The sequence below is a fragment of the Symphalangus syndactylus genome, chromosome 14 (assembly GCF_028878055.3).
Source record: "Symphalangus syndactylus isolate Jambi chromosome 14, NHGRI_mSymSyn1-v2.1_pri, whole genome shotgun sequence".
Classification (NCBI taxonomy): domain Eukaryota; kingdom Metazoa; phylum Chordata; class Mammalia; order Primates; family Hylobatidae; genus Symphalangus; species Symphalangus syndactylus.
The window spans coordinates 5997351-6069439 of record NC_072436.2 but is presented as its reverse complement, the minus strand read 5'-3'; positions in this window follow the sequence as shown (position 1 = coordinate 6069439).

Below are 72089 nucleotides of genomic sequence, written 5' to 3'. Positions count from 1 at the left end.
GTAATAGTGGAAAAAGGAATGTCTCCAAATATAAACTACACAGAATCATTCTGTGAAACTTCTTTCTGATCTGTGCATTCAGCTAACAGAGTTAAACCATACTTTTGATTGAGCAGATCTGAACACTCTTTCTGTAGAAAATGCAACTGGACATTTGGAGCGCTAAGAGAGTAGTAGTGGAAAAAGGAATATATTCAAATATAAACTACACAGAAGCATTCTGTGAAACTTCTTTCTGATCTGAGCATTCAGCTAACAGAGTTAAACCATACTTTTGATTGAGCAGTTTTGAAACACTCTGTCTGTAGAAAATGCAACTGGACATTCGTAGCGCTAAGTAGGTAATAGTGGAAAAAAGAATATGTTCAAATATAAACTACACAGAAGCATTGTATGAAACTTCTTTCTGTTCTGTGCATTCAACTAACAGAGTTGAACCTTACTTTTGATTGAGCCGTTCTGAAACACTCTTTCTGTAGAAACTGCAATTGGACATTCTGAGCGCTAAGAGGCCTATATTGGGAAAAAGAATGTCTACAAATAAAAACTACACAGAAGAATTGTGTGAAACTTCTTTCTGTTCTGTTTGTTCAACTAAAGAGTTGAACCTTAGTTTTGATTGAGCCGTTCTGAAACACTCTTTCTGTAGAAAATGGAAGTGGAGATTCGGAGCGCTAAGAGGGTAATAGTGGAAAAAGGAATGTCTCCAAATATAAACTACACAGAATCATTCTGTGAAACTTCTTTCTGATCTGTGCATTCAGCTAACAGAGTTAAACCATACTTTTGATTGAGCAGATCTGAACACTCTTTCTGTAGAAAATGCAACTGGACATTTGGAGCGCTAATAGAGTAGTAGTGGAAAAAGGAATATATTCAAATATAAACTACACAGAAAACATTCTGTGAAACTTCTTTCTGATCTGAGCATTCAGCTAACAGAGTTAAACCATACTTTTGATTGAGCAGTTTTGAAACACTCTGTCTGTAGAAAATGCAACTGGACATTCGTAGCGCTAAGTGGGTAATAGTGGAAAAAATAATATGTTCAAATATAAACTACACAGAAGCATTGTATGAAACTTCTTTCTGTTCTGTGCATTCAACTAACAGTGTTGAAACTTACATTTGATTGAGCCTTTCTGAAACACTCTTTCTGTAGAAACTGAAATTGGACATTCTGAGCGCTAAGAGGCCTCTATTGGGAAAAATAATATCTTCAAATAAAAACTACACAGAAGCATTGTGTGAAACTTATTTCTGATATGTTCATTAAGCTAACAGAGTTAAACCATACTTTTGATTGCGCAGTTCTGAACACACTTTCTGTAGAGAATGCAAGTGGACATTCGGAGCGCTAAGAGGGTAATAGTGGAAAAAGGAATATATTCAAATATAAACTACACAGTAGCATTCTGTGAAAATTCTTTCTGTTCTGTGCATTCAACTAACAGAGTTGAACCTTACTTTTGATTGAGCCGTTCTGAAACACTCTTTCTGTAGAAACTGCAATTGGACATGCTAAGCGCTAAGAGGCCTACATTGGGAAAAAGAATATCTTCAAATAAAAACTACACAGATGCATTCTGTGAAACTTATTTCTGATCTGTAAATTCAGTTAACAGAGATAAAACATATTTTTGATTGAGCAGTTATGAAACACTCTTTCTGTAGAAAATGCAACTGGACATTCGTAGCGCTAAGTGGGTAATAGTGGAAAAAAGAATATGTTCAAATATAAACTACACAGAAGCATTGTATGAAACTTCTTTCTGTTCTGTGCATTCAACTAACAGAGTTGAACCTTACTTTTGATTGAGCCGTTCTGAAACACTCTTTCTGTAGAAACTGCAATTGGACATTCTGAGTGCTAAGAGGCCTATATTGGGAAAAAGAATGTCTACAAATAAAAACTACACAGAAGAATTGTGTGAAACTTCTTTCTGTTTTGTTTGTTCAACTAAAAGAGTTGAAACTTAGTTTTGATTGAGCCGTTCTGAAACACTCTTTCTGTAGAAAATGCAAGTGGAGATTCGGAGCGCTAAGAGGGTAATAGTGGAAAAAGGAATGTCTCCAAATATAAACTACACAGAATCATTCTGTGAAACTTCTTTCTGATCTGTGCATTCAGCTAACAGAGTTAAACCATACTTTTGATTGAGCAGATCTGAACACTCTTTCTGTAGAAAATGCAACTGGACATTTGGAGCGCTAAGAGAGTAGTAGTGGAAAAAGGAATATATTCAAATATAAACTACACAGAAGCATTCTGTGAAACTTCTTTCTGATCTGAGCATTCAGCTAACAGATTTAAACCATACTTTTGATTGAGCAGTTTTGAAACACTCTGTCTGTAGAAAATGCAACTGGACATTCGTAGCGCTAAGTGGGTAATAGTGGAAAAAAGAATATGTTCAAATATAAACTACACAGAAGCATTGTATGAAACTTCTTTCTGTTCTGTGCATTCAACTAACAGAGTTAGGAGCTTACTTTTGATTGAGCCTTTCTGAAACACTCTTTCTGTAGAAACTGCAATTGGACATTCTGGGCGCTAAGAGGCCTATATTGGGAAAAATAATATCTTCAAATAAAAACTTCACAGAAGCATTGTGTGAAACTTATTTCTGATATGTTCATTAAGCTAACAGAGATAAACCATACTTTTGATTGCGCAGTTCTGAACACTCTTTCTGTAGATAATGCAAGTGGACATTCGGAGCGCTAAGAGGGTAATAGTGGAAAAAGGAATATATTCAAATATAAACTACACAGTAGCATTCTGAGAAAATTCTTTCTGTTCTGTGCGTTCAACTAACAGAGTTGAACCTTACTTTTGATTGAGCCGTTCTGAAACACTCTTTCTGTAGAAACTGCAATTGGACATGCTAAGCGCTAAGAGGCCTACATTGGGAAAAAGAATATCTTCAAATAAAAACTACACTGATGCATTCTGTGAAACTTATTTCTGATCTGTAAATTCAGTTAACAGAGATAAAACATATTTTTGATTGAGCGGTTATGAAACACTCTTTTTGTAGAAAATGCAAGTGGAGATTCGGAGCGCTAAGAGGGTAATAGTGGAAAAAGGAATGTCTTCAAATATAAACTACACAGAATCATTCGGTGAAACTTCTTTCTGATCTGTGCATTCAGCTAACAGAGTTAAACCATACTTTTGATTGAGCAGATCTGAACACTCTTTCTTTAGAAAATGCAACTGGACATTTGGAGCGCTAAGAGCGTAGTAGTGGAAAAAGGAATATATTCAAATATAAACTACACAGAAGCATTCTGTGAAACTTCTTTCTGATCTGAGCATTCAGCTAACAGAGTTAAACCATACTTTTGATTGAGCAGTTTTGAAACACTCTGTCTGTAGAAAATGCAACTGGACATTCGTAGCGCTAAGTGGGCAATAGTGGAAAAAAGAATATGTTCAAATATAAACTACACAGAAGCATTGTATGAAACTTCTTTCTATTCTGTGCATTCAACTAACAGAGTTGAACCCTACTTTTGATTGAGCCGTTCTGAAACACTCTTTCTGTAGAAACTGCAATTGGACATTCTGAGCGCTAAGAGGCCTATATTGGGAAAAAGAATGTCTACAAATAAAAACTACACAGAAGAATTGTGTGAAACTTCTTTCTGTTCTGTTTGTTCAACTAAAAGCATTGAACCTTAGTTTTGATTGAGCCGTTCTGAAACACTCTTTCTGTAGAAACTGCAATTGGACATTCTGAGCGCTAAGAGGCCTATATTGGGAAAAAGAATGTCTACAAATAAAAACTACACAGAAGAATTGTGTGAAACTTCTTTCTGTTCTGTTTGTTCAACTAAAAGAGTTGAACCTTAGTTTTGATTGAGCCGTTCTGAAACACTCTTTCTGTAGAAAATGGAAGTGGAGATTCGGAGCGCTAAGAGGGTAATAGTGGAAAAAGGAATGTATCCAAATATAAACTACACAGAATCATTCTGTGAAATTTCTTTCTGATCTGTGCATTCAGCTAACAGAGTTAAACCATACTTTTATTGAGCAGATCTGAACACTCTTTCTGTAGAAAATGCAACTGGACATTTGGAGCGCTAAGAGAGTAGCAGTGGAAAAAGGAATGTATTCAAATATAAACTACACAGAAGCATTCTGTGAAACTTCTTTCTGATCTGAGCATTCAGCTAACAGAGTTAAACCATACTTTTGATTGAGCAGTTTTGAAACACTCTGTCTGTAGAAAATGCAACTGGACATTCGTAGCGCTAAGTGGGTAATAGTGGAAAAAAGAATATGTTCAAATATAAACTACACAGAAGCATTGTATGAAACTTCTTTCTGTTCTGTGCATTCAACTAACAGAGTTGAACCTTAGATTTGATTGAGCCTTTCTGAAACACTCTTTCTGTAGAAACTGCAAGTGGACATTCTGAGCGCTAAGAGGCCTATTTTGGGAAAAATAATATCTTCAAATAAAAACTTCACAGAAGCATTGTGTGAAACTTATTTCTGATATGTTCATTAAGCTAACAGAGTTAAACCATACTTTTGATTGCGCAGTTCTGAACACTCTTTCTGTAGAAAATTCAAGTGGGCATTCGGAGCGCTAAGAGGGTAATAGTGGAAAAAGGAATATATTCAAGTATAAACTACACAGTAGCATTCTGTGAAAATCCTTTCTGTTCTGTGCATTCAACTAACAGAGTTGAACCTTATTTTGATTGAGCCGTTCTGAAACACTCTTTCTGTAGAAACTGCAGTTGGACATGCTAAGCGCTAAGAGGCCTACATTGGGAAAAAGAATAACTTCAAATAAAAACTACACAGATGCATTCTGTGAAACTTATTTCTGATCTGTAAATTCAGTTAACAGAGATAAAACATATTTTTGATTGAGCAGTTATGAAACACTCTTTTTGTAGAAAATGCAAGTGGAGATTCCGAGCGCTAAGAGGGTAATAGTAAAAAAAGGAATGTCTTCAAATATAAACTACACAGAATCATTCGGTGAAACTTATTTCTGATTTGTGCATTTAGCTGACAGAGTTAAACCATACTTTTGATTGAGCAGATCCGAACACTCTTTCTGTAGAAAATGCAACTGGACATTTGGAGCGCTAAGAGCGTAGTAGTGGAAAAAGGAATATATTCAAATATAAACTACACAGAAGCATTCTGTGAAACTTCTTTCTGATCTGAGCATTCAGCTAACAGAGTTAAACCATACTTTTGATTGAGCAGTTTTGAAACACTCTGTCTGTAGAAAATGCAACTGGACATTCGTAGCGCTAAGTGTGTAATAGTGGAAAAAAGAATATGTTCAAATATAAACTACACAGAAGCATTGTATGAAATTTCTTTCTGTTCTGTGCATTCAACTAACAGAGTTGAACCTTACTTTTGATTGAGCCTTTCTGAAACACTCTTTCTATAGAAACTGCAATTGGACATTCTGAGCGCTAAGAGGCCTATATTGGGAAAAAGAATGTCTACAAATAAAAACTACACAGAAGAATTGTGTGAAACTTCTTTCTGTTCTGTTTGTTCAACTAAAAGAGTTGAACCTTAGTTTTGATTGAGCCGTTCTGAAAGACTCTTTCTGTAGAAAATGCAAGTGGAGATTCGGAACGCTAAGAGGGTAATAGTGGAAAAAGGAATGTCTCCAAATATAAACTACACAGAATCATTCTGTGAAAATTCTTTCTGATCTGTGCATTCAGCTAAAAGAGTTAAACCATACTTTTGATTGAGCAGATCTGAACACTCTTTCTGTAGAAAATGCAACTGGACATTTGGAGCGCTAAGAGAGTAATAGTGGAAAAAGGAATATATTCAAATATAAACTACACAGAAGCATTCTGTGAAACTTCTTTCTGATCTGAGAATTCAGCTAACAGAGTTAAACCATACTTTTGATTGAGCAGTTTTGAAACACTCTGTCTGTAGAAAATGCAACTGGACATTCGTAGCGCTAAGTGGGTAATAGTGGAAAAAAGAATATGTTCAAATACAAACTACACAGAAGCATTGTATGAAACTTCTTTCTGTTCTGTGCATTCAACTAACAGAGTTAGGAGCTTACTTTTGATTGAGCCGCTCTGAAACACTCTTTCTGTAGAAACTGCAATTGGACATTCTCAGCGCTAAGAGGCCTATATTGGGAAAAATAATATCTTCAAATAAAAACTTCACAGAAGCATTGTGTGAAACTTATTTCTGATATGTTCATTAAGCTAACAGAGTTAAACCATACATTTGATAGCGCAGTTCTGAACACTCTTTCTGTAGAAAATGCAAGTGGACATTCGGAGTGCTAAGAGGGTAATAGTGGAAAAAGGAATATATTCAAATATAAACTACACAGTAGTATTCTGTGAAAATTCTTTCTGTTCTGTGCGTTCAACTAACAGAGTTGAACCTTACTTTTGATTGAGCCGTTCTGAAACACTCTTTCTGTAGAAACTGCAATTGGACATGCTAAGCGCTAAGAGGCCTACATTGGGAAAAAGAATATCTTCAAATAAAAACTACACAGATGCATTCTGTGAAACTTATTTCTGATCTGTAAATTCAGTTAACAGAGATAAAACATATTTTTGATTGAACAGTTATGAAACACTCTTTTTGTAGAAAATGCAAGTGGAGATTCGGAGCGCTAAGAGGGTAATAGTGGAAAAAGGAATGTCTTCAAATATAAACTACACAGAATCATTCGGTGAAACTTCTTTCTGATCTGTGCATTCAGCTAACAGAGTTAAGCCATACTTTTGATTGAGCAGATCTGAACACTCTTTCTGTAGAAAATGCAACTGGACATTTGGAGCGCTAAGAGCGTAGTAGTGGAAAAAGGAATATATTCAAATATAAACTACACAGAAGCATTCTGTGAAACTTCTTTCTGATCTGAGCATTCAGCTAACAGATTTAAACCATACTTTTGATTGAGCAGTATTGAAACACTCTGTCTGTAGAAAATGCAACTGGACATTCGTAGCGCTAAGTGGGTAATAGTGGAAAACAGAATATGTTCAAATAAAAACTACACAGAAGGATTGTATGAAACTACTTTCTGTTCTGTGCATTCAACTAACAGAGTTGAACCTTACTTTTGATTGAGCCTTTCTGAAACACTCTTTCTGTAGAAACTGCAATTGGACATTCTGAGCGCTAAGAGGCCTATATTGGGAAAAATAATATCTTCAAATAAAAACTACACAGAAGCATTGTGTGAAACTTATTTCTGATATGTTCATTAAGCTAACAGAGTTAAACCATACTTTTGATTGCGCAGTTCTGAACACACTTTCTGTAGAAAATGCAAGTGGACATTCGGAGCGCTAAGAGGGTAATAGTGGAAAAAGGAATATATTCAAATATAAACTACACAGTAGCATTCTGTGAAAATTCTTTCTGTTCTGTGCATTCAACTAACAGAGTTGAACCTTACTTTTGATTGATCCGTTCTGAAACACTCTTTCTGTAGAAACTGCAATTGGACATGCTAAGCGCTAAGAGGCCTACATTGGGAAAAAGAATATCTTCAAATAAAAACTACACAGATGCATTCTGTGAAACTTATTTCTGATCTGTAAATTCAGTTAACAGAGATAAAACATATTTTTGATTGAGCAGTTATGAAACACTCTTTTTGTAGAAAATGCAAGTGGAGATTCGGAGCGCTAAGAGGGTAATAGTGGAAAAAGGAATGTCTTCAAATATAAACTACACAGAAGCATTCTGTGAAACTTCTTTCTGATCTGAGCATTCAGCTAACAGAGTTAAACCATACTTTTGATTGAGCAGTTTTGAAACACACTGTCTGTAGAAAATGCAACTGGACATTCGTAGCGCTAAGTGGGTAATAGTGGAAAAAAGAATATGTTCAAATATAAACTACACAGAAGCATTGTATGAAACTTCTTTCTGTTCTGTGCATTCAACTAACAGAGTTGAACCTTACTTTTGATTGAGCCGTTCTGAAACACTCTTTCTGTAGGAACTGCAATTGGACATTATGAGCGCTAAGAGGCCTATATTGGGAAAAAGAATGTCTACAAATAAAAACTACACAGAAGAATTGTGTGAAACTTCTTTCTGTTCTGTTTGTTCAACTAAAAGCGTTGAACCTTAGTTTTGATTGAGCCGTTCTGAAACACTATTTCTGTAGGAAATGCAAGTGGAGATTCGGAGCGCTAAGAGGGTAATAGTGGAAAAAGGAATGTCTCCAAATATAAACTACACAGAATCATTCGGAGAAACTTCTTTCTGATCTGTGCACTAAGCTAACAGAGTTAAACCATACTTTTGATTGAGCAGATCTGAACACTCTTTCTGTAGAAAATGCAACTGGACATTTGGAGCGCTAAGAGCGTAGTAGTGGAAAAAGGAATATATCCAAATATAAACTACACAGAAGCATTCTGTGAAACTTCTTTCTGATCTGAGCATTCAGCTAACAGAGTTAAACCATACTTTTGATTGAGCAGTTTTGAAACACTCTGTCTGTAGAAAATGCAACTGGACATTCGTAGCGCTAAGTGGGTAATAGTGGAAAAAAGAATATGTTCAAATATAAAATACACAGAAGCATTGTATGAAACTTCTTTCTGTTCTGTGCATTCAACAACAGAGTTGAACCTTACTTTTGATTGAGCCGTTCTGAAACACTCTTTCTGTAGAAACTGCAATTGGACATTCTGAGCGCTAAGAGGCCTATATTGGGAAAAAGAATGTCTACAAATAAAAACTACACAGAAGAATTGTGTGAAACTTCTTTCTGTTCTGTTTGTTCAACTAAAAGAGTTTAACCTTAGTTTTGATTGAGCCGTTCTGAAACACTCTTTCTGTAGAAAATGCAAATGGAGATTCGGAGCGCTAAGAGGGTAATAGTGGAAAAAGGAATGTCTCCAAATATAAACTACACAGAATCATTCTGTGAAACTTCTTTCTGATCTGTGCATTCAGCTAACAGAGTTAAACCATACTTTTGATTGAGCAGATCTGAACACTCTTTCTGTAGAAAATGCAACTGGACATTTGGAGCGCTAAGAGAGTAGTAGTGGAAAAAGGAATATATTCAAATATAAACTACACAGAAGCATTCTGTGAAACTTCTTTCTGATCTGAGCATTCAGCTAACAGAGTTAAACCATACTTTTGATTGAGCAGTTTTGAAACACTCTGTAGAAAATGCAACTGGACTTTCGTAGCGCTAAGTGGGTAATAGTGGAAAAAAGAATATGTTCAAATATAAACTACACAGAAGCATTGTATGAAACTTCTTTCTGTTCTGTGCATTCAACTAACAGTGTTGAACCTTACTTTGGATTGAGCCTTTCTGAAACACTCTTTCTGTAGAAACTGCAATTGGACATTCTGAGCGCTAAGAGGCCTATATTGGGAAAAATAATATCTTCAAATAAAAACTACACAGAAGAATTGTGTGAAACTTATTTCTGATATGTTCATTAAGCTAACAGAGTTAAACCATACTTTTGATTGCGCAGGTCTGAAAACTCTTTCTGTAGAAAATGCAAGTGGACATTCGGAGCGCTAAGAGGGTAATAGTGGAAAAAGGAATATATTCAAATATAAACTACACAGTAGCATTCTGTGAAAATTCTTTCTGTTCTGTGCATTCAACTAACAGAGTTGAACCTTACTTTTGATTGAGCCGTTCTGAAACACTCTTTCTGTAGAAACTGCAATTGGACATGCTAAGCGCTAAGAGGCCTACATTGGGAAAAAGAATATCTTCAAATAAAAACTACACAGATGCATTCTGTGAAACTTATTTCTGATCTGTAAATTCAGTTAACAGAGATAAAACATATTTTTGATTGAGCAGTTATGAAACACTCTTTTTGTAGAAAATGCAAGTGGAGATTCGGAGCGCTAAGAGGGTAATAGTGGAAAAAGGAATGTCTTCAAATATAAACTACACAGAATCATTCGGTGAAACTTTTTTCTGATCTGTGCATTCAGCTAACAGAGTTAAACCATACTTTTGATTGAGCAGATCTGAACACTCTTTCTGTAGAACATGCAACTGGACATTTGGAGCGCTAAGAGCGTAGTAGTGGAAAAAGGAATATATTCAAATATAAACTACACAGAAGCATTCTGTGAAACTTCTTTCTGATCTGAGCATTCAGCTAACAGAGTTAAACCATACTTTTGATTGAGCAGTTTTGAAACACTCTGTCTGTAGAAAATGCAACTGGACATTCGTAGCGCTAAGTGGGTAATAGTGGAAAAAAGAATATGTTCAAATAGAAACTACACAGAAGCATTGAATGAATCTTCTTTCTGTTCTGTGCATTCAACTAACAGAGTTGAACCTTACTTTTGATTGAGCCGTTCTGAAACACTCTTTCTGTAGAAACTGCAATTGGACATTCTGAGCGCTAAGAGGCCTATATTGGGAAAAAAATGTCTACAAATAAAAACTACACAGAAGAATTGTGTGAAACTTCTTTCTGTTCTGTTTGTTCAACTAAAACTGTTGAACCTTAGTTTCGATTGAGCCGTTCTGAAACACTCTTTCTGTAGAAAATGCAAGTGGAGATTCGGAGCGCTAAGAGGGTAATAGTGGAAAAAGGAATGTCTCCAAATATAAACTACACAGAATCATTCTGTGAAACTTCTTTCTGATCTGTGCATTCAGCTAACAGAGTTAAACCATACTTTTGATTGAGCAGATCTGAACACTCTTTCTGTAGAAAATGCAACTGGACATTTGGAGCGCTAAGAGAGTAGTAGTGGAAAAAGGAATATATTCAAATATAAACTACACAGAAGCATTCTGTGAAACTTCTTTCTGATCTGAGCATTCAGCTAACAGAGTTAAACCATACTTTTGATTGAGCAGTTTTGAAACACTCTGTCTGTAGAAAATGCAACTGGACATTCGTAGCGCTAAGTGGGTAATAGTGGAAAAAAATATGTTCAAATATAAACTACACAGAAGCATTGTATGAAACTTCTTTCTGTTCTGTGCATTCAACTAACAGAGTTGAACCTTACTTTGATTGAGCCTTTCTGAAACACTCTTTCTGTAGAAACTGCAATTGGACATTCTGAGCGCTAAGAGGCCTATATTGGGAAAAATAATATCTTCAAATAAAAACTACACAGAATCATTGTGTGAAAGATATTTCTGATATGTTCATTAAGCTAACAGAGTTAAACCATACTTTTGATTGCGCAGTTCTGAACACTCTTTCTGTAGAAAATGCAAGTGGACATTCGGAGCGCTAAGAGGGTAATAGTGGAAAAAGGAATATATTCAAATATAAACTACACAGTAGCATTCTGTGAAAATTCTTTCTGTTCTGTGCGTTCAACTAACAGAGTTGAACCTTACTTTTGATTGAGCCGTTCTGAAACACTCTTTCTGTAGAAACTGCAATTGGACATGCTAAGCGCTAAGAGGCCTACATTGGGAAAAAGAATATCTTCAAATAAAAACTACACAGATGCATTCTGTGAAACATATTTCTGATCTGTAAATTCAGTTAACAGAGATAAAACATATTTTTGATTGAGCAGTTATGAAACACTCTTTTTGTAGAAAATGCAAGTGGAGATTCGGAGCGCTAAGAGGGTAATAGTGGAAAAAGGAATGTCTTCAAATATAAACTACACAGAATCATTGTGTGAAACTTTTTTCTGATCTGTGCATTCAGCTAACAGAGTTAAACCATACTTTTGATTGAGCAGATCTGAACACTCTTTCTGTGGAAAATGCAACTGGACATTTGGAGCGCTAAGAGCGTAGTAGTGGAAAAAGGAATATATTCAAATATAAACTACACAGAAGCATTCTGTGAAACTTCTTTCTGATCTGAGCATTCAGCTAACAGAGTTAAACCATACTTTTGATTGAGCAGTTTTGAAACACTCTGTCTGTAGAAAATGCAACTGGACATTCGTAGCGCTAAGTGGGTAATAGTGGAAAAAAGGATATGTTCAAATATAAACTACACAGAAGCATTGTATGAAACTACTTTCTGTTCTGTGCATTCAACTAACAGAGTTCAACCTTACTTTTGATTGAGCCTTCCTGAAACACTCTTTCTGTAGAAACTGCAATTGGACATTCTGAGCGCTAAGAGGCCTATATTGGGAAAAATAATATCTTCAAATAAAAACTACACAGAAGCATTGTGTGAAACTTATTTCTGATATGTTCATTAAGCTAACAGAGTTAAACCATACTTTTGATTGCGCAGTTCTGAACACTCTTTCTGTAGAAAATGCAAGTGGACATTCGGAGCGCTAAGAGGGTAATAGTGGAAAAAGGAATATATACAAATATAAAATACACAGTAGCATTCTGTGAAAATTCTTTCTGTTCTGTGCATTCAACTAACAGAGTTGAACCGTACTTTTGATTGAGCCATTCTGAAACACTCTTTCTGTAGAGACTGCAATTGGACATGCTAAGCGCTAAGAGGCCTACATTGGGAAAAAAAATATCTTCAAATAAAAACTACACAGATGCATTCTGTGAAACTTATTTCTGATCTGTAAATTCAGTTAACAGAGATAAAACATATTTTTGATTGAGCAGTTATGAAACACTCTTTTTGTAGAAAATGCAAGTGGAGATTCGGAGCGCTAAGAGGGTAATAGTGGAAAAAGGAATGTCTTCAAATATAAACTACACAGAATCATTCGGTGAAACTTCTTTCTGATCTGCGCATTCAGCTAACAGTGTTAAACCATACTTTTGATTCAGCAGATCTGAACACTCTTTCTGTAGAAAATACAACTGGACATTTGGAGCGCTAAGAGCGTAGTAGTTGAAAAAGGAATATATTCAAATATAAACTACACAGAAGCATTCTGTGAAACTTCTTTCTGATCTGAGCATTCAGCTAACAGAGTTAAACCATACTTTTGATTGAGCAGTTTTGAAACACTCTGTCTGTAGAAAATGCAACTGGACATTCGTAGCGCTAAGTGGGTAATAGTGGAAAAAAAATATTTTCAAATATAAACTACACAGAAGCATTGTATGAAACATCTTTCTGTTCTGTGCATTCAACTAACAGAGTTGAACCTTACTTTTGATTGAGCCGTTCTGAAACACTCTTTCTGTAGAAACTGCAATTGGACATTCTGAGCGCTAAGAGGCCTATATTGGGAAAAAGAATGTCTACATATAAAAACTACACAGAAGAATTGTGTGAAACTTCTTTCTGTTCTGTTTGTTCAACTGAAAGAGTTGAACCTTATTTTTGATTGAGCCGTTCTGAAACACTCTTTCTGTAGAAAATGCAAGTGGAGATTCGGAGCGCTAAGAGGGTAATAGTGGAAAAAGGAATGTCTCCAAATATAAACTACACAGAATCATTCTGTGAAACTTATTTCTGATCTGTGCATTCAGCTAACAGAGTTAAGCCATACTTTTGATTGAGCAGATCTGAACACTCTTTCTGTAGAGAATGCAAGTGGACATTCGGAGCGCTAAGAGGGTAATACTGGAAAAAGGAATATATTCAAATATAAACTACACAGTAGCATTCTGTGAAAATTCTTTCTGTTCTGTGCATTCAACTAACAGAGTTGAACCTTACTTTTGATTGAGCCGTTCTGAAACACTCTTTCTGTAGAAACTGCAATTGGACATGCTAAGCGCTAAGAGGCCGACATAGGGAAAAAGAATATCTTCAAATAAAAACGACACAGATGCATTCTGTGAAACTTATTTCTGATCTGTAAATTCAGTTAACAGAGATAAAACATATTTTTGATTGAGCAGTTATGAAACACTCTTTTTGTAGAAAATGCAAGTGGAGATTCGGAGAGCTAAGAGGGTAATAGTGGAAATAGGAATGTCTTCCAATATAAACTACACAGAATCATTCGGTGAAACTTCTTTCTGATCTGTGCATTCAGCTAACAGAGTTAAACCATACTTTTGATTGAGCAGATCTGAACACTCTTTCTGTAGAAAATGCAACTGGACATTTGGAGCGCTAAGAGCGTAGTAGTGGAAAAAGGAATATATTCAAATATAAACTACACAGAAGCATTCTGTGAAACTTCTTTCTGATCTGAGCATTCAGCTAACAGAGTTAAACCATACTTTTGATTGAGCAGTTTTCAAACACTCTGTCTGTAGAAAATGCAACTGGACATTCGTAGCGCTAAGTGGGTAATAGTGGAAAAAAAATATGTTCAAATATAAACTACACAGAAGCATTGTATGAAACTTCTTTCTGTTCTGTGCATTCAACTAACAGAGTTGAACCTTACTTTTGATTGAGCCGTTCTGAAACACTCTTTCTGTAGAAACTGCAATTGGACATTCTGAGCGCTAAGAGGCCTATATTGGGAAAAGGAATGTCTACAAATAAAAACTACACAGAAGAATTGTGTGAAACTTCTTTCTGTTCTGTTTGTTCAACTAAAAGTGTTGAACCTTAGTTTCGATTGAGCCGTTCTGAAACACTCTTTCTGTAGAAAATGCAAGTGGAGATTCGGAGCGCTAAGAGGGTAATAGTGGAAAAAGGAATGTCTCCAAATATAAACTACACAGAATCATTCTGTGAAACTTCTTTCTGATCTGTGCATTCAGCTAACAGAGTTAAACCATACTTTTGATTGAGCAGATCTGAACACTCTTTCTGTAGAAAATGCAACTGGACATTTGGAGCGCTAAGAGAGTAGTAGTGGTAAAAGGAATATATTCAAATATAAACTACACAGAAGCATTCTGTGAAACTTATTTCTGATCTGAGCATTCAGCTAACAGAGTTAAACCATACTTTTGATTGAGCAGTTTTGAAACACTCTGTCTGTAGAAAATGCAACTGGACATTCGTAGCGCTAAGTGGGTAATAGTGGAAAAAAGAATATGTTCAAATATACACTACACAGAAGCATTGTATGAAACTTCTTTCTGTTCTGTGCATTCAACTAACAGAGTTGAACCTTACTTTTGATTGAGCCTTTCTGAAACACTCTTTCTGTAGAAACTGCAATTGGACATTCTGAGCGCTAAGAGGACTATATTGGGAAAAATAATATCTTCAAATAAAAACTACACAGAAGCATTGTGTGAAACTTATTTCTGATATGTTCATTAAGCTAACAGAGTTAAACCATACTTTTGATTGCGCAGTTCTGAACACTCTTTCTGTAGAAAATGCAAGTGGACATTCGGAGCGCTAAGAGGGTAATAGTGGAAAAAGGAATATATTCAAATATAAACTACACAGTAGCATTCTGTGAAAATGCTTTCTGTTCTGTGCATTCAACTAACAGAGTTGAACCTTACTTTTGATTGAGCCGTTCTGAAACACTCTTTCTGTAGAAACTGCAATTGGACATGCTAAGCGCTAAGAGGCCTACATTGGGAAAAAGAATATCTTCAAATAAAAACTACACAGATGCATTCTGTGAAACTTATTTCTAATCTGTAAATTCAGTAAACAGAGATAAAACATATTTTTGATTGAGCAGTTATGAAACACTCTTTTTGTAGAAAATGCAAGTGGAGATTCGGAGCGCTAAGAGGGTAATAGTGGAAAAAGGAATGTCTTCAAATATAAACTACACAGAATCATTCGGTGAAACTTCTTTCTGATCTGGGCATTCAGCTAACGGAGTTAAACCATACTTTTGATTGAGCAGATCTGAACACTCTTTCTGTAGAAAATGCAACTGGACATTTGGAGCGCTAAGAGCGTAGTAGTGGAAAAAGGAATATATTCAAATATAAGCTACACAGAAGCATTCTGTGAAACTTCTTTCTGATCTGAGCATTCAGCTAACAGAGTTAAACCATACTTTTGATTGAGCAGTTTTGAAACACTCTGTCTGTAGAAAATGCAACTGTACATTCGTAGCGCTAAGTGGGTAATAGTGGAAAAAAGAATATGTTCAAATATAAACTACACAGAAGCATTGTATGAAACTTCTTTCTGTTCTGTGCATTTAACTAACAGAGTTGAACCTTACTTTTGATTGAGCCGTTCTGAAACACTCTTTCTGTAGAAACTGCAACTGGACATTCTGAGCGCTAGGAGGCCTATATTGGGAAAAAGAATGTCTACAAATAAAAACTACACAGAAGAATTGTGTGAAACTACTTTCTGTTGTGTTTGTTCAACTAAAAGAGTTGAACCTTAGTTTTGATTGAGCCGTTCTGAAACACTCTTTCTGTAGAAAATGCAAGTGGAGATTCGGAGCGCTAAGAGGGTAATACTGGAAAAAGGAATATATTCAAATATAAACTACACAGTAGCATTCTGTGAAAATTCTTTCTGTTCTGTGCATTCAACTAACAGAGTTGAACCTTACTTTTGATTGAGCCGTTCTGAAACACTCTTTCTGTAGAAACTGCAATTGGACATGCTAAGCGCTAAGAGGCCTACATTGGGAAAAAGAATATCTTCAAATAAAAACTACACAGATGCATTCTGTGAAACTTATTTCTGATCTGTAAATTCAGTTAACAGAGATAAAACATATTTTTGATTGAGCAGTTATGAAACACTCTTTTTGTAGAAAATGCAAGTGGGGATTCGGAGCGCTAAGAGGGTAATAGTGGAAAAAGGAATGTCTTCCAATATAAACTACACAGAATCATTCGGTGAAACTTCTTTCTGATCTGTGCATTCAGCTAACAGAGTTAAACCATACTTTTGATTGAGCAGATCTGAACACTCTTTCTGTAGAAAATGCAACTGGACATTTGGAGCGCTAAGAGCGTAGTAGTGGAAAAAGGAATATATTCAAATATAAACTACACAGAAGCATTCTGTGAAACTTCTTTCTGATCTGAGCATTCAGCTAACAGAGTTAAACCATACTTTTGATTGAGCAGTTTTGAAACACTCTGTCTGTAGAAAATGCAACTGGACATTCGTAGCGCTAAGTGGGTAATAGTGGAAAAAAAATATGTTCAAATATAAACTACACAGAAGCATTGTATGAAACTTCTTTCTGTTCTGTGCATTCAACTAACAGAGTTGAACCTTACTTTTGATTGAGCCGTTCTGAAACACTCTTTCTGTAGAAACTGCAATTGGACATTCTGAGCGCTAAGAGGCCTATATTGGGAAAAGGAATGTATACAAATAAAAACTACACAGAAGAATTGTGTGAAACTTCTTTCTGTTCTGTTTGTTCAACTGAAAGAGTTGAACCTTAGTTTTGATTGAGCCGTTCTGAAACACTCTTTCTGTAGGAAATGCAAGTGGAGATTCGGAGCGCTAAGAGGGTAATAGTGGAAAAAGGAATGTCTCCAAATATAAACTACACAGAATCATTCGGAGAAACTTCTTTCTGATCTGTGCATTCAGCTAACAGAGTTAAACCATACTTTTGATTGAGCAGATCTGAACACTCTTTCTGTAGAAAATGCAACTGGACATTTGGAGCGCTAAGAGCGTAGTAGTGGAAAAAGGAATATATCCAAATATAAACTACACAGAAGCATTCTGTGAAACTTCTTTCTGATCTGAGCATTCAGCTAACAGAGTTAAACCATACTTTTGATTGAGCAGTTTTGAAACACTCTGTCTGTAGAAAATGCAACTGGACATTCGTAGCGCTAAGTGGGTAATAGTGGAAAAAAGAATATGTTCAAATATAAAATACACAGAAGCATTGTATGAAACTTCTTTCTGTTCTGTGCATTCAACAACAGAGTTGAACCTTACTTTTGATTGAGCCGTTCTGAAACACTCTTTCTGTAGAAACTGCAATTGGACATTCTGAGCGCTAAGAGGCCTATATTGGGAAAAAGAATGTCTACAAATAAAAACTACACAGAAGAATTGTGTGAAACTTCTTTCTGTTCTGTTTGTTCAACTAAAAGAGTTTAACCTTAGTTTTGATTGAGCCGTTCTGAAACACTCTTTCTGTAGAAAATGCAAATGGAGATTCGGAGCGCTAAGAGGGTAATAGTGGAAAAAGGAATGTCTCCAAATATAAACTACACAGGATCATTCTGTGAAACTTCTTTCTGATCTGTGCATTCAGCTAACAGAGTTAAAACATACTTTTGATTGAGCAGATCTGAACACTCTTTCTGTAGAAAATGCAACTGGACATTTGGAGCGCTAAGAGAGTAGTAGTGGAAAAAGGAATATATTCAAATATAAACTACACAGAAGCATTCTGTGAAACTTCTTTCTGATCTGAGCATTCAGCTAACAGAGTTAAACCATACTTTTGATTGAGCAGTTTTGAAACACTCTGTAGAAAATGCAACTGGACTTTCGTAGCGCTAAGTGGGTAATAGTGGAAAAAAGAATATGTTCAAATATAAACTACACAGAAGCATTGTATGAAACTTCTTTCTGTTCTGTGCATTCAACTAACAGTGTTGAACCTTACTTTGGATTGAGCCTTTCTGAAACACTCTTTCTGTAGAAACTGCAATTGGACATTCTGAGCGCTAAGAGGCCTATATTGGGAAAAATAATATCTTCAAATAAAAACTACACAGAAGAATTGTGTGAAACTTATTTCTGATATGTTCATTAAGCTAACAGAGTTAAACCATACTTTTGATTGCGCAGGTCTGAAAACTCTTTCTGTAGAAAATGCAAGTGGACATTCGGAGCGCTAAGAGGGTAATAGTGGAAAAAGGAATATATTCAACTATAAACTACACAGTAGCATTCTGTGAAAATTCTTTCTGTTCTGTGCATTCAACTAACAGAGTTGAACCTTACTTTTGATTGAGCCGTTCTGAAACACTCTTTCTGTAGAAACTGCAATTGGACATGCTAAGCGCTAAGAGGCCTACATTGGGAAAAAGAATATCTTCAAATAAAAACTACACAGATGCATTCTGTGAAACTTATTTCTGATCTGTAAATTCAGTTAACAGAGATAAAACATATTTTTGATTGAGCAGTTATGAAACACTCTTTTTGTAGAAAATGCAAGTGGAGATTCGGAGCGCTAAGAGGGTAATAGTGGAAAAAGGAATGTCTTCAAATATAAACTACACAGAATCATTCGGTGAAACTTTTTTCTGATCTGTGCATTCAGCTAACAGAGTTAAACCATACTTTTGATTGAGCAGATCTGAACACTCTTTCTGTAGAAAATGCAACTGGACATTTGGAGCGCTAAGAGCGTAGTAGTGGAAAAAGGAATATATTCAAATATAAACTACACAGAAGCATTCTGTGAAACTTCTTTCTGATCTGAGCATTCAGCTAACAGAGTTAAACCATACTTTTGATTGAGCAGTTTTGAAACACTCTGTCTGTAGAAAATGCAACTGGACATTCGTAGCGCTAAGTGGGTAATAGTGGAAAAAAGAATATGTTCAAATAGAAACTACACAGAAGCATTGAATGAATCTTCTTTCTGTTCTGTGCATTCAACTAACAGAGTTGAACCTTACTTTTGATTGAGCCGTTCTGAAACACTCTTTCTGTAGAAACTGCAATTGGACATTCTGAGCGCTAAGAGGCCTATATTGGGAAAAAAATGTCTACAAATAAAAACTACACAGAAGAATTGTGTGAAACTTCTTTCTGTTCTGTTTGTTCAACTAAAACTGTTGAACCTTAGTTTCGATTGAGCCGTTCTGAAACACTCTTTCTGTAGAAAATGCAAGTGGAGATTCGGAGCGCTAAGAGGGTAATAGTGGAAAAAGGAATGTCTCCAAATATAAACTACACAGAATCATTCTGTGAAACTTCTTTCTGATCTGTGCATTCAGCTAACAGAGTTAAACCATACTTTTGATTGAGCAGATCTGAACACTCTTTCTGTAGAAAATGCAACTGGACATTTGGAGCGCTAAGAGAGTAGTAGTGGAAAAAGGAATATATTCAAATATAAACTACACAGAAGCATTCTGTGAAACTTCTTTCTGATCTGAGCATTCAGCTAACAGAGTTAAACCATACTTTTGATTGAGCAGTTTTCAAACACTCTGTCTGTAGAAAATGCAACTGGACATTCGTAGCGCTAAGTGGGTAATAGTGGAAAAAAATATGTTCAAATATAAACTACACAGAAGCATTGTATGAAACTTCTTTCTGTTCTGTGCATTCAACTAACAGAGTTGAACCTTACTTTTGATTGAGCCTTTCTGAAACACTCTTTCTGTAGAAACTGCAATTGGACATTCTGAGCGCTAAGAGGCCTATATTGGGAAAAATAATATCTTCAAATAAAAACTACACAGAATCATTGTGTGAAAGATATTTCTGATATGTTCATTAAGCTAACAGAGTTAAACCATACTTTTGATTGCGCAGTTCTGAACACTCTTTCTGTAGAAAATGCAAGTGGACATTCGGAGCGCTAAGAGGGTAATAGTGGAAAAAGGAATATATTCAAATATAAACTACACAGTAGCATTCTGTGAAAATTCTTTCTGTTCTGTGCGTTCAACTAACAGAGTTGAACCTTACTTTTGATTGAGCCGTTCTGAAACACTCTTTCTGTAGAAACTGCAATTGGACATGCTAAGCGCTAAGAGGCCTACATTGGGAAAAAGAATATCTTCAAATAAAAACTACACAGATGCATTCTGTGAAACATATTTCTGATCTGTAAATTCAGTTAACAGAGATAAAACATATTTTTGATTGAGCAGTTATGAAACACTCTTTTTGTAGAAAATGCAAGTGGAGATTCGGAGCGCTAAGAGGGTAATAGTGGAAAAAGGAATGTCTTCAAATATAAACTACACAGAATCATTGTGTGAAACTTTTTTCTGATCTGTGCATTCAGCTAACAGAGTTAAAGCATACTTTTGATTGAGCAGATCTGAACACTCTTTCTGTGGAAAATGCAACTGGACATTTGGAGCGCTAAGAGCGTAGTAGTGGAAAAAGGAATATATTCAAATATAAACTACACAGAAGCATTCTGTGAATCTTCTTTCTGATCTGAGCATTCAGCTAACAGAGTTAAACCATACTTTTGATTGAGCAGTTTTGAAACACTCTGTCTGTAGAAAATGCAATTGGACATTCGTAGCGCTAAGTGGGTAATAGTGGAAAAAAGAATATGTTCAAATATAAACTACACAGAAGCATTGTATGAAACTACTTTCTGTTCTGTGCATTCAACTAACAGAGTTCAACCTTACTTTTGATTGAGCCTTTCTGAAACACTCTTTCTGTAGAAACTGCAATTGGACATTCTGAGCGCTAAGAGGCCTATATTGGGAAAAATAATATCTTCAAATAAAAACTACACAGAAGAATTGTGTGAAACTTATTTCTGATATGTTCATTAAGCTAACAGAGTTAAACCATACTTTTGATTGCGCAGGTCTGAAAACTCTTTCTGTAGAAAATGCAAGTGGACATTCGGAGCGCTAAGAGGGTAATAGTGGAAAAAGGAATATATTCAAATATAAACTACACAGTAGCATTCTGTGAAAATTCTTTCTGTTCTGTGCATTCAACTAACAGAGTTGAACCTTACTTTTGATTGAGCCGTTCTGAAACACTCTTTCTGTAGAAACTGCAATTGGACATGCTAAGCGCTAAGAGGCCTACATTGGGAAAAAGAATATCTTCAAATAAAAACTACACAGATGCATTCTGTGAAACTTATTTCTGATCTGTAAATTCAGTTAACAGAGATAAAACATATTTTTGATTGAGCAGTTATGAAACACTCTTTTTGTAGAAAATGCAAGTGGAGATTCGGAGCGCTAAGAGGGTAATAGTGGAAAAAGGAATGTCTTCAAATATAAACTACACAGAATCATTCGGTGAAACTTTTTTCTGATCTGTGCATTCAGCTAACAGAGTTAAACCATACTTTTGATTGAGCAGATCTGAACACTCTTTCTGTAGAAAATGCAACTGGACATTTGGAGCGCTAAGAGCGTAGTAGTGGAAAAAGGAATATATTCAAATATAAACTACACAGAAGCATTCTGTGAAACTTCTTTCTGATCTGAGCATTCAGCTAACAGAGTTAAACCATACTTTTGATTGAGCAGTTTTGAAACACTCTGTCTGTAGAAAATGCAACTGGACATTCGTAGCGCTAAGTGGGTAATAGTGGAAAAAAGAATATGTTCAAATAGAAACTACACAGAAGCATTGAATGAATCTTCTTTCTGTTCTGTGCATTCAACTAACAGAGTTGAACCTTACTTTTGATTGAGCCGTTCTGAAACACTCTTTCTGTAGAAACTGCAATTGGACATTCTGAGCGCTAAGAGGCCTATATTGGGAAAAAAATGTCTACAAATAAAAACTACACAGAAGAATTGTGTGAAACTTCTTTCTGTTCTGTTTGTTCAACTAAAACTGTTGAACCTTAGTTTCGATTGAGCCGTTCTGAAACACTCTTTCTGTAGAAAATGCAAGTGGAGATTCGGAGCGCTAAGAGGGTAATAGTGGAAAAAGGAATGTCTCCAAATATAAACTACACAGAATCATTCTGTGAAACTTCTTTCTGATCTGTGCATTCAGCTAACAGAGTTAAACCATACTTTTGATTGAGCAGATCTGAACACTCTTTCTGTAGAAAATGCAACTGGACATTTGGAGCGCTAAGAGAGTAGTAGTGGAAAAAGGAATATATTCAAATATAAACTACACAGAAGCATTCTGTGAAACTTCTTTCTGATCTGAGCATTCAGCTAACAGAGTTAAACCATACTTTTGATTGAGCAGTTTTCAAACACTCTGTCTGTAGAAAATGCAACTGGACATTCGTAGCGCTAAGTGGGTAATAGTGGAAAAAAATATGTTCAAATATAAACTACACAGAAGCATTGTATGAAACTTCTTTCTGTTCTGTGCATTCAACTAACAGAGTTGAACCTTACTTTTGATTGAGCCTTTCTGAAACACTCTTTCTGTAGAAACTGCAATTGGACATTCTGAGCGCTAAGAGGCCTATATTGGGAAAAATAATATCTTCAAATAAAAACTACACAGAATCATTGTGTGAAAGATATTTCTGATATGTTCATTAAGCTAACAGAGTTAAACCATACTTTTGATTGCGCAGTTCTGAACACTCTTTCTGTAGAAAATGCAAGTGGACATTCGGAGCGCTAAGAGGGTAATAGTGGAAAAAGGAATATATTCAAATATAAACTACACAGTAGCATTCTGTGAAAATTCTTTCTGTTCTGTGCGTTCAACTAACAGAGTTGAACCTTACTTTTGATTGAGCCGTTCTGAAACACTCTTTCTGTAGAAACTGCAATTGGACATGCTAAGCGCTAAGAGGCCTACATTGGGAAAAAGAATATCTTCAAATAAAAACTACACAGATGCATTCTGTGAAACATATTTCTGATCTGTAAATTCAGTTAACAGAGATAAAACATATTTTTGATTGAGCAGTTATGAAACACTCTTTTTGTAGAAAATGCAAGTGGAGATTCGGAGCGCTAAGAGGGTAATAGTGGAAAAAGGAATGTCTTCAAATATAAACTACACAGAATCATTGTGTGAAACTTTTTTCTGATCTGTGCATTCAGCTAACAGAGTTAAACCATACTTTTGATTGAGCAGATCTGAACACTCTTTCTGTGGAAAATGCAACTGGACATTTGGAGCGCTAAGAGCGTAGTAGTGGAAAAAGGAATATATTCAAATATAAACTACACAGAAGCATTCTGTGAAACTTCTTTCTGATCTGAGCATTCAGCTAACAGAGTTAAACCATACTTTTGATTGAGCAGTTTTGAAACACTCTGTCTGTAGAAAATGCAACTGGACATTCGTAGCGCTAAGTGGGTAATAGTGGAAAAAAGAATATGTTCAAATATAAACTACACAGAAGCATTGTATGAAACTACTTTCTGTTCTGTGCATTCAACTAACAGAGTTCAACCTTACTTTTGATTGAGCCTTTCTGAAACACTCTTTCTGTAGAAACTGCAATTGGACATTCTGAGCGCTAAGAGGCCTATATTGGGAAAAATAATATCTTCAAATAAAAACTACACAGAAGCATTGTGTGAAACTTATTTCTGATATGTTCATTAAGCTAACAGAGTTAAACCATACTTTTGATTGCGCAGTTCTGAACACTCTTTCTGTAGAAAATGCAAGTGGACATTCGGAGCGCTAAGAGGGTAATAGTGGAAAAAGGAATATATACAAATATAAAATACACAGTAGCATTCTGTGAAAATTCTTTCTGTTCTGTGCATTCAACTAACAGAGTTGAACCGTACTTTTGATTGAGCCATTCTGAAACACTCTTTCTGTAGAGACTGCAATTGGACATGCTAAGCGCTAAGAGGCCTACATTGGGAAAAAAAATATCTTCAAATAAAAACTACACAGATGCATTCTGTGAAACTTATTTCTGATCTGTAAATTCAGTTAACAGAGATAAAACATATTTTTGATTGAGCAGTTATGAAACACTCTTTTTGTAGAAAATGCAAGTGGAGATTCGGAGCGCTAAGAGGGTAATAGTGGAAAAAGGAATGTCTTCAAATATAAACTACACAGAATCATTCGGTGAAACTTCTTTCTGATCTGCGCATTCAGCTAACAGTGTTAAACCATACTTTTGATTCAGCAGATCTGAACACTCTTTCTGTAGAAAATACAACTGGACATTTGGAGCGCTAAGAGCGTAGTAGTTGAAAAAGGAATATATTCAAATATAAACTACACAGAAGCATTCTGTGAAACTTCTTTCTGATCTGAGCATTCAGCTAACAGAGTTAAACCATACTTTTGATTGAGCAGTTTTGAAACACTCTGTCTGTAGAAAATGCAACTGGACATTCGTAGCGCTAAGTGGGTAATAGTGGAAAAAAAATATGTTCAAATATAAACTACACAGAAGCATTGTATGAAACATCTTTCTGTTCTGTGCATTGAACTAACAGAGTTGAACCTTACTTTTGATTGAGCCGTTCTGAAACACTCTTTCTGTAGAAACTGCAATTGGACATTCTGAGCGCTAAGAGGCCTATATTGGGAAAAAGAATGTCTACATATAAAAACTACACAGAAGAATTGTGTGAAACTTCTTTCTGTTCTGTTTGTTCAACTGAAAGAGTTGAACCTTATTTTTGATTGAGCCGTTCTGAAACACTCTTTCTGTAGAAAATGCAAGTGGAGATTCGGAGCGCTAAGAGGGTAATAGTGGAAAAAGGAATGTCTCCAAATATAAACTACACAGAATCATTCTGTGAAACTTATTTCTGATCTGTTCATTCAGCTAACAGAGTTAAGCCATACTTTTGATTGAGCAGATCTGAACACTCTTTCTGTAGAGAATGCAAGTGGACATTCGGAGCGCTAAGAGGGTAATACTGGAAAAAGGAATATATTCAAATATAAACTACACAGTAGCATTCTGTGAAAATTCTTTCTGTTCTGTGCATTCAACTAACAGAGTTGAACCTTACTTTTGATTGAGCCGTTCTGAAACACTCTTTCTGTAGAAACTGCAATTGGACATGCTAAGCGCTAAGAGGCCGACATAGGGAAAAAGAATATCTTCAAATAAAAACGACACAGATGCATTCTGTGAAACTTATTTCTGATCTGTAAATTCAGTTAACAGAGATAAAACATATTTTTGATTGAGCAGTTATGAAACACTCTTTTTGTAGAAAATGCAAGTGGAGATTCGGAGCGCTAAGAGGGTAATAGTGGAAATAGGAATGTCTTCCAATATAAACTACACAGAATCATTCGGTGAAACTTCTTTCTGATCTGTGCATTCAGCTAACAGAGTTAAACCATACTTTTGATTGAGCAGATCTGAACACTCTTTCTGTAGAAAATGCAACTGGACATTTGGAGCGCTAAGAGCGTAGTAGTGGAAAAAGGAATATATTCAAATATAAACTACACAGAAGCATTCTGTGAAACTTCTTTCTGATCTGAGCATTCAGCTAACAGAGTTAAACCATACTTTTGATTGAGCAGTTTTCAAACACTCTGTCTGTAGAAAATGCAACTGGACATTCGTAGCGCTAAGTGGGTAATAGTGGAAAAAAAATATGTTCAAATATAAACTACACAGAAGCATTGTATGAAACTTCTTTCTGTTCTGTGCATTCAACTAACAGAGTTGAACCTTACTTTTGATTGAGCCGTTCTGAAACACTCTTTCTGTAGAAACTGCAATTGGACATTCTGAGCGCTAAGAGGCCTATATTGGGAAAAGGAATGTCTACAAATAAAAACTACACAGAAGAATTGTGTGAAACTTCTTTCTGTTCTGTTTGTTCAACTAAAAGTGTTGAACCTTAGTTTCGATTGAGCCGTTCTGAAACACTCTTTCTGTAGAAAATGCAAGTGGAGATTCGGAGCGCTAAGAGGGTAATAGTGGAAAAAGGAATGTCTCCAAATATAAACTACACAGAATCATTCTGTGAAACTTCTTTCTGATCTGTGCATTCAGCTAACAGAGTTAAACCATACTTTTGATTGAGCAGATCTGAACACTCTTTCTGTAGAAAATGCAACTGGACATTTGGAGCGCTAAGAGAGTAGTAGTGGTAAAAGGAATATATTCAAATATAAACTACACAGAAGCATTCTGTGAAACTTATTTCTGATCTGAGCATTCAGCTAACAGAGTTAAACCATACTTTTGATTGAGCAGTTTTGAAACACTCTGTCTGTAGAAAATGCAACTGGACATTCGTAGCGCTAAGTGGGTAATAGTGGAAAAAAGAATATGTTCAAATATACACTACACAGAAGCATTGTATGAAACTTCTTTCTGTTCTGTGCATTCAACTAACAGAGTTGAACCTTACTTTTGATTGAGCCTTTCTGAAACACTCTTTCTGTAGAAACTGCAATTGGACATTCTGAGCGCTAAGAGGACTATATTGGGAAAAATAATATCTTCAAATAAAAACTACACAGAAGCATTGTGTGAAACTTATTTCTGATATGTTCATTTAGCTAACAGAGTTAAACCATACTTTTGATTGCGCAGTTCTGAACACTCTTTCTGTAGAAAATGCAAGTGGACATTCGGAGCGCTAAGAGGGTAATAGTGGAAAAAGGAATATATTCAAATATAAACTACACAGTAGCATTCTGTGAAAATTCTTTCTGTTCTGTGCATTCAACTAACAGAGTTGAACCTTACTTTTGATTGAGCCGTTCTGAAACACTCTTTCTGTAGAAACTGCAATTGGACATGCTAAGCGCTAAGAGGCCTACATTGGGAAAAAGAATATCTTCAAATAAAAACTACACAGATGCATTCTGTGAAACTTATTTCTAATCTGTAAATTCAGTAAACAGAGATAAAACATATTTTTGATTGAGCAGTTATGAAACACTCTTTTTGTAGAAAATGCAAGTGGAGATTCGGAGCGCTAAGAGGGTAATAGTGGAAAAAGGAATGTCTTCAAATATAAACTACACAGAATCATTCGGTGAAACTTCTTTCTGATCTGGGCATTCAGCTAACGGAGTTAAACCATACTTTTGATTGAGCAGATCTGAACACTCTTTCTGTAGAAAATGCAACTGGACATTTGGAGCGCTAAGAGCGTAGTAGTGGAAAAAGGAATATATTCAAATATAAACTACACAGAAGCATTCTGTGAAACTTCTTTCTGATCTGAGCATTCAGCTAACAGAGTTAAACCATACTTTTGATTGAGCAGTTTTGAAACACTCTGTCTGTAGAAAATGCAACTGTACATTCTTAGCGCTAAGTGGGTAATAGTGGAAAAAAGAATATGTTCAAATATAAACTACACAGAAGCATTGTATGAAACTTCTTTCTGTTCTGTGCATTTAACTAACAGAGTTGAACCTTACTTTTGATTGAGCCGTTCTGAAACACTCTTTCTGTAGAAACTGCAACTGGACATTCTGAGCGCTAGGAGGCCTATATTGGGAAAAAGAATGTCTACAAATAAAAACTACACAGAAGAATTGTGTGAAACTACTTTCTGTTGTGTTTGTTCAACTAAAAGAGTTGAACCTTAGTTTTGATTGAGCCGTTCTGAAACACTCTTTCTGTAGAAACTGCAATTGGACATTCTGAGCACTAAGAGGCCTATATTGGGAAAAATAATATCTTCAAATAAAAACTACACAGAAGCATTGTGTGAAACTTATTTCTGATATGTTCATTAAGCTAACAGAGTTAAACCATACTTTTGATTGCGCAGTTCTGAACACTCTTTCTGTAGAAAATGCAAGTGGACATTCGGAGCGCTAAGGGGGTAATAGTGGAAAAAGGAATATATTCAAATATAAACTACACAGTAGCATTCTGTGAAAATTCTTTCTGTTCTGTGCATTCAACTAACAGAGTTGAACCTTACTTTTGATTGAGCCGTTCTGAAACACTCTTTCTGTAGAAACTGCAATTGGACATGCTAAGCGCTAAGAGGCCTATATTGGGAAAAAGAATATCTTCAAATAAAAACTACACAGATGCATTCTGTGAAACTTATTTCTGATCTGTAAATTCAGTTAACAGAGATAAAACATATTTTTGATTGAGCAGTTATGAAACACTCTTTCTGTAGAAAATGCAAGTGGAGATTCGGAGCGCTAAGAGGGTAATAGTGGAAAAAGGAATGTCTCCAAATATAAACTACACAGAATCATTCTGTGAAACTTGTTTCTGATCTGTGCATTCAGCTAACAGAGTTAAACCATACTTTTGATTGAGCAGATCTGAACACTCTTTCTGTAGAAAATGCAACTGGACATTTGGAGCGCTAAGAGCGTAGTAGTGGAAAAAGGAATATATTCAAATATAAACTACACAGAAGCATTCTGTGAAACTTCTTTCTGATCTGAGCATTCAGCTAACAGAGTTAAACCATACTTTTGATTGAGCAGTTTTGAAACACTCTGTCTGTAGAAAATGCAACTGGACATTCGTAGCGCTAAGTGGGTAATAGTGGAAAAAAGAATATGTTCAAATAGAAACTACACAGAAGCATTGTATGAAACTTCTTTCTGTTCTGTGCATTCAACTAAAAGAGTTGAACCTTACTTTTGATTGAGCCGTTCTGAAACACTCTTTCTGTAGAAACTGCAATTGGACATTCTGAGCGCTAAGAGGCCTATATTGGGAAAAAGAATGTCTACAAATAAAAACTACACAGAAGAATTGTGTGAAACTTCTTTCTGTTCTGTTTGTTCAACTAAAACTGTTGAACCTTAGTTTTGATTGAGCCGTTCTGAAACACTCTTTCTGTAGAAAATGCAAATGGAGATTCGGAGCGCTAAGAGGGTAATAGTGGAAAAAGGAATGTCTCCAAATATAAACTACACAGAATCATTCTGTGAAACTTCTTTCTGATCTGTGCATTCAGCTAACAGAGTTAAACCATACTTTTGATTGAGCAGATCTGAACACTCTTTCTGTAGAAAATGCAACTGGACATTTGGAGCGCTAAGAGAGTAGTAGTGGAAAAAGGAATATATTCAAATATAAACTACACAGAAGCATTCTGTGAAACTTCTTTCTGATCTGAGCATTCAGCTAACAGAGTTAAACCATACTTTTGATTGAGCAGTTTTGAAACACTCTGTAGAAAATGCAACTGGACATTCGTAGCGCTAAGTGTGTAATAGTGGAAAAAAGAATATGTTCAAATATAAACTACACAGAAGCATTGTATGAAACTTCTTTCTGTTCTGTGCATTCAACTAACAGAGTTGAACCTTACTTTGGATTGAGCCTTTCTGAAACACTCTTTCTGTAGAAACTGCAATTGGACATTCTGAGCGCTAAGAGGCCTATATTGGGAAAAATAATATCTTCAAATAAAAACTACACAGAAGAATTGTGTGAAACTTATTTCTGATATGTTCATTAAGCTAACAGAGTTAAACCATACTTTTGATTGCGCAGGTCTGAACACTCTTTCTGTAGAAAATGAAAGTGGACATTCGGAGCGCTAAGAGGGTAATAGTGGAAAAAGGAATATATTCAAATATAAACTACACAGTAGCATTCTGTGAAAATTCTTTCTGTTCTGTGCATTCAACTAACAGAGTTGAACCTTACTTTTGATTGAGCCGTTCTGAAACACTCTTTCTGTAGAAACTGCAATTGGACATGCTAAGCGCTAAGAGGCCTACATTGGGAAAAAGAATATCTTCAAATTAAAACTACACAGATGCATTCTGTGAAACTTATTTCTGATCTGTAAATTCAGTTAACAGAGATAAAACATATTTTTGATTGAGCAGTTATGAAACACTCTTTTTGTAGAAAATGCAAGTGGAGATTCGGAGCGCTAAGAGGGTAATAGTGGAAAAAGGAATGTCTTCAAATATAAACTACACAGAATCATTCGGTGAAATTTCTTTCTGATCTGTGCATTCAGCTAACAGAGTTAAACCATACTTTTGATTGAGCAGATCTGAACACTCTTTCTGTAGAAAATGCAACTGGACATTTGGAGCGCTAAGAGCGTAGTAGTGGAAAAAGGAATATATTCAAATATAAACTACACAGAAGCATTCTGTGAAACTTCTTTCTGATCTGAGCATTCAGCTAACAGAGTTAAACCATACTTTTGATTGAGCAGTTTTGAAACACTCTGTCTGTAGAAAATGCAACTGGACATTCGTAGCGCTAAGTGGGTAATAGTGGAAAAAAGAATATGTTCAAATAGAAACTACACAGAAGCATTGAATGAATCTTCTTTCTGTTCTGTGCATTCAACTAACAGAGTTGAACCTTACTTTTGATTGAGCCGTTCTGAAACACTCTTTCTGTAGAAACTGCAATTGGACATTCTGAGCGCTAAGAGGCCTATATTGGGAAAAAAATGTCTACAAATAAAAACTACACAGAAGAATTGTGTGAAACTTCTTTCTGTTCTGTTTGTTCAACTAAAACTGTTGAACCTTAGTTTCGATTGAGCCGTTCTGAAACACTCTTTCTGTAGAAAATGCAAGTGGAGATTCGGAGCGCTAAGAGGGTAATAGTGGAAAAAGGAATGTCTCCAAATATAAACTAAACAGAATCATTCTGTGAAACTTCTTTCTGATCTGTGCATTCAGCTAACAGAGTTAAACCATACTTTTGATTGAGCAGATCTGAACACTCTTTCTGTAGAAAATGCAACTGGACATTTGGAGCGCTAAGAGCGTAGTAGTGGAAAAAGGAATATATTCAAATATAAACTACACAGAAGCATTCTGTGAAACTTCTTTCTGATCTGAGCATTCAGCTAACAGAGTTAAACCATACTTTTGATTGAGCAGTTTTGAAACACTCTGTCTGTAGAAAATGCAACTGGACATTCGTAGCGCTAAGTGGGTAATAGTGGAAAAAAGAATATGTTCAAATATAAACTACACAGAAGCATTGTATGAAACTTCTTTCTGTTCTGTGCATTCAACTAACAGAGTTGAACCTTACTTTTGATTGAGCCGTTCTGAAACACTCTTTCTGTAGAAACTGCAATTGGACATTCTGAGCGCTAAGAGGCCTATATTGGGAAAAAAATGTCTACAAATAAAAACTACACAGAAGAATTGTGTGAAACTTCTTTCTGCTCTGCTTGTTCAACTAAAAGAGTTCAACCTTAGTTTTGATTGAGCCGTTCTGAAACACTCTTTCTGTAGAAAATGCAAGTGGAGATTCGGAGCGCTAAGTGGGTAATAGTGGAAAAAGGAATGTCTCCAAATATAAACTACACAGAATCATTCTGTGAAACTTCTTTCTGATCTGTGCATTCAGCTAACAGAGTTAAACCATACTTTTGATTGAGCAGATCTGAACACTCTTTCTGTAGAAAATGCAACTGGACATTTGGAGCGCTAAGAGAGTAGTAGTGGAAAAAGGAATATATTCAAATATAAACTACACAGAAGCATTCAGTGAAACTTCTTTCTGATCTGAGCATTCAGCTAACAGAGTTAAACCATACTTTGATTGAGCAGTTTTGAAACACTCTGTCTGTAGAAAATGCAACTGGACATTCGTAGCGCTAAGTGGGTAATAGTGGAAAAAAGAATATGTTCAAATATAAACTACACAGAAGCATTGTATGAATCTTCTTTCTGTTCTGTGCATTCAACTAACAGAGTTGAACCTTACTTTTGATTGAGATGTTCTGAAACACTCTTTCTGTAGAAATTGCAATTGGTCATTCTGAGCGCAAAGAGGCCTATATTGGGAAAAAGAATGTCTACAAATAAAAACTACACAGAAGAATTGTGTGAAACTTCTTTCTGTTCTGTTTGTTCAACTAAAAGTGTTGAACCTTAGTTTCGATTGAGCCGTTCTGAAACACTCTTTCTGTAGAAAATGCAAGTGGAGATTCGGAGCGCTAAGAGGGTAATAGTGGAAAAAGGAATGTCTCCAAATATAAACTACACAGAATCATTCTGTGAAACTTCTTTCTGATCTGTGCATTCAGCTAACAGAGTTAAACCATACTTTTGATTGAGCAGATCTGAACACTCTTTCTGTAGAAAATGCAACTGGACATTTGGAGCGCTAAGAGAGTAGTAGTGGTAAAAGGAATATATTCAAATATAAACTACACAGAAGCATTCTGTGAAACTTATTTCTGATCTGAGCATTCAGCTAACAGAGTTAAACCATACTTTTGATTGATCAGTTTTGAAACCCTCTGTCTGTAGAAAATGCAACTGGACATTCGTAGCGCTAAGTGGGTAATAGTGGAAAAAAGAATATGTTCAAATATAAACTACACAGAAGCATTGTATGAAACTTCTTTCTGTTCTGTGCATTCAACTAACAGAGTTGAACCTTACTTTTGATTGAGCCTTTCTGAAACACTCTTTCTGTAGAAACTGCAATTGGACATTCTGAGCGCTAAGAGGCCTATATTGGGAAAAATAATATCTTCAAATAAAAACTACACAGAAGCATTGTGTGAAACTTATTTCTGATATGTTCATTAAGCTAACAGAGTTAAACCATACTTTTGATTGCGCAGTTCTGAACACTCTTTCTGTAGAAAATGCAAGTGGACATTCGGAGCGCTAAGAGGGTAATAGTGGAAAAAGGAATATATTCAAATATAAACTACACAGTAGCATTCTGTGAAAATTCTTTCTGTTCTGTGCATTCAACTAACAGAGTTGAACCTTACTTTTGATTGAGCCGTTCTGAAACACTCTTTCTGTAGAAACTGCAATTGGACATGCTAAGCGCTAAGAGGCCTACATTGGGAAAAAGAATATCTTCAAATAAAAACTACACAGATGCATTCTGTGAAACTTATTTCTAATCTGTAAATTCAGTAAACAGAGATAAAACATATTTTTGATTGAGCAGTTATGAAACACTCTTTTTGTAGAAAATGCAAGTGGAGATTCGGAGCGCTAAGAGGGTAATAGTGGAAAAAGGAATGTCTTCAAATATAAACTACACAGAATCATTCGGTGAAACTTCTTTCTGATCTGTGCATTCAGCTAACAGAGTTAAACCATACTTTTGATTGAGCAGATCTGAACACTCTTTCTGTAGAAAATGCAACTGGACATTTGGAGCGCTAAGAGCGTAGTAGTGGAAAAAGGAATATATTCAAATATAAACTACACAGAAGCATTCTGTGAAACTTCTTTCTGACCTGAGCATTCAGCTAACAGAGTTAAACCATACTTTTGATTGAGCAGTTTTGAAACACTCTGTCTGTAGAAAATGCAACTGGACATTCGTAGCGCTAAGTGGGTAATAGTGGAAAAAAGAATATCTTCAAATATAAACTACACAGAAGCATTGTATGAAACTTCTTTCTGTTCTGTGCATTCAACTAACAGAGTTGAACCTTACTTTTGATTGAGCCGTTCTGAAACACTCTTTCTGTAGAAACTGCAATTGGACATTCTGAGCGCTAAGAGGCCAATATTGGGAAAAAAATGTCTACAAATAAAAACTACACAGAAGAATTGTGTGAAACTTCTTTCTGCTCTGCTTGTTCAACTAAAAGAGTTCAACCTTAGTTTTGATTGAGCCGTTCTGAAACACTCTTTCTGTAGAAAATGCAAGTGGAGATTCAGAGCGCTAAGTGGGTAATAGTGGAAAAAGGAATGTCTCCAAATATAAACTACACAGAATCATTCTGTGAAAATTCTTTCTGATCTGTGCATTCAGCTAACAGAGTTAAACCATACTTTTGATTGAGCAGATCTGAACACTCTTTCTGTAGAAAATGCAACTGGACATTTGGAGCGCTAAGAGAGTAGTAGTGGAAAAAGGAATATATTCAAATATAAACTACACTGAAGCATTCAGTGAAACTTCTTTCTGATCTGAGCATTCAGCTAACAGAGTTAAACCATACTTTGATTGAGCAGTTTTGAAACACTCTGTCTGTAGAAAATGCAACTGGACATTCGTAGCGCTAAGTGGGTAATAGTGGAAAAAAGAATATGTTCATATATAAACTACACAGAAGCATTGTATGAATCTTCTTTCTGTTCTGTGCATTCAACTAACAGAGTTGAACCTTACTTTTGATTGAGCCGTTCTGAAACACTCTTTCTGTAGAAATTGCAATTGGACATTCTGAGCGCAAAGAGGCCTATATTGGGAAAAAGAATGTCTACAAATAAAAACTACACAGAAGAATTGTGTGAAACTTCTTTGTGTTCTGTTTGTTCAACTAAAAGTGTTGAACCTTAGTTTCGATTGAGCCGTTCTGAAACACTCTTTCTGTAGAAAATGCAAGTGGAGATTCGGAGCGCTAAGAGGGTAATAGTGGAAAAAGGAATGTCTCCAAATATAAACTACACAGAATCATTCTGTGAAACTTCTTTCTGATCTGTGCATTCAGCTAACAGAGTTAAACCATACTTTTGATTGAGCAGATCTGAACACTCTTTCTGTAGAAAATGCAACTGGACATTTGGAGCGCTAAGAGAGTAGTAGTGGTAAAAGGAATATATTCAAATATAAACTACACAGAAGCATTCTGTGAAACTTATTTCTGATCTGAGCATTCAGCTAACAGAGTTAAACCATACTTTTGATTGATCAGTTTTGAAACACTCTGTCTGTAGAAAATGCAACTGGACATTCGTAGCGCTAAGTGGGTAATAGTGGAAAAAAGAATATGTTCAAATATAAACTACACAGAAGCATTGTATGAAACTTCTTTCTGTTCTGTGCATTCAACTAACAGAGTTGAACCTTACTTTTGATTGAGCCTTTCTGAAACACTCTTTCTGTAGAAACTGCAATTGGACATTCTGAGCGCTAAGAGGCCTATATTGGGAAAAATAATATCTTCAAATAAAAACTACACAGAAGCATTGTGTGAAACTTATTTCTGATATGTTCATTAAGCTAACAGAGTTAAACCATACTTTTGATTGCGCAGTTCTGAACACTCTTTCTGTAGAAAATGCAAGTGGACATTCGGAGCGCTAAGAGGGTAATAGTGGAAAAAGGAATATATTCAAATATAAACTACACAGTAGCATTCTGTGAAAATTCTTTCTGTTCTGTGCATTCAACTAACAGAGTTGAACCTTACTTTTGATTGAGCCGTTCTGAAACACTCTTTCTGTAGAAACTGCAATTGGACATGCTAAGCGCTAAGAGGCCTACATTGGGAAAAAGAATATCTTCAAATAAAAACTACACAGATGCATTCTGTGAAACTTATTTCTAATCTGTAAATTCAGTAAACAGAGATAAAACATATTTTTGATTGAGCAGTTATGAAACACTCTTTTTGTAGAAAATGCAAGTGGAGATTCGGAGCGCTAAGAGGGTAATAGTGGAAAAAGGAATGTCTTCAAATATAAACTACACAGAATCATTCGGTGAAACTTCTTTCTGATCTGTGCATTCAGCTAACAGAGTTAAACCATACTTTTGATTGAGCAGATCTGAACACTCTTTCTGTAGAAAATGCAACTGGACATTTGGAGCGCTAAGAGCGTATTAGTGGAAAAAGGAATATATTCAAATATAAACTACACAGAAGCATTCTGTGAAACTTCTTTCTGATCTGAGCATTCAGCTAACAGAGTTAAACCATACTTTTGATTGAGCAGTTTTGAAACACTCTGTCTGTAGAAAATGCAACTGTACATTCGTAGCGCTAAGTGGGTAATAGTGGAAAAAAGAAGATGTTCAAATATAAACTACACAGAAGCATTGTATGAAACTTCTTTCTGTTCTGTGCATTCAACTAACAGAGTTGAATCTTACTTTTGATTGAGCCGTTCTGAAACACTCTTTCTGTAGAAACTGCAACTGGACATTCTGAGCGCTAGGAGGCCTATATTGGGAAAATGAATGTCTACAAATAAAAACTACACAGAAGAATTGTGTGAAACTTCTTTCTGTTGTGTTTGTTCAACTAAAAGAGTTGAACCTTAGTTTTGATTGAGCCGTTCTGAAACACTCTTTCTGTAGAAACTGCAATTGGACATTCTGAGCGCTAAGAGGCCTATATTGGGAAAAATAATATCTTCAAATAAAAACTACACAGAAGCATTGTGTGAAACTTATTTCTGATATGTTCATTAAGCTAACAGAGTTAAACCATACTTTTGATTGCGCAGTTCTGAACACTCTTTCTGTAGAAAATGCAAGTGGACATTCGGAGCGCTAAGGGGGTAATAGTGGAAAAAGGAATATATTCAAATATAAACTACACAGTAGCATTCTGTGAAAATTCTTTCTGTTCTGTGCATTCAACTAACAGAGTTGAACCTTACTTTTGATTGAGCCGTTCTGAAACACTCTTTCTGTAGAAACTGCAATTGGACATGCTAAGCGCTAAGAGGCCTATATTGGGAAAAAGAATATCTTCAAATAAAAACTACACAGATGCATTCTGTGAAACTTATTTCTGATCTGTAAATTCAGTTAACAGAGATAAAACATACTTTTGATTGAGCAGTTTTGAAACACTCTGTCTGTAGAAAATGCAACTGGACATTCGTAGCGCTAAGTGGGTAATAGTGGAAAAAAGAATATGTTCAAATATAAACTACACAGAAGCATTGTATGAAACTTCTTTCTGTTCTGTGCATTCAACTAACAGAGTTGAACCTTACTTTTGATTGAGCCGTTCTGAAACACTCTTCCTGTAGAATCTGCAATTGGACATTCTGAGCGCTAGGAGGCCTATATTGGGAAAAAGAATGTCTACAAATAAAAACTACAGAGAAGAATTGTGTGAAACTTCTTTCTGTTCTGTTTGTTCAACTAAAAGAGTTGAACCTTAGTTTTGATTGAGCCGTTCAGAAACACTCTTTCTGTAGAAAATGCAAGTGGAGATTCGGAGCGCTAAGAGGGTAATAGTGGAAAAAGTAATGTCTCCAAATATAAACTACACAGAATCATTCTGTGAAACTTCTTTCTGATCTGTGCATTCAGCTAACAGAGTTAAACCATACTTTTGATTGAGCAGATCTGAACATTCTTTCTGTAGAAAATGCAACTGGACATTTGGAGCGCTAAGAGAGTACTAGTGGAAAAAGGAATATATTCAAATATAAACTACACAGAAGCATTCTGTGAAACTTCTTTCTGATCTGAGCATTCAGCTAACAGAGTTAAACCATACTTTTCATTGAGCAGTTTTGAAACACTCTGTCTGTAGAAAATGCAACTGGACATTCGTAGCGCTAAGTGGGTAATAGTGGAAAAAAGAATATGTTCAAATATAAACTACACAGAAGCATTGTATGAAACTACTTTCTCTTCTGTGCATTCAACTAACAGAGTTGAACCTTACTTTTGATTGAGCCTTTCTGAAACACTCTTTCTGTAGAAACTGCAATTGGACATTCTGAGCGCTAAGAGGCCTCTATTGGGAAAAATAATATCTTCAAATAAAAACTACACAGAAGCATTGTGTGAAACTTATTTCTGATATGTTCATTAAGCTAACAGAGTTAAACCATACTTTTGATTGCGCAGTTCTGAACACTCTTTCTGTAGAAAATGCAAGTGGACATTCGGAGCGCTAAGAGGGTAATAGTGGAAAAAGGAATATATTCAAATATAAACTACACAGTAGCATTCTGTGAAAATTCTTTCTGTTCTGTGCATTCAACTAACAGAGTTGAACCTTACTTTTGATTGAGCCGTTCTGAAACACTCTTTCTGTAGAAACTGCAATTGGACATGCTAAGCGCTAAGAGGCCTACATTGGGAAAAAGAATATCTTCAAATAAAAACTACACAGATGCATTCTGTGAAACTTATTTCTGATCTGTAAATTCAGTTAACAGAGATAAAACATATTTTTGATTGAGCAGTTATGAAACACTCTTTCTGTAGAAAATGCAACTGGACATTTGGAGCGCTAAGAGCGTAGTAGTGGAAAAAGGAATATATTCAAATATAAACTACACAGAAGCATTCTGTGAAACTTCTTTCTGATCTGAGCATTCAGCTAACAGAGTTAAACCATACTTTTGATTGAGCAGTTTTGAAACACTCTGTCTGTAGAAAATGCAACTGGAAATTCGTAGCGCTAAGTGGGTAATAGTGGACAAAAGAATATGTTCAAATATAAACTACACAGAAGCATTGTATGAAACTTCTTTCTGTTCTGTGCATTCAACTAACAGAGTTGAACCTTACTTTTGATTGAGCCGTTCTGAAACACTCTTCCTGTAGAAACTGCAATTGGACATTCTGAGCACTAGGAGGCCTATATTGGGAAAAAGAATGTCTACAAATAAAAACTACACAGAAGAATTGTGTGAAACTTCTTTCTGTTCTGTTTGTTCAACTAAAAGAGTTGAACCTTAGTTTTGATTGAGCCGTTCTGAAACACTCTTTCTGTAGAAAATGCAAGTGGAGATTCGGAGCGCTAAGAGGGTAATAGTGGAAAAAGGAATGTCTCCAAATATAAACTACACAGAATCATTCTGTGAAAATTCTTTCTGATCTGTGCATTCAGCTAACAGAGTTAAACCATACTTTTGATTGAGCAGATCTGAACACTCTTTCTGTAGAAAATGCAACTGGACATTTGGAGCGCTAAGAGAGTAGTAGTGGAAAAAGGAATATATTCAAATATAAACTACACAGAAGCATTCTGTGAAACTTCTTTCTGATCTGAGCATTCAGCTAACAGAGTTAAACCATACTTTTCATTGAGCAGTTTTGAAACACTCTGTCTGTAGATAATGCAACTGGACATTCGTAGCGCTAAGTGGGTAATAGTGGAAAAAAGAATATGTTCAAATATAACCTACACAGAAGCATTGTATGAAACTTCTTTCTGTTCTGTGCATTCAACTAACAGAGTTGAACCTTACTTTTGATTGAGCCTTTCTGAAACACTCTTTCTGTAGAAACTGCAATTGGACATTCTGAGCGCTAAGAGGCCTCTATTGGGAAAAATAATATCTTCAAATAACAACTACACAGAAGAATTGTGTGAAACTTATTTCTGATATGTTCATTAAGCTAACAGAGTTAAACCATACTTTTGATTGCGCAGTTCTGAACACTCTTTCTGTAGAAAATGCAAGTGGACATTCGGAGCGCTAAGAGGGTAATAGTTGAAAAATGAATATATTCAAATATAAACTACACAGTAGCATTTTGTAAAAATTCTTTCTGTTCTGTACATTCAACTAACAGAGTTGAACCTAACTTTTGATTGAGCCGTTCTGAAACACTCTTTCTGTAGAAACTGCAATTGGACATGCTAAGCGCTAAGAGGCCTACATTGGGAAAAAGAATATCTTTAAATAAAAATAACAACGATGCATTCTGTGAAACTTATTTCTGATCTGTAAATCACTTAACAGAGATAAAACATATTTTTGATTGAGCAGTTATGAAACACTCTTTTTGTAGAAAATGCAAGTGGAGATTCGGAGCACTAAGAGGGTAATAGTGGAAAAAGGAATGTCTTCAAATATAAACTACACAGAATCATTCGGTGAAACTTCTTTCTGATCTGTGCATTCAGCTAACAGAGTTAAACCATACTTTTGATTGAGCAGATCTGAACACTCTTTCTGTAGAAAATGCAACTGGACATTTGGAGCGCTAAGAGCGCAGTAGTGGAAAAAGGAATATATTCAAATATAAACTACACAGAAGCATTCTGTGAAACTTCTTTCTGATCTGAGCATTCAGCTAACAGAGTTAAACCGTACATTTGATTGAGCAGTTTTGAAACACTCTGTCTGTAGAAAATGCAACTGGAAATTCGTAGCGCTAAGTGGGTAATAGTGGACAAAAGAATATGTTCAAATATAAACTACACAGAAGCATTGTATGAAACTTCTTTCTGTTCTGTGCATTCAACTAACAGAGTTGAACCTTACTTTTGATTGAGCCGTTCTCAAACACTCTTTCTGTAGAAACTGCAATTGGACATTCTGAGCGCTAGGAGGCCTATATTGGGAAAAAGAATGTCTACAAATAAAAACTACACAGAAGAATTGTGTGAAACTTCTTTCTGTTCTGTTTGTTCAACTAAAAGAGTTGAACCTTAGTTTTGATTGAGCCGTTCTGAAACACTCTTTCTGTAGAAAATGCAAGTGGAGATTCAGAGCGCTAAGAGGGTAATATTGGAAAAAGGAATGTCTCCAAATATAAACTACACAGAATCATTCTGTGAAACTTCTTCCTGATCTGTGCATTCAGCTAACAGAGTTAAACCATACTTTTGATTGAGCAGATCTGAACACTGTTTCTGTAGAAAATGCAACTGGACATTTGGAGCGCTAAGAGAGTAGTAGTGGAAAAAGGAATATATTCAAATATAAACTACACAGAAGCATTCTGTGAAACTTCTTTCTGATCTGAGCATTCAGCTAACAGAGTTAAACCATACTTTTGATTGAGAAGTTTTGAAACACTCTGTCTGTAGAAAATGCAACTGGACATTCGTAGCGCTAAGTGGGTAATAGTGGAAAAATGTATATGTTCAAATATAAACTACACAGAAGCATTGTATGAAACTTCTTTCTCTTCTGTGCATTCAACTAACAGAGTTGAACCTTACTTTTGATTGAGCCTTTCTGAAACACTCTTTCTGTAGAAACTGCAATTGGACATTCTGAGCGCTAAGAGGCCTCTATTGGGAAAAATAATATCTTCAAATAAAAACTACACAGAAGCATTGTGTGAAACTTATTTCTGATATGTTCATTAAGTTAACAGAGTTAAACCATACTTTTGATTGCGCAGTTCTGAACACTCTTTCTGTAGAAAATGCAAGTGGACATTCGGAGCGCTAAGAGGGTAATAGTGGAAAAAGGAATATATTCAAATATAAACTACACAGTAGCATTCTGTGAAAATTCTTTCTGTTCTGTGCATTCAACTAACAGAGTTGAACCTTACTTTTGATTGAGCCGTTCTGAAACACTCTTTCTGTAGAAACTGCAATTGGACATGCTAAGCGCTAAGAGGCCTACATTGGGAAAAAGAATATCTTCAAATAAAATCTACACAGATGCATTCTGTGAAACTTATTTCTGATCTGTAAATTCGGTTAACAGAGATAAAACATATTTTTGATTGAGCAGTTATGAAACACTCTTTTTGTAGAAAATGCAAGTGGAGATTCGGAGCGCTAAGAGGGTAATAGTGGAAAAAGTAATGTCTTCAAATATAAACTACACAGAATCATTCGGTGAAACTTCTTTCTGATCTGTGCATTCAGCTAACAGAGTTAAACCATACTTTTGATGGAGCAGATCTGAACACTCTTTCTGTAGAAAATGCAACTGGACATTTGGAGCGCTAAGAGCGTAGTAGTGGAAAAAGGAATATATTCAAATATAAACTACACAGAAGCATTCTGTGAAACTTCTTTCTGATCTGAGCATTCATCTAACAGAGTTAAACCATACTTTTGATTGAGCAGTTTTGAAACACTCTGTCTGTAGAAAATGCAACTGGACATTCGTAGCGCTAAGTGGGTAATAGTGGAAAAAAGAATATGTTCAAATATAAACTACACAGAAGCATTGTATGAAACTTCTTTCTGTTCTGTGCATTCAACTAACAGAGTTGAACCTTACTTTTGATTGAGCCGTTCTGAAACACTCTTCCTGTAGAAACTGCAATTGGACATTCTGAGCGCTAGGAGGCCTATATTGGGAAAAAGAATGTCTACAAATAAAAACTACAGAGAAGAATTGTGTGAAACTTCTTTCTGTTCTGTTTGTTCAACTAAAAGAGTTGAACCTTAGTTTTGATTGAGCCGTTCTGAAACACTCTTTCTGTAGAAAATGCAAGTGGAGATTCGGAGCGCTAAGAGGGTAATAGTGGAAAAAGTAATGTCTCCAAATATAAACTACACAGAATCATTCTGTGAAACTTCTTTCTGATCTGTGCATTCAGCTAACAGAGTTAAACCATACTTTTGATTGAGCAGATCTGAACATTCTTTCTGTAGAAAATGCAACTGGACATTTGGAGCGCTAAGAGAGTAGTAGTGGAAAAAGGAATATATTCAAATATAAACTACACAGAAGCATTCTGTGAAACTTCTTTCTGATCTGAGCATTCAGCTAACAGAGTTAAACCATACTTTTCATTGAGCAGTTTTGAAACACTCTGTCTGTAGAAAATGCAACTGGACATTCGTAGCGCTAAGTGGGTAATAGTGGAAAAATGTATATGTTCAAATATAAACTACACAGAAGCATTGTATGAAACTTCTTTCTCTTCTGTGCATTCAACTAACAGAGTTGAACCTTACTTTTGATTGAGCCTTTCTGAAACACTCTTTCTGTAGAAACTGCAATTGGACATTCTGAGCGCTAAGAGGCCTCTATTGGGAAAAATAATATCTTCAAATAAAAACTACACAGAAGCATTGTGTGAAACTTATTTCTGATATGTTCATTAAGTTAACAGAGTTAAACCATACTTTTGATTGCGCAGTTCTGAACACTCTTTCTGTAGAAAATGCAAGTGGACATTCGGAGCGCTAAGAGGGTAATAGTGGAAAAAGGAATATATACAAATATAAACTACACAGTAGCATTCTGTGAAAATTCTTTCTGTTCTGTGCATTCAACTAACAGAGTTGAACCTTACTTTTGATTGAGCCGTTCTGAAACACTCTTTCTGTAGAAACTGCAATTGGACATGCTAAGCGCTAAGAGGCCTACATTGGGAAAAAGAATATCTTCAAATAAAAACTACACAGATGCATTCTGTGAAACTTATTTCTGATCTGTAAATTCGGTTAACAGAGATAAAACATATTTTTGATTGAGCAGTTATGAAACACTCTTTTTGTAGAAAATGCAAGTGGAGATTCGGAGCGCTAAGAGGGTAATAGTGGAAAAAGTAATGTCTTCAAATATAAACTACACAGAATCATTCGGTGAAACTTCTTTCTGATCTGTGCATTCAGCTAACAGAGTTAAACCATACTTTTGATGGAGCAGATCTGAACACTCTTTCTGTAGAAAATGCAACTGGACATTTGGAGCGCTAAGAGCGTAGTAGTGGAAAAAGGAATATATTCAAATATAAACTACACAGAAGCATTCTGTGAAACTTCTTTCTGATCTGAGCATTCATCTAACAGAGTTAAACCATACTTTTGATTGAGCAGTTTTGAAACACTCTGTCTGTAGAAAATGCAACTGGACATTCGTAGCGCTAAGTGGGTAATAGTGGAAAAAAGAATATGTTCAAATATAAACTACACAGAAGCATTGTATGAAACTACTTTCTCTTCTGTGCATTCAACTAACAGAGTTGAACCTTACTTTTGATTGAGCCTTTCTGAAACACTCTTTCTGTAGAAACTGCAATTGGACATTCTGAGCGCTAAGAGGCCTCTATTGGGAAAAATAATATCTTCAAATAAAAACTACACAGAAGCATTGTGTGAAACTTATTTCTGATATGTTCATTAAGCTAACAGAGTTAAACCATACTTTTGATTGCGCAGTTCTGAACACTCTTTCTGTAGAAAATGCAAGTGGACATTCGGAGCGCTAAGAGGGTAATAGTGGAAAAAGGAATATATTCAAATATAAACTACACAGTAGCATTCTGTGAAAATTCTTTCTGTTCTGTGCATTCAACTAACAGAGTTGAACCTTACTTTTGATTGAGCCGTTCTGAAACACTCTTTCTGTAGAAACTGCAATTGGACATGCTAAGCGCTAAGAGGCCTACATTGGGAAAAAGAATATCTTCAAATAAAAACTACACAGATGCATTCTGTGAAACTTATTTCTGATCTGTAAATTCAGCTAACAGAGATAAAACATATTTTTGATTGAGCAGTTATGAAACACTCTTTTTGTAGAAAATGCAAGTGGAGATTCGGAGCGCTAAGAGGGTAATAGTGGAAAAAGGAATGTCTTCAAATATAAACTACACAGAATCATTCGGTGAAACTTCTTTCTGATCTGTGTATTCAGCTAACAGAGTTAAACCATACTTTTGATTGAGCAGATCTGAACACTCTTTCTGTAGAAAATGCAACTGGACATTTGGAGCGCTAAGAGCGTAGTAGTGGAAAAAGGAATATATTCAAATATAAACTACACAGAAGCATTCTGTGAAACTTCTTTCTGATCTGAGCATTCATCTAACAGAGTTAAACCATACTTTTGATTGAGCAGTTTTGAAACACTCTGTCTGTAGAAAATGCAACTGGACATTCGTAGCGCTAAGTGGGTAATAGTGGAAAAAAGAATATGTTCAAATATAAACTACACAGAAGCATTGTATGAAACTTCTTTCTGTTCTGTGCATTCAACTAACAGAGTTGAACCTTACTTTTGATTGAGCCGTTCTGAAACACTCTTCCTGTAGAAACTGCAATTGGACATTCTGAGCGCTAGGAGGCCTATATTGGGAAAAAGAATGTCTACAAATAAAAACTACAGAGAAGAATTGTGTGAAACTTCTTTCTGTTCTGTTTGTTCAACTAAAAGAGTTGAACCTTAATTTTGATTGAGCCGTTCTGAAACACTCTTTCTGTAGAAAATGCAAGTGGAGATTCGGAGCGCTAAGAGGGTAATAGTGGAAAAAGTAATGTCTCCAAATATAAACTACACAGAATCATTCTGTGAAACTTCTTTCTGATCTGTGCATTCAGCTAACAGAGTTAAACCATACTTTTGATTGAGCAGATCTGAACATTCTTTCTGTAGAAAATGCAACTGGACATTTGGAGCGCTAAGAGAGTAGTAGTGGAAAAAGGAATATATTCAAATATAAACTACACAGAAGCATTCTGTGAAACTTCTTTCTGATCTGAGCATTCAGCTAACAGAGTTAAACCATACTTTTCATTGAGCAGTTTTGAAACACTCTGTCTGTAGAAAATGCAACTGGACATTCGTAGCGCTAAGTGGGTAATAGTGGAAAAAAGAATATGTTCAAATATAAACTACACAGAAGCATTGTATGAAACTTCTTTCTGTTCTGTGCATTCAACTAAGAGAGTTAGGAGCTTACTTTTGATTGAGCCTTTCTGAAACACTCTTTCTGTAGAAACTGCAATTGGACATTCTGAGCGCTAAGAGGCCTATATTGGGAAAAATAATATCTTCAAATAAAAACTTCACAGAAGCATTGTGTGAAACTTATTTCTGATATGTTCCTTAAGCTAACAGAGTTAAACCATACTTTTGATTGCGCAGTTCTGAACACTCTTTCTGTAGAAAATGCAAGTGGACATTCGGAGCGCTAAGAGGGTAATAGTGGAAAAAGGAATATATTCAAATATAAACTACACAGTAGCATTCTGTGAAAATTCTTTCTGTTCTGTGCATTCAACTAACAGAGTTGAACCTTACTTTTGATTGAGCAGTTCTGAAACACTCTTTCTGTAGAAACTGCAATTGGACATGCTAAGCGCTAAGAGGCCTACATTGGGAAAAAGAATATCTTCAAATAAAAACTACACGGATGCATTCTGTGAAACTTATTTCTGATCTGTAAATTCAGCTAACAGAGATAAAACATATTTTTGATTGAGCAGTTATGAAACACTCTTTTTGTAGAAAATGCAAGTGGAGATTCGGAGCGCTAAGAGGGTAATAGTGGAAAAAGGAATGTCTTCAAATATAAACTACACAGAATCATTCGGTGAAACTTCTTTCTGATCTGTGTATTCAGCTAACAGAGTTAAACCATACTTTTGATTGAGCAGATCTGAACACTCTTTCTGTAGAAAATGCAACTGGACATTTGGAGCGCTAAGAGCGTAGTAGTGGAAAAAGGAATATATTCAAATATAAACTACACAGAAGCATTCTGTGAAACTTCTTTCTGATCTGAGCATTCAGCTAACAGAGTTAAACCATACTTTTGATTGAGCAGTTTTGAAACACTCTGTCTGTAGAAAATGCAACTGGACATTCGTAGCACTAAGTGGGTAATAGTGGAAAAAAGAATATGTTCAAATATAAACTACACAGAAGCATTGTATGAAACTTCTTTCTGTTCTGTGCATTCAACTAACAGAGTTGAACCTTACTTTTGATTGAGCCGTTCTGAAACACTCTTTCTGTTGAAACTGCAATTGGACATTCTGAGCGCTAGGAGGCCTATATTGGGAAAAAGAATGTCTACAAATGAAAATTACACAGAAGAATTGTGTGAAACTTCTTTCTGTTCTGTTTGTTCAACTAAAAGAGTTGAACCTTAGTTTTGATTGAGCCGTTCTGAAACACTCTTTCTGTAGAAAATGCTAGTGGAGATTGGGAGCGCTAAGAGGGTAATAGTGGAAAAAGGAATGTCTCCAAATATAAACTACACAGAATCATTCCGTGAAACTTCTTTCTGATCTGTGCATTCAGCTAACAGAGTTAAACCATACTTTTGATTGAGCAGATCTGAACACTCTTTCTGTAGAAAATGCAACTGGACATTTGGAGCGCTAAGAGAGTAGTAGTGGAAAAAGGAATATATTCAAATATAAACTACACAGAAGCATTCTGTGAAACTTCTTTCTGATCTGAGCCTTCAGCTAACAGAGTTAAACCATACTTTTCATTGAGCAGTTTTGAAACACTCTGTCTGTAGAAAATGCAACTGGACATTCGTAGCGCTAAGTGGGTAATAGTGGAAAAAAGAATATGTTAAATATAAACTACACAGAAGCATTGTATGAAACTTCTTTCTGTTCTGTGCATTCAACTAACAGAGTTGAACCTTACTTTTGATTGAGCCTTTCTGAAACACTCTTTCTGTAGAAACTGCAATTGGACATTCTGAGCGCTAAGAGGCCTCTATTGGGAAAAATAATATCTTCAAATAAAAACTACACAGAAGCATTGTGTGAAACTTATTTCTGATATATTCATTAAGCTAACAGGGTTAAACCATACTTTTGATTGCGCAGTTCTGAACACTCTGTCTGTAGAAAATGCAAGTGGACATTCGGAGCGCTAAGAGGGTAATAGTGGAAAAAGGAATATATTCAAATATAAACTACACAGTAGCATTCTGTGAAAATTCTTTCTGTTCTGTGCATTCAACTAACAGAGTTGAACCTTACTTTTGATTGAGCCGTTCTGAAACACTCTTTCTGTAGAAACTGCAATTGGACATGCTAAGTGCTAAGAGCCCTACATTGGGAAAAAGAATATCTTCAAATAAAAACTACACAGATGCATTCTGTGAAACTTATTTCTGATCTGTAAATTCAGTTAACAGAGATAAAACATATTTTTGATTGAGCAGTTATGAAACAATCTTTTTGTAGAAAATGCAAGTGGAGATTCGGAGCGCTAAGAAGGTAATAGTGGAAAAAGGAATGTCTTCAAATATAAACTACACAGAATCATTCGGTGAAACTTCTTTCTGATCTGTGCATTCAGCTAACAGAGTTAAACCATACTTTTGATTGAGCAGATCTGAACACTCTTTCTGTAGAAAATGCAACTGGACATTTGGAGCGCTAAGAGCGTAGTAGTGGAAAAAGGAATATATTCAAATATAAACTACACAGAAGCATTCTGTGAAACTTCTTTCTGATCTGAGCATTCAGCTAACAGAGTTAAACCATAGTTTTGATTGAGCAGTTTTGAAACACTCTGTCTGTAGAAAATGCAACTGGACATTCGTAGCGCTAAGTGGGTAATAGTGGACAAAAGAATATGTTCAAATATAAACTACACAGAAGCATTGTATGAAACTTCTTTCTGTTCTGTGCATTCAACTAACAGAGTTGAACCTTACTTTTGATTGAGCCGTTCTGAAACACTCTTTCTGTAGAAACTGCAATTGGACATTCTGAGCGCTAGGAGGCCTATATTGGGAAAAAGAATGTCTACAAATAAAAACTACACAGAAGAATTGTGTGAAACTTCTTTCTGTTCTGTTTGTTCAACTAAAAGAGTTGAACCTTAGTTTTGATTGAGCCGTTCTGAAACACTCTTTCTGTAGAAAATGCAAGTGGAGATTCGGAGCGCTAAGAGGGTAATAGTGGAAAAAGGAATGTCTCCAAATATAAACTACACAGAATCATTCTGTGAAACTTCTTTCTGATCTGTGCATTCAGCTAACAGAGTTAAACCATACTTTTGATTGAGCAGATCTGAACACTCTTTCTGTAGAAAATGCAACTGGACATTTGGAGCGCTAAGAGAGTAGTAGTGGAAAAAGGAATATATTCAAATATAAACTACACAGAAGCATTCTGTGAAACTTCTTTCTGTTCTGAGCATTCAGCTAACAGAGTTAAACCATACTTTTGATTGAGCAGTTTTGAAACACTCTGTCTGTAGAAAATGCAACTGGACATTCGTAGCGCTAAGTGGGTTATAGTGGAAAAAAGAATATATTCAAATATAAACTACACAGAAGCATTGTATGAAACTTCTTTCTGTTCTGTGCATTCAACTAAGAGAGTTAGGAGCTTACTTTTGATTGAGCCTTTCTGAAACACTCTTTCTGTAGAAACTGCAATTGGACATTCTGAGCGCTAAGAGGCCTATATTGGGAAAAATAATATCTTCAAATAAAAACTACACAGAAGCATTGTGTGAAACTTATTACTGATATGTTCATTAAGCTAACAGAGTTAAACCATACTTTTGATTGCGCAGTTCTGAACACTCTTTCTGTAGAAAATGCAAGTGGACATTCGGAGCGCTAAGAGGGTAATAGTGGAAAAAGGAATATATTCAAATATAAACTACACAGTAGCATTCTGTGAAAATTCTTTCTGTTCTGTGCGTTCAACTAACAGAGTTGAACCTTACTTTTGATTGAGCCGTTCTGAAACACTCTTTCTGTAGAAACTGCAATTGGACATGCTAAGCGCTAAGAGGCCTACATTGGGAAAAAGAATATCTTCAAATAAAAACTACACAGATGCATTCTGTGAAACGTATTTCTGATCTGTAAATTCAGTTAACAGAGATAAAACATATTTTTGATTGAGCAATTATGAAACACTCTTTTTGTAGAAAATGCAAGTGGAGATTCGGAGCGCTAAGAGGGTAATAGTGGAAAAAGGAATGTCTTCAAATATAAACTACACAGAATCATTCGGTGAAGCTTCTTTCTGATCTGTGCATTCAGCTAACAGAGTTAAACCATACTTTTGATTGAGCAGATCTGAACACTCTTTCTGTAGAATATGCAACTGGACATTTGGAGCGCTAAGAGCGTAGTAGTTGAAAAAGGAATATATTCAAATATAAACTACACAGAAGCATTCTGTGAAACTTCTTTCTGATCTGAGCATTCAGCTAACAGAGTTAAACCATACTTTTGATTGAGCAGTTTTGAAACACTCTGTCTGTAGAAAATGCAACTGGACATTCGTAGCGCTAAGTGGGTAATAGTGGAAAAAGAATATGTTCAAATATAAACTACACAGAAGCATTGTATGAAACTTCTTTCTGTTCTGTGCATTCAACTAACAGAGTTGAATCTTACTTTTGATTGAGCCATTCTGAAACACTCTTTCTGTAGAAACTGCAATTGGACATTCTGAGCGCTAAGAGGCCTTTATTGGGAAAAAGAATGTCTACAAATAAAAACTACACAGAAGAATTGTGTGAAACTTCTTTCTGTTCTGTTTGTTCAACTGAAAGAGTTGAACCTTAGTTTTCATTGAGCCGTTCTGAAACACTCTTTCTGTAGAAAATGCAAGTGGAGATTCGGAGCGCTAAGAGGGTAATAGTGGAAAAAGGAATGTCTCCAAATATAAACTACACAGAATCATTCTGTGAAACTTCTTTCTGATCTGTGCATTCAGCTAACAGAGTTAAACCATACTTTTGATTGAGCAGATCTGAACACTCTTTCTGTAGAAAATGCAAGTGGACATTCGGAGCGCTAAGAGGGTAATAGTGGAAAAAGGAATATATTCAAATATAAACTACACAGTAGCATTCTGTGAAAATTCTTTCTGTTCTGTGCATTCAACTAACAGAGTTGAACCTTACTTTTGATTGAGCCGTTCTGAAACACTCTTTCTGTAGAAACTGCAATTGGACATGCTAAGCGCTAAGAGGCCTACATTGGGAAAAAGAATATCTTCAAATAAAAACTACACAGATGCATTCTGTGAAACTTATTTCTGATCTGTAAATTCAGTTAACAGAGATAAAACATATTTTTGATTGAGCAGTTATGAAACACTCTTTTTGTAGAAAATGCAAGTGCAGATTCGGAGCGCTAAGAGGGTAATAGTGGAAAAAGGAATGTCTTCAAATATAAACTACACAGAATCATTCGGTCAAACTTCTTTCTGATCTGTGCATTCAGCTAACAGAGTTAAACCATACTTTTGATTGAGCAGATCTGAACACTCTTTCTGTAGAAAATGCAACTGGACATTTGGAGCGCTAAGAGCGTAGTAGTGGAAAAAGTAATATATTCAATTATAAACTACACAGAAGCATTCTGTGAAACTTCTTTCTGATCTGAGCATTCAGCTAACAGAGTTAAACCATACTTTTGATTGAGCAGTTTTGAAAAACTCTGTCTGTAGAAAATGCAACTGGACATTCGTAGCGATAAGTGGGTAATAGTGGAAAAAAAATATGTTCAAATATAAACTACACAGAAGCATTGTATGAAACTTCTTTCTGTTCTGTGCATTCAACTAACAGAGTTGAACCTTACTTTTGATTGAGCCGTTCTGAAACACTCTTTCTGTAGAAACTGCAATTGGACATTCTGAGCGCTAAGAGGCCTATATTGGGAAAAGGAATATCTACAAATAAAAACTACACAGAAGAATTGTGTGAAACATCTTTCTGTTCTGTTTTTTCAACTGAAAGAGTTGTACCTTAGTTTTGATTGAGCCGTACTGAAACACTCTTTCTGTAGAAACTGCAATTGGACATGCTAAGCGCTAAGAGGCCTACATTGGGAAAAAGAATATCTTCAAATAAAAACTACACAGATGCATTCTGTGAAACTTATTTCTGATCTGTAAATTCAGTTAACAGAGATAAAACATATTTGTGATTGAGCAGTTATGAAACACTCTTTTTGTAGAAAATGCAAGTGGAGATTCGGAGCGCTAAGAGGGTAATAGTGGAAAAAGGAATGTCTTCAAATATAAACTACACAGAATCATTCGGTGAAACTTCTCTCTGATCTGTGCATTCAGCTAACAGAGTTAAACCATACTTTTGATTGAGCAGATCTGAACACTCTTTCTGTAGAAAATGCAACTGGACATTTGGAGCGCTAAGAGCGTAGTAGTGGAAAAAGGAATATATTCAAATATAAACCACACAGAAGCATTCTGTGAAACTTCTTTCTGATCTGAGCATTCAGCTAACAGAGTTAAACCATACTTTTGATAGAGCAGTTTTGAAACACTCTGTCTGTAGAAAATGCAACTGGACATTCGTAGCGCTAAGTGGGTAATAGTGGAAAAAAGAATATGTTCAAATAGAAACTACACAGAAGCATTGTATGAAACTTCTTTCTGTTCTGTGCATTCAACTAACAGAGTTGAACCTTACTTTTGATTGAGCCGTTCTGAAACACTCTTTCTGTAGAAACTGCAATTGGACATTCTGAGCGCTAAGAGGCCTATATTGGGAAAAAGAATGTCTACAAATAAAAACTACACAGAAGAACTGTGTGAAACTTCTTTCTGTTCTGTTTGTTCAACTAAAAGAGTTGAACCTTAGTTTTGATTGAGCCGTTCTGAAACACTCTTTCTGTAGAAAATGCAAGTGGAGATTCGGAGCGCTAAGAGGGTAATAGTGGAAAAAGGAATGTCTCCAAATATAAACTACACAGAATCATTCTGTGAAACTTCTTTCTGATCTGTGCATTCAGCTAACAGAGTTAAACAATACTTTTGATTGAGCAGATCTGAACACTCTTTCTGTAGAAAATGCAACTGGACATTTGGAGCGCTAAGAGAGTAGTAGTGGAAAAAGGAATATATTCAAATATAAACTACACAGAAGCATTTTGAGAAACTTCTTTCTGATCTGAGCATTCAGCTAACAGAGTTAAACCATACTTTTGATTGAGCAGTTTTGAAACACTCTGTCTGTAGAAAATGCAACTGGACATTCGTAGCGCTAAGTGGGTAATAGTGGAAAAAAGAATATGTTCAAATATAAACTACACAGAAGCATTGTATGAAACTTCTTTCTGTTCTGTGCATTCAACTAACAGAGTTGAACCTGACTTTTGATTGAGCCTTTCTGAAACACTCTTTCTGTAGAAACTGCAATTGGACATTCTGAGCGCTAAGAGGCCTATATTGGGAAAAATAATATCTTCAAATAAAAACTACACAGAAGCATTGTGTGAAACTTATTTCTGATATGTTCATTAAGCTAACAGAGTTAAACCATACTTTTGATTGCGCAGTTCTGAACACTCTTTCTGTAGAAAATGCAAGTGGACATTCGGAGCGCTAAGATGGTAATAGTGGAAAAAGGAATATATTCAAATATAAACTACACAGTAGCATTCTGTGAAAATTCTTTCTGTTCTGTGCATTCAACTAACAGAGTTGAACCTTACTTTTGATTGAGCCGTTCTGAAACACTCTTTCTGTAGAAACTGCAATTGGACATGCTAAGCGCTATGAGGCCTACATTGGGAAAAAGAATATCTTCAAATAAATACTACACAGATGCATTCTGTGAAACTTATTTCTGATCTGTAAATTCAGTTGACAGAGATAAAACATATTTTTGATTGAGCAGTTATGAAACACTCTTTTTGTAGAAAATGCAAGTGGAGATTCGGAGCGCTAAGAGGGTAATAGTGGAAAAAGGAATGTCTTCAAATATAAACTACACAGAATCATTCGGTGAAACTTCTTTCTGATCTGAGCATTCAGCTAACAGAGTTAAACCATACTTTTGATTGAGCAGTTTTGAAACACTCTGTCTGTAGAAAATGCAACTAGACATTCGTAGCGCTAAGTGGGTAATAGTTGAAAAAAGAATATGTTCAAATATAAACTACACAGAAGCATTGTATTAAACTTCTTTCTGTTCTGTGCATTCAACTAACAGAGTTGAAGCTTACATTTGATTGAGCCGTTCTGAAACACTCTTTCTTTAGAAACTGCAATTGGACATTCTGAGCGCTAAGAGGCCTATATTGGGAAAAATAATATCTTCAAATAAAAACTACACTGAAGCATTGTGTGAAACTTATTTCTGATATGTTCATTAAGCTAACAGAGTTAAACCATACTTTTGATTGCGCAGTTCTGAACACTCTTTCTGTAGAAAATGCAAGTGGACATTCGGAGCGCTAAGAGGGTAATAGTGGAAAAAGGAATATATTCAAATATAAACTACACAGTAGCATTCTGTGAAAATTCTTTCTGTTCTGTGCATTCAACTAACAGAGTTGAACCTTACTTTTGATTGAGCCGTTCTGAAACACTCTTTCTGTAGAAACTGCAATTGGACATGCTAAGCGCTAAGAGGCCTACATTGGGAAAAAGAATATCTTCAAATAAAAACTACACAGATGCATTCTGTGAAACTTATTTCTGATCTGTAAATTCAGTTAACAGAGATAAAACATATTTTTGATTGAGCAGTTATGAAACACTCTTTTTGTAGAAAATGCAAGTGGAGATTCGGAGCGCTAAGAGGGTAATAGTGGAAAAAGGAATGTCTTCAAATATAAACTACACAGAATCATTCGGTGAAACTTCTCTCTGATCTGTGCATTCAGCTAACAGAGTTAAACCATACTTTTGATTGAGCAGATCTGAACACTCTTTCTGTATAAAATGCAACTGGACATTTGGAGCGCTATGAGCGTAGTAGTGGAAAAAGGAATATATTCAAATATAAACTACACAGAAGCATTCTGTGAAACTTCTTTCTGATCTGAGCATTCAGCTAACAGAGTTAAACCATACTTTTGATAGAGCAGTTTTGAAACACTCTGTCTGTAGAAAATGCAACTGGACATTCGTAGCGCTAAGTGGGTAATAGTGGAAAAAAGAATATGTTCAAATAGAAACTACACAGAAGCATTGTATGAAACTTCTTTCTGTTCTGTGCATTCAACTAACAGAGTTGAACCTTACTTTTGATTGAGCCGTTCTGAAACACTCTTTCTGTAGAAACTGCAATTGGACATTCTGAGCGCTAAGAGGCCTATATTGGGAAAAAGAATGTCTACAAATAAAAACTACACAGAAGAACTGTGTGAAACTTCTTTCTGTTCTGTTTGTTCAACTAAAAGAGTTGAACCTTAGTTTTGATTGAGCCGTTCTGAAACACTCTTTCTGTAGAAAATGCAAGTGGAGATTCGGAGCGCTAAGAGGGTAATAGTGGAAAAAGGAATGTCTCCAAATATAAACTACACAGAATCATTCTGTGAAACTTCTTTCTGATCTGTGCATTCAGCTAACAGAGTTAAACAATACTTTTGATTGAGCAGATCTGAACACTCTTTCTGTAGAAAATGCAACTGGACATTTGGAGCGCTAAGAGAGTAGTAGTGGAAAAAGGAATATATTCAAATATAAACTACACAGAAGCATTTTGAGAAACTTCTTTCTGATCTGAGCATTCAGCTAACAGAGTTAAACCATACTTTTGATTGAGCAGTTTTGAAACACTCTGTCTGTAGAAAATGCAACTGGACATTCGTAGCGCTAAGTGGGTAATAGTGGAAAAAAGAATATGTTCAAATATAAACTACACAGAAGCATTGTATGAAACTTCTTTCTGTTCTGTGCATTCAACTAACAGAGTTGAACCTGACTTTTGATTGAGCCTTTCTGAAACACTCTTTCTGTAGAAACTGCAATTGGACATTCTGAGCGCTAAGAGGCCTATATTGGGAAAAATAATATCTTCAAATAAAAACTACACAGAAGCATTGTGTGAAACTTATTTCTGATATGTTCATTAAGCTAACAGAGTTAAACCATACTTTTGATTGCGCAGTTCTGAACACTCTTTCTGTAGAAAATGCAAGTGGACATTCGGAGCGCTAAGAGGGTAATAGTGGAAAAAGGAATATATTCAAATATAAACTACACAGTAGCATTCTGTGAAAATTCTTTCTGTTCTGTGCATTCAACTAACAGAGTTGAACCTTACTTTTCATTGAGCCGTTCTGAAACACTCTTTCTGTAGAAACTGCAATTGGACATGCTAAGCGCTATGAGGCCTACATTGGGAAAAAGAATATCTTCAAATAAATACTACACAGATGCATTCTGTGAAACTTATTTCTGATCTGTAAATTCAGTTGACAGAGATAAAACATATTTTTGATTGAGCAGTTATGAAACACTCTTTTTGTAGAAAATGCAAGTGGAGATTCGGAGCGCTAAGAGGGTAATAGTGGAAAAAGGAATGTCTTCAAATATAAACTACACAGAATCATTCGGTGAAACTTCTTTCTGATCTGAGCATTCAGCTAACAGAGTTAAACCATACTTTTGATTGAGCAGTTTTGAAACACTCTGTCTGTAGAAAATACAACTAGACATTCGTAGCGCTAAGTGGGTAATAGTTGAAAAAAGAATATGTTCAAATATAAACTACACAGAAGCATTGTATTAAACTTCTTTCTGTTCTGTGCATTCAACTAACAGAGTTGAAGCTTACATTTGATTGAGCCGTTCTGAAACACTCTTTCTGTAGAAACTGCAATTGGACATTCTGACCGCTAAGAGGCCTATATTGGGAAAAATAATATCTTCAAATAAAAACTACACTGAAGCATTGTGTGAAACTTATTTCTGATATGTTCATTAAGCTAACAGAGTTAAACCATACTTTTGATTGCGCAGTTCTGAACACTCTTTCTGTAGAAAATGCAAGTGGACATTCGGAGCGCTAAGAGGGTAATAATGGAAAAAGGAATATATTCAAATATAAACTACACAGTAGCATTCTGTGAAAATTCTTTCTCTTCTGTGCATTCAACTAACAGAGTTGAACCTTACTTTTGATTGAGCCGTTCTGAAACACTCTTTCTGTAGAAACTGCAATTGGACATTCTGAGCGCTAAGAGGCCTATATTGGGAAAAAGAATGTCTACAAATAAAAACTACACAGAAGAACTGTGTGAAACTTCTTTCGGTTCTGTTTGTTCAACTAAAAGAGTTGAACCTTAGTTTAGATTGAGCCGTTCTGAAACACTCTTTCTGTAGAAAATGCAAGTGGAGATTCGGAGCGCTAATAGGGTAATAGTGGAAAAAGGAATGTCTCCAAATATAAACTACACAGAATCATTCTGTGAAACTTCTTTCTGATCTGTGCATTCAGCTAACAGAGTTAAACAATACTTTTGATTGAGCAGATCTGAACACTCTTTCTGTAGAAAATGCAACTGGACATTTGGAGCGCTAAGAGAGTAGTAGTGGAAAAAGGAATATATTCAAATATAAACTACACAGAAGCATTTTGTGAAACTTCTTTCTGATCTGAGCATTCAGCTAACAGAGTTAAACCATACTATTGATTGAGCAGTTTTGAAACACTCTGTCTGTAGAAAATGCAACTGGACATTCGTAGCGCTAAGTGGGTACTAGTGGAAAAAAGAATATGTTCAAATATAAACTACACAGAAGCATTGTATGAAACTTCTTTCTGTTCTGTTCATTCAACTAACAGAGTTGAACCTGACTTTTGATTGAGCCTTTCTGAAACACTCTTTCTGTAGAAACTGCAATTGGACATTCTGAGCGCTAAGAGGCATATATTGGGAAAAATAATATCTTCAAATAAAAACTACACAGAAGCATTGTGTGAAACTTATTTCTGATATGTTCATTAAGCTAACAGAGTTAAACCATACTTTTGATTGCGCAGTTCTGAACACTCTTTCTGTAGAAAATGCAAGTGGACATTCGGAGCGCTAAGAGGGTAATAGTGGAAAAAGGAATATATTCAAATATAAACTACACAGTAGCATTCTGTGAAAATTCTTTCTGTTCTGTGCATTCAACTAACAGAGTTGAACCTTACTTTTGATTGAGCCGTTCTGAAACACTCTTTCTGTAGAAATTGCAATTGGACATGCTAAGCGCTAAGAGGCCTACATTGGGAAAAAGAATATCTTCAAATAAAAACTACACAGATGCATTCTGTGAAACTTATTTCTGATCTGTAAATTCAGTTAACAGAGATAAAACATATTTTTGATTGAGCAGTTATGAAACACTCTTTTTGTAGAAAATGCAAGTGGAGATTCGGAGCGCTAAGAAGGTAATAGTGGAAAAAGGAATGTCTTCAAATATAAACTACACAGAATCATTCGGTGAAACTTCTTTCTGATCTGTGCATTCAGCTAACAGAGTTAAACCATACTTTTGATTGAGCAGATCTGAACACTCTTTCTGTAGAAAATGCAACTGGACATTTGGAGCGCTAAGAGCGTAGTAGTGGAAAAAGTAATATATTCAAATATAAACTACACAGAAGCATTCTGTGAAACTTCTTTCTGATCTGAGCATTCAGCTAACAGAGTTAAACCATACTTTTCATTGAGCAGTTTTGAAACACTCTGTCTGTAGAAAATGCAACTGGACATTCGTAGCGCTAAGTGGGTAATAGTGGAAAAAAGAATATGTTCAAATATAAACTACACAGAAGCATTGTATGAAACTTCTTTCTGTTCTGTGCATTCAACTAACAGAGTTGAAACTTACTTTTGATTGAGCCTTTCTGAAACACTCTTTCTGTAGAAACTGCAATTGGACATTCTGAGCGCTAAGAGGCCTCTATTGGGAAAAATAATATCTTCAAATAAAAACTACACAGAAGCATTGTGTGAAACTTATTGCTGATATGTTCATTAAGCTAACAGAGTTAAACCATACTTTTGATTGCGCAGTTCTGAACACTCTTTCTGTAGAAAATGCAAGTGGACATTCGGAGCGCTAAGAGGGTAATAGTGGAAAAAGGAATATATTCAAATATAAACTACACAGTAGCATTCTGTGAAAATTCTTTCTGTTCTGTGCATTCAACTAACAGAGTTGAACCTTACTTTTGATTGAGCCGTTCTGAAACACTCTTTCTGTAGAAACTGCAATTGGACATGCTAAGCCCTAAGAGGCCTACATTGGGAAAAAGAATATCTTCAAATAAAAACTACACAGATGCATTCTGTGAAACTTATTTCTGATCTGTAAATTCAGTTAACAGAGATAAAACATATTTTTGATTGAGCAGTTATGAAACACTCTTTTTGTAGAAAATGCAAGTGGAGATTCGGAGCGCTAAGAGGGTAATAGTGGAAAAAGGAATGTCTTCAAATATAAACTACACAGAATCATTCGGTGAAACTTCTTTCTGATCTGTGCATTCAGCTAACAGAGTTAAACCATACTTTGATTGAGCAGATCTGAACACTCTTTCTGTAGAAAATGCAACTGGACATTTGGAGCGCTAAGAGCGTAGTAGTGGAAAAAGGAATATATTCAAATATAAACTACCCAGAAGCATTCTGTGAAACTTCTTTCTGATCTGAGCATTCAGCTAACAGAGTTAAACAATACTTTTGATTCAGCAGTTTTGAAACACTCTGTCTGTAGAAAATGCAACTGGACATTCGTAGCGCTAAGTGGGTAATAGTGGAAAAAAGAATATGTTCAAATATAAACTACACAGAAGCATTGTATGAAACTTCTTTCTGTTCTGTGCATTCAACTAACAGAGTTGAACCTTACTTTTGATTGAGCCGTTCTGAAACACTCTTTCTGTAGATACTGCAATTGGACATTCTGAGCGCTAAGAGGCCTATATCAGGAAAAAGAATGTTTACAAATAAAAACTACACAGAAGAATTGTGTGAAACTTCTTTCTGTTCTGTTTGTTCAACTAAAAGAGTTGAACCTTAGTTTTGATTGAGCCGTTCTGAAACACTCCTTCTGTAGAAAATGCAAGTGGAGATTCGGAGCGCTAAGAGGTTAATAGTGGAAAAAGGAATGTCTCCAAATATAAACTACACAGAATCATTCTGTGAAACGTCTTTCTGATCTGTGCATTCAGCTAACAGAGTTAAACCATACTTTTGATTGAGCAGATCTGAACTCTCTTTCTGTAGAAAATGCAACTGGACATTTGGAGCGCTAAGAGAGTAGTAGTGGAAAAAGGAATGTATTCAAATATAAACTACACAGAAGCATTCTGTGAAACTTCTTTCTGATCTGAGCATTCAGCTAACAGAGTTAAACCATACTTTTGATTGAGCAGTTTTGAAACACTCTGTCTGTAGAAAATGCAACTGGACATTCGTAGCGCTAAGTGGGTAATAGTGGAAAAAAGAATATGTTCAAATAGAAACTACACAGAAGCATTGTATGAAACTTCTTTCTGTTCTGTGCATTCAACTAACAGAGTTGAACCTTACTTTTGATTGAGCCGTTCTGAAACAATCTTTTTGTAGAAACTGCAATTGGACATTCTGAGCGCTAAGAGGCCTATATCGGGAAAAAGAATGTCTACAAATAAAAACTACACAGAAGAATTGTGTGAAACTTCTTTCTGTTTTATTTGTTCAACTAAAAGAGTTGAACCTTTGTTTGGATTGAGCCGTTCTGAAACACTCTTTCTGTAGAAAATGCAAGTGGAGTTTCGGAGCGCTAAGAGGGTAATAGTGGAAAAAGGAATGTCTCCAAATATAAACTACACAGAATCATTCTGTGAAACTTCTTTCTGATCTGTGCATTCAGCTAACAGAGTTAAACCATACTTTTGATTGAGCAGATCGGAACACTCTTTCTGTAGAAAATGCAACTGGACATTTGGAGCGCTAAGAGAGTAGTAGTGGAAAAAGGAATATAATCAAATATAAACTACACAGAAGCATTTTGTGAAACTTCTTTCTGATCTGAGCATTCAGCTAACAGAGTTAAACCATACTTTTGATTGTGCAGTTTTGAAACACTCTGTCTGTAGAAAATGCAACTGGACATTCGTAGCGCTAAGTGGGTAATAGTGGAAAAAAGAATATGTTCAAATATAAACTACACAGAAGCATTGTATGAAACCTCTTTCTGTTCTGTGCATTCAACTAACAGAGTTGAACCTGACTTTTGATTGAGCCTTTCTGAAACACTCTTTCTGTAGAAACTGCAATTGGACATTCTGAGCGCTAAGAGGCCTATATTGGGAAAAATAATATCTTCAAATAAAAACTACACAGAAGCATTGTGTGAAACTTATTTCTGATATGTTCATTAAGCTAACAGAGTTAAACCATACTTTTGATTGCGCAGTTCTGAACACTCTTTCTGTAGAAAATGCAAGTGGACATTCGGAGCGCTAAGAGGGTAATAGTGGAAAAAGGAATATATTCAAATATAAACTACACAGTAGCATTCTGTGAAAATTCTTTCTGTTCTGTGCATTCAACTAACAGAGTTGAACCTTACTTTTGATTGAGCCGTTCTGAAACACTCTTTCTGTAGAAACTGCAATTGGACATGCTAAGCGCTAAGAGGCCTACATTGGGAAAAAGAATATCTTCAAATAAAAACTACACAGATGCATTCTGTGAAACTTATTTCTGATCTGTAAATTCAGTTAACAGAGATAAAACATATTTTTGATTGAGCAGTTATGAAACACTCTTTTTGTAGAAAATGCAAGTGGAGATTCGGAGCGCTAAGAGGGTAATAGTGGAAAAAGGAATGTCTTCAAATATAAACTACACAGAATCATTCGGTGAAACTTCTCTCTGATCTGTGCATTCAGCTAACAGAGTTAAACCATACTTTTGATTGAGCAGATCTGAACACTCTTTCTGTATAAAATGCAACTGGACATTTGGAGCGCTATGAGCGTAGTAGTGGAAAAAGGAATATATTCAAATATAAACTACACAGAAGCATTCTGTGAAACTTCTTTCTGATCTGAGCATTCAGCTAACAGAGTTAAACCATACTTTTGATAGAGCAGTTTTGAAACACTCTGTCTGTAGAAAATGCAACTGGACATTCGTAGCGCTAAGTGGGTAATAGTGGAAAAAAGAATATGTTCAAATAGAAACTACACAGAAGCATTGTATGAAACTTCTTTCTGTTCTGTGCATTCAACTAACAGAGTTGAACCTTACTTTTGATTGAGCCGTTCTGAAACACTCTTTCTGTAGAAACTGCAATTGGACATTCTGAGCGCTAAGAGGCCTATATTGGGAAAAAGAATGTCTACAAATAAAAACTACACAGAAGAACTGTGTGAAACTTCTTTCTGTTCTGTTTGTTCAACTAAAAGAGTTGAACCTTAGTTTTGATTGAGCCGTTCTGAAACACTCTTTCTGTAGAAAATGCAAGTGGAGATTCGGAGCGCTAAGAGGGTAATAGTGGAAAAAGGAATGTCTCCAAATATAAACTACACAGAATCATTCTGTGAAACTTCTTTCTGATCTGTGCATTCAGCTAACAGAGTTAAACAATACTTTTGATTGAGCAGATCTGAACACTCTTTCTGTAGAAAATGCAACTGGACATTTGGAGCGCTAAGAGAGTAGTAGTGGAAAAAGGAATATATTCAAATATAAACTACACAGAAGCATTTTGAGAAACTTCTTTCTGATCTGAGCATTCAGCTAACAGAGTTAAACCATACTTTTGATTGAGCAGTTTTGAAACACTCTGTCTGTAGAAAATGCAACTGGACATTCGTAGCGCTAAGTGGGTAATAGTGGAAAAAAGAATATGTTCAAATATAAACTACACAGAAGCATTGTATGAAACTTCTTTCTGTTCTGTGCATTCAACTAACAGAGTTGAACCTGACTTTTGATTGAGCCTTTCTGAAACACTCTTTCTGTAGAAACTGCAATTGGACATTCTGAGCGCTAAGAGGCCTCTATTGGGAAAAATAATATCTTCAAATAAAAACTACACAGAAGCATTGTGTGAAACTTATTTCTGATATGTTCATTAAGCTAACAGAGTTAAACCATACTTTTGATTGCGCAGTTCTGAACACTCTTTCTGTAGAAAATGCAAGTGGACATTCGGAGCGCTAAGAGGGTAATAGTGGAAAAAGGAATATATTCAAATATAAACTACACAGTAGCATTCTGTGAAAATTCTTTCTGTTCTGTGCATTCAACTAACAGAGTTGAACCTTACTTTTCATTGAGCCGTTCTGAAACACTCTTTCTGTAGAAACTGCAATTGGACATGCTAAGCGCTATGAGGCCTACATTGGGAAAAAGAATATCTTCAAATAAATACTACACAGATGCATTCTGTGAAACTTATTTCTGATCTGTAAATTCAGTTGACAGAGATAAAACATATTTTTGATTGAGCAGTTATGAAACACTCTTTTTGTAGAAAATGCAAGTGGAGATTCGGAGCGCTAAGAGGGTAATAGTGGAAAAAGGAATGTCTTCAAATATAAACTACACAGAATCATTCGGTGAAACTTCTTTCTGATCTGAGCATTCAGCTAACAGAGTTAAACCATACTTTTGATTGAGCAGTTTTGAAACACTCTGTCTGTAGAAAATACAACTAGACATTCGTAGCGCTAAGTGGGTAATAGTTGAAAAAAGAATATGTTCAAATATAAACTACACAGAAGCATTGTATTAAACTTCTTTCTGTTCTGTGCATTCAACTAACAGAGTTGAAGCTTACATTTGATTGAGCCGTTCTGAAACACTCTTTCTGTAGAAACTGCAATTGGACATTCTGACCGCTAAGAGGCCTATATTGGGAAAAATAATATCTTCAAATAAAAACTACACTGAAGCATTGTGTGAAACTTATTTCTGATATGTTCATTAAGCTAACAGAGTTAAACCATACTTTTGATTGCGCAGTTCTGAACACTCTTTCTGTAGAAAATGCAAGTGGACATTCGGAGCGCTAAGAGGGTAATAGTGGAAAAAGGAATATATTCAAATATAAACTACACAGTAGCATTCTGTGAAAATTCTTTCTGTTCTGTGCATTCAACTAACAGAGTTGAACCTTACTTTTGATTGAGCCGTTCTGAAACACTCTTTCTGTAGAAACTGCAATTGGACATTCTGAGCGCTAAGAGGCCTATATTGGGAAAAAGAATGTCTACAAATAAAAACTACACAGAAGAACTGTGTGAAACTTCTTTCTGTTCTGTTTGTTCAACTAAAAGAGTTGAACCTTAGTTTTGATTGAGCCGTTCTGAAACACTCTTTCTGTAGAAAATGCAAGTGGAGATTCGGAGCGCTAAGAGGGTAATAGTGGAAAAAGGAATGTCTCCAAATATAAACTACACAGAATCATTCTGTGAAACTTCTTTCTGATCTGTGCATTCAGCTAACAGAGTTAAACAATACTTTTGATTGAGCAGATCTGAACACTCTTTCTGTAGAAAATGCAACTGGACATTTGGAGCGCTAAGAGAGTAGTAGTGGAAAAAGGAATATATTCAAATATAAACTACACAGAAGCATTTTGTGAAACTTCTTTCTGATCTGAGCATTCAGCTAACAGAGTTAAACCATACTATTTATTGAGCAGTTTTGAAACACTCTGTCTGTAGAAAATGCAACTGGACATTCGTAGCGCTAAGTGGGTACTAGTGGAAAAAAGAATATGTTCAAATATAAACTACACAGAAGCATTGTATGAAACTTCTTTCTGTTCTGTTCATTCAACTAACAGAGTTGAACCTGACTTTTGATTGAGCCTTTCTGAAACACTCTTTCTGTAGAAACTGCAATTGGACATTCTGAGCGCTAAGAGGCCTATATTGGGAAAAATAATATCTTCAAATAAAAACTACACAGAAGCATTGTGTGAAACTTATTTCTGATATGTTCATTAAGCTAACAGAGTTAAACCATACTTTTGATTGCGCAGTTCTGAACACTCTTTCTGTAGAAAATGCAAGTGGACATTCGGAGCGCTAAGAGGGTAATAGTGGAAAAAGGAATATATTCAAATATAAACTACACAGTAGCATTCTGTGAAAATTCTTTCTGTTCTGTGCATTCAACTAACAGAGTTGAACCTTACTTTTGATTGAGCCGTTCTGAAACACTCTTTCTGTAGAAATTGCAATTGGACATGCTAAGCGCTAAGAGGCCTACATTGGGAAAAAGAATATCTTCAAATAAAAACTACACAGATGCATTCTGTGAAACTTATTTCTGATCTGTAAATTCAGTTAACAGAGATAAAACATATTTTTGATTGAGCAGTTATGAAACACTCTTTTTGTAGAAAATGCAAGTGGAGATTCGGAGCGCTAAGAAGGTAATAGTGGAAAAAGGAATGTCTTCAAATATAAACTACACAGAATCATTCGGTGAAACTTCTTTCTGATCTGTGCATTCAGCTAACAGAGTTAAACCATACTTTTGATTGAGCAGATCTGAACACTCTTTCTGTAGAAAATGCAACTGGACATTTGGAGCGCTAAGAGCGTAGTAGTGGAAAAAGTAATATATTCAAATATAAACTACACAGAAGCATTCTGTGAAACTTCTTTCTGATCTGAGCATTCAGCTAACAGAGTTAAACCATACTTTTCATTGAGCAGTTTTGAAACACTCTGTCTGTAGAAAATGCAACTGGACATTCGTAGCGCTAAGTGGGTAATAGTGGAAAAAAGAATATGTTCAAATATAAACTACACAGAAGCATTGTATGAAACTTCTTTCTGTTCTGTGCATTCAACTAACAGAGTTGAAACTTACTTTTGATTGAGCCTTTCTGAAACACTCTTTCTGTAGAAACTGCAATTGGACATTCTGAGCGCTAAGAGGCCTCTATTGGGAAAAATAATATCTTCAAATAAAAACTACACAGAAGCATTGTGTGAAACTTATTGCTGATATGTTCATTAAGCTAACAGAGTTAAACCATACTTTTGATTGCGCAGTTCTGAACACTCTTTCTGTAGAAAATGCAAGTGGACATTCGGAGCGCTAAGAGGGTAATAGTGGAAAAAGGAATATATTCAAATATAAACTACACAGTAGCATTCTGTGAAAATTCTTTCTGTTCTGTGCATTCAACTAACAGAGTTGAACCTTACTTTTGATTGAGCCGTTCTGAAACACTCTTTCTGTAGAAACTGCAATTGGACATGCTAAGCCCTAAGAGGCCTACATTGGGAAAAAGAATATCTTCAAATAAAAACTACACAGATGCATTCTGTGAAACTTATTTCTGATCTGTAAATTCAGTTAACAGAGATAAAACATATTTTTGATTGAGCAGTTATGAAACACTCTTTTTGTAGAAAATGCAAGTGGATATTCGGAGCGCTAAGAGGGTAATAGTGGAAAAAGGAATGTCTTCAAATATAAACTACACAGAATCATTCGGTGAAACTTCTTTCTGATCTGTGCATTCAGCTAACAGAGTTAAACCATACTTTTGATTGAGCAGATCTGAACACTCTTTCTGTAGAAAATGCAACTGGACATTTGGAGCGCTAAGAGCGTAGTAGTGGAAAAAGGAATATATTCAAATATAAACTACCCAGAAGCATTCTGTGAAACTTCTTTCTGATCTGAGCATTCAGCTAACAGAGTTAAACAATACTTTTGATTGAGCAGTTTTGAAACACTCTGTCTGTAGAAAATGCAACTGGACATTCGTAGCGCTAAGTGGGTAATAGTGGAAAAAAGAATATGTTCAAATATAAACTACACAGAAGCATTGTATGAAACTTCTTTCTGTTCTGTGCATTCAACTAACAGAGTTGAACCTTACTTTTGATTGAGCCGTTCTGAAACACTCTTTCTGTAGATACTGCAATTGGACATTCTGAGCGCTAAGAGGCCTATATCAGGAAAAAGAATGTTTACAAATAAAAACTACACAGAAGAATTGTGTGAAACTTCTTTCTGTTCTGTTTGTTCAACTAAAAGAGTTGAACCTTAGTTTTGATTGAGCCGTTCTGAAACACTCCTTCTGTAGAAAATGCAAGTGGAGATTCGGAGCGCTAAGAGGTTAATAGTGGAAAAAGGAATGTCTCCAAATATAAACTACACAGAATCATTCTGTGAAACGTCTTTCTGATCTGTGCATTCAGCTAACAGAGTTAAACCATACTTTTGATTGAGCAGATCTGAACTCTCTTTCTGTAGAAAATGCAACTGGACATTTGGAGCGCTAAGAGAGTAGTAGTGGAAAAAGGAATGTATTCAAATATAAACTACACAGAAGCATTCTGTGAAACTTCATTCTGATCTGAGCATTCAGCTAACAGAGTTAAACCATACTTTTGATTGAGCAGTTTTGAAACACTCTGTCTGTAGAAAATGCAACTGGACATTCGTAGCGCTAAGTGGGTAATAGTGGAAAAAAGAATATGTTCAAATAGAAACTACACAGAAGCATTGTATGAAACTTCTTTCTGTTCTGTGCATTCAACTAACAGAGTTGAACCTTACTTTTGATTGAGCCGTTCTGAAACAATCTTTTTGTAGAAAATGCAATTGGACATTCTGAGCGCTAAGAGGCCTATATCGGGAAAAAGAATGTCTACAAATAAAAACTACACAGAAGAATTGTGTGAAACTTCTTTCTGTTTTATTTGTTCAACTAAAAGAGTTGAACCTTTGTTTGGATTGAGCCGTTCTGAAACACTCTTTCTGTAGAAAATGCAAGTGGAGTTTCGGAGCGCTAAGAGGGTAATAGTGGAAAAAGGAATGTCTCCAAATATAAACTACACAGAATCATTCTGTGAAACTTCTTTCTGATCTGTGCATTCAGCTAACAGAGTTAAACCATACTTTTGATTGAGCAGATCGGAACACTCTTTCTGTAGAAAATGCAACTGGACATTTGGAGCGCTAAGAGAGTAGTAGTGGAAAAAGGAATATAATCAAATATAAACTACACAGAAGCATTTTGTGAAACTTCTTTCTGATCTGAGCATTCAGCTAACAGAGTTAAACCATACTTTTGATTGTGCAGTTTTGAAACACTCTGTCTGTAGAAAATGCAACTGGACATTCGTAGCGCTAAGTGGGTAATAGTGGAAAAAAGAATATGTTCAAATATAAACTACACAGAAGCATTGTATGAAACCTCTTTCTGTTCTGTGCATTCAAATAACAGAGTTGAACCTGACTTTTGATTGAGCCTTTCTGAAACACTCTTTCTGTAGAAACTGCAATTGGACATTCTGAGCGCTAAGAGGCCTATATTGGGAAAAATAATATCTTCAAATAAAAACTACACAGAAGCATTGTGTGAAACTTATTTCTGATATGTTCATTAAGCTAACAGAGTTAAACCATACTTTTGATTGCGCAGTTCTGAACACTCTTTCTGTAGAAAATGCAAGTGGACATTCGGAGCGCTAAGAAGGTAATAGTGGAAAAAGGAATATATTCAAATATAAACTACACAGTAGCATTCTGTGAAAATTCTTTCTGTTCTGTGCATTCAACTAACAGAGTTGAACCTTACTTATGATTGAGCCGTTCTGAAACACTCTTTCTGTAGAAACTGCAATTGGACATGCTAAGCGCTAAGAGTCCTACATTGGGAAAAAGAATATCTTCAAATAAAAACTACACAGATGCATTCTGTGAAACTTATTTCTGATCTGTAAATTCAGTTAACAGAGATAAAACATATTTTTGATTGAGCAGTTATGAAACACTCTTTTTGTAGAAAATGCAAGTGGAGATTCGGAGCGCTAAGAGGGTAATAGTGGAAAAAGGAATGTCTTCAAATATAAACTACACAGAATCATTCGGTGAAACTTCTTTCTGATCTGTGCATTCAGCTAACAGAGTTAAACCATACTTTTGATTGAGCAGATCTGAACACACTTTCTGTAGAAAATGCAACTGGACATTTGGAGGGCTAAGAGCGTAGTAGTGGAAAAAGGAATATATTCAAATATAAACTACACAGAAGCATTCTGTGAAACTTCTTTCTGATCTGAGCATTCAGCTAACAGAGTTAAACCATACTTTTGATTGAGCAGTTTTGAAACACTCTGTCTGTGGAAAATGCAACTGGACATTCGTAGCGCTAAGTGGGTAATAGTGGAAAAAAGAATATGTTCAAATATAAACTACAAAGAAGCATTGTATGAAACTACTTTCTGTTCTTTGAATTCAACTAACAGAGTTGAACCTGACTTTTGATTGAGCCTTTCTGAAACACTCTTTCTGTAGAAAGTGCAATTGGACATTCTGAGCGCTAAGAGGCCTATATTGGGAAAAATAATATCTTCAAATAAAAACTACACAGAAGCATTGTGTGAAACTTATTTCTGATATGTCCATTAAGCTAACAGAGTTAAACCATACTTTTGATTGCGCAGTTCTGAACACTCTTTCTGTAGAAAATGCAAGTGGACTTTTGGAGCGCTAAGAGGCCTATATTGGGAAAAAGAATGTCTACAAATAAAAACTACACAGAAGACCTGTGTGAAACTTCTTTCTGTTCTGTTTGTTCAACTAAAAGAGTTAAACCTTAGTTTTGATTGAGCCGTTCTGAAACACTCCTTGTGTAGAAAATGCAAGTGGAGATTCGGAGCGCTAAGAGGGTATTAGTGGAAAAAGGAATGTCTCCAAATATAAACTACACAGAATCATTCTGTGAAACTTCTTTCTGATCTGTGCGTTCAGCTAACAGATTTAAACAATACTTTTGATTGAGCAGATCTGAACACTCTTTCGGTTGAAAATGCAACTGGACATTTGGAGCGCTAAGAGAGTAGTAGTGGAAAAAGGAATATATTCAAATATAAACTACACAGAAGCATTCTGTGAAACTTCTTTCTGATCTGAGCATTCAGCTAACAGAGTTAAACCATACTTTTGATTGAGCAGTTTTGAAACACTCTGTCTGTAGAAAATGCAACTGGACATTCGTAGCGCTAAGTGGGTAATAGTGGAAAAAAGAATATGTTCAAATATAAACTACACAGAAGCATTGTATGAAACTTCTTTCTGTTCTGTGCATTCAACTAACAGAGTTGAACCTGACTTTTGATTGAGCCTTTCTGAAACACTCTTTCTGTAGAAACTGCAATTGGACATTCTGAGCGCTAAGAGGCCTATATTTGGAAAAATAATATCTTCAAATAAAAACTACACAGAAGCATTGTGTGAAACTTATTTCTGATATGTTCATTAAGCTAACAGAGTTAAACCATACTTTTGATTGCGCAGTTCTGAACACTCTTTCTGTAGAAAATGCAAGTGGACATTCGGAGCGCTAAGAGGGTAATAGTGGAAAAAGGAATATATTCAAATATAAACTACACAGTAGCATTCTGTGAAAATTCTTTCTGTTCTGTGCATTCAACTAACAGAGTTGAACCTTACTTATGATTGAGCCGTTCTGAAACACTCTTTCTGTAGAAACTGCAATTGGACATGCTAAGCGCTAAGAGTCCTACATTGGGAAAAAGAATATCTTCAAATAAAAACTACACAGATGCATTCTGTGAAACTTATTTCTGATCTGTAAATTCAGTTAACAGAGATAAAACATATTTTTGATTGAGCAGTTATGAAACACGCTTTTTGTAGAAAATGCAAGTGGAGATTCGGAGCGCTAAGAAGGTAATAGTGGAAAAAGGAATGTCTTCAAATATAAACTACACAGAATCATTCGGTGAAACTTCCTTCTGATCTGTGCATTCAGCTAACAGAGTTAAACCATACTTTTGATTGAGCAGATCTGAACACTCTTTCTGTAGAAAATGCAACTGGACATTTGGAGCGCTAAGAGCGTAGTAGTGGAAAAAGGAATATATTCAAATATAAACTACACAGAAGCATTCTGTGAAACTTCTTTCTGATCTGAGCATTCAGCTAACAGAGTTAAACAATACTTTTGATTGAGCAGTTTTGAAACACTCTGTCTGTAGAAAATGCAACTGGACATTCGTAGCGCTAAGTGGGTAATAGTGGAAAAAAGAATATGTTCAAATATAAACTACACAGAAGCATTGTATGAAACTTCTTTCTGTTCTGTGCATTCAACTAACAGAGTTGAACCTTACTTTTGATTGAGCCGTTCTGAAACACTCTTTCTGTAGATACTGCAATTGGACATTCTGAGCGCTAAGAGGCCTATATCAGGAAAAAGAATGTTTACAAATAAAAACTACACAGAAGAATTGTGTGATACTTCTTTCTGTTCTGTTTGTTCAACTAAAAGAGTTGAACCTTAGTTTTGATTGAGCCGTTCTGAAACACTCCTTCTGTAGAAAATGCAAGTGGAGATTCGGAGCGCTAAGAGGTTAATAGTGGAAAAAGGAATGTCTCCAAATATAAACTACACAGAATCATTCTGTGAAACGTCTTTCTGATCTGTGCATTCAGCTAACAGAGTTAAACCATACTTTTGATTGAGCAGATCTGAACACTCTTTCTGTAGAAAATGCAACTGGACATTTGGAGCGCTAAGAGAGTAGTAGTGGAAAAAGGAATGTATTCAAATATAAACTACACAGAAGCATTCTGTGAAACTTCTTTCTGATCTGAGCATTCAGCTAACAAAATTAAACCATACTTTTGATTGAGCAGTTTTGAAACACTCTGTCTGTAGATAATGCAACTGGACATTCGTAGCGCTAAGTGGGTAATAGTGGAAAAAAGAATATGTTCAAATAGAAACTACACAGAAGCATTGTATGAAACTTCTTTCTGTTCTGTGCATTCAACTAACAGAGTTGAACCTTACTTTTGATTGAGCCGTTCTGAAACAATCTTTTTGTAGAAACTGCAATTGGACATTCTGAGCGCTAAGAGGCCTATATTGGGAAAAAGAATGTCTACAAATAAAAACTACACAGAAGAATTGTGTGAAACTTCTTTCTGTTTTATTTGTTCAACTAAAAGAGTTGAACCTTAATTTGGATTGAGCCGTTCTGAAACACTCTTTCTGTAGAAAATGCAAGTGGAGTTTCGGAGCGCTAAGAGGGTAATAGTGGAAAAAGGAATGTCTCCAAATATAAACTACACAGAATCATTCTGTGAAACTTCTTTCTGATCTGTGCATTCAGCTAACAGAGTTAAACCATACGTTTGATTGAGCAGATCGGAACACTCTTTCTGTAGAAAATGCAACTGGACATTTGGAGCGCTAAGAGAGTAGTAGTGGAAAAAGGAATATAATCAAATATAAACTACACAGAAGCATTTTGTGAAACTTCTTTCTGATCTGAGCATTCAGCTAACAGAGTTAAACCATACTTTTGATTGTGCAGTTTTGAAACACTCTGTCTGTAGAAAATGCAACTGGACATTCGTAGCGCTAAGTGGGTAATAGTGGAAAAAAGAATATGTTCAAATATAAACTACACAGAAGCATTGTATGAAACCTCTTTCTGTTCTGTGCATTCAACTAACAGAGTTGAACCTGACTTTTGATTGAGCCTTTCTGAAACACTCTTTCTGTAGAAACTGCAATTGGACATTCTGAGCGCTAAGAGGCCTATATTGGGAAAAATAATATCTTCAAATAAAAACTACACAGAAGCATTGTGTGAAACTTATTTCTGATATGTTCATTAAGCTAACAGAGTTAAACCATACTTTTGATTGCGCAGTTCTGAACACTCTTTCTGTAGAAAATGCAAGTGGACATTCGGAGCGCTAAGAGGGTAATAGTGGAAAAAGGAATATATTCAAATATAAACTACACAGTAGCATTCTGTGAAAATTCTTTCTGTTCTGTGCATTCAACTAACAGAGTTGAACCTTACTTATGATTGAGCCGTTCTGAAACACTCTTTCTGTAGAAACTGCAATTGGACTTGCTAAGCGCTAAGAGTCCTACATTGGGAAAAAGAATATCTTCAAATAAATACTACACAGATGCATTCTGTGAAACTTATTTCTGATCTGTAAATTCAGTTAA